The 70,184-nt window shown below is 51.0% G+C and overlaps 2 protein-coding genes across 2 annotated transcripts; one reads left to right on the forward strand and one right to left on the reverse strand.

Annotated features, from left to right (window-relative positions):
• Positions 1 to 8,314: 8,314 nt before the first annotated feature.
• Positions 8,315 to 11,276, reverse strand: LOC118247063 (zinc finger protein ZIC 1). Its single transcript, XM_035544750.1, has 3 exons — positions 10,301 to 11,276; positions 8,974 to 9,137; positions 8,315 to 8,512 (listed from the first exon to the last, which is right to left on the reverse strand). The coding sequence occupies exons 1-3, from the start codon at positions 11,274 to 11,276 to the stop codon at positions 8,315 to 8,317; spliced, it is 1,338 nt and encodes a 445-aa protein (XP_035400643.1).
• An 11,105-nt stretch (positions 11,277 to 22,381) lies between these two features.
• Positions 22,382 to 28,273, forward strand: ZIC4 (Zic family member 4). The gene is made up of 3 exons (XM_035544908.1): positions 22,382 to 22,847; positions 22,956 to 23,576; positions 27,843 to 28,273. Exons 1-3 carry the CDS (start codon positions 22,382 to 22,384, stop codon positions 28,271 to 28,273), a joined length of 1,518 nt encoding a protein of 505 aa, XP_035400801.1.
• Positions 28,274 to 70,184: the final 41,911 nt, after the last annotated feature.

Below are 70,184 nucleotides of genomic sequence, written 5' to 3' on the forward strand. Positions count from 1 at the left end.
GTGTTTAAGCCAGAGGGAAATGCGAGCACAGCGCTCCCTGCTCTCCCTAGTCGCCACCAAAACAAAGATCCAGGAGTTAAGGGAGCAAAGCTGTGCCAGATCTATGCACACAGCTCCTCAGGGCCAAACCTCAGCTTCTCACTCACTCCAGCTAGCGACAAGGGTTAATGCTCCAGAGGGACAGGCTAGCCGGCCCCTGCCACCATTGGCTAGGACAGAAAGCAGGTTTAAGGTAAATTCACTGGCGCTTTGGAAGTTACAACGGGATAAATTTAATTTGGTTAATAATAATAATAATAATAATAATAATAATAATGGGAATAGAGCCCATCTTGGTCCAGTTGGCTAAAAAGTGCCGGCGCTGCCTCCTCCCCTGCCTCGGCGTCAAACGCTCCCGTCCTGTCCCGACAGCATTCCTGTACCCGCCCAAGCCCCGGGGCAACCTGGGGAGCTCTGGAAATACAAAATCGGGACGAATTCGGGAAAAGGGACGGGGGGGGGGGGGGGGGAGCATCGCAGCCATGAGCACTGACTGCGAAGGTTCAGCCTGGCACTTCGAGGAGATCAACAGTTTTCTGAGGAGTTAAAGGATGGAGAGGGTTCCCATGTGGCTCAGGTGTGCGCCACTGTCCCCCTGAACGCCCTCCGCGGCGCCTGCAGATACCGGGGAGCTTCACCCTTGGCCAAAGGGGAGAAAATGGAAGAAAGAAAAAAGCTTGGTTGGAAGGGAAAAAAAAAAAAAAAAAAAAAAAAGCAAATCGTGTCTCTATGCGTTCATACGCATCTGTGTAAAGGTTGGAGTAAGCGGTGCCCGCAGCGCGAGCCCGAAGCAAGCTTCCACTTGAGGAACTGAGGTCAGGAAGCGCCCTCTTTGAAATGAGCAGGCGACATGATGGACATCGGCTTTCTTGTCGCCTCTTGTAGTTGGCTGGGGCGAGCGGCGAGCCTCGGCCGGCGGGCAGGGGAACAGAGGCGCTCCAGGTGTTGATCCGAGACGCTCGCGGGGCACCCACCGCCGGGCGCGCAGCTCCAGGCGGCGCTGGGCGAGGACGAACGAGGGGGCGATGGAGAGGGTGGGCTGGGGCGGAGGGGGAGCAGGAGCGAGGGGCAGCCGAGAGGCAATTGTCGCCGGGCGATTGCCAGCCACCCGGCAGGGCCCCGCCGGGAACTTGCGAGGTGCCGGCTCGGGCTGCGCGGCCGTGCCCAGGTGCGCCCGGGAGGGAGCTCCCGGCTCCGTCCTGCTTGCTGCGCCCGGCTCTGGGGGGCAAAGCAAAACCCACCTCGTTAGCAAGACCGAGAAGCACATTTCTGATAACACGGGATGTAATTTCGCCACCGTACAAAGGGCTTTACAATCACTTTGTGCCGCCGAACAATGAGTGCTGGGAATTATTACTATTTGTTTAAAAAACCCCGCAGCCTGCAAACGGAATAAACGCCAAGCCCGTGTGTTTGTTACTCGGATCTATCATGTAATGTCAATATATCAGCAATAAAATATTGGGCCGGACGGGATAATGAGATGTTACCAAGAGGAGAGAGGCAGAAAGGAATCCATCACAATAACCTCGCTCCCTTCCCACGAGCCCCTAGTTTTCTGGCGAACGCGCCACTTAGGGTTTCCCACGCAAGCCCACGGAAGGCAGCAGCTCGGCCCGCAGCCACCGGAGCGCAGAGCTGCCGGGAGGGCCGGTGGTCTCCTAAAGTGTCCCTCAAATTACGGGGGTCGCCCTCGCCCTGCGTGCCAGGGAGGGGAAGACGGGGCGAGCGCCTTCCTGGGCACCCCAGTGCGGGCAGGGGGAGGAGAAAGCAGGGCACGAGCAGCTCCAGCCGGGCCGGGATGAGCAGCAACGCGGCGGGTCCGCTCCCTTGCGCGGGCGCGGTTACCTTCCGCGGGCAGGGGGGCGGTGGGGAGGGTCATAAATATTCAACAGCACGTGGAGCCCGGCCGCGGGGCCGCGCATGCGCCGCCGGGCGTGCCGCCGGGGTGCGCGCACACCCCGCCAGTGCGCGCACACGCACAGACTCCGCGCACGGCCGCGATTTCTAGGAACCGGCCCCGGCCCCACAGCCCCGAAGCCGGCCTCTGCCCCCGGGACCCCTCCGAAAGGGGCAGCCTAAAACACGTGTCCGGGCACTTTGGGGAGGGGGTGTCTGGCTGATGTCCTTTTTTTTTTATATACATATAATTATTATTTTTTTGTTCTTCAGCCTTGTGCTATGTTCTTCATGGGATTTGGGAAGGGAGAATGATAGGAAAGCATCTGAAAGTTCTGACCCCGGCCAACAGCCAACTTTCCGATTTCGCTGAGGAAAGCCCTGCCCACGGGCGGCGAACGGGCAAGAGTGGACGTGGGCTTGAGTGAGCACCGCTGCTCGTGTGCTCTGCCTGGCTCCAGCTACCCCAGACAGCTAACGCTGTGTTTGGGTCCCAAGATGTAAACACATGCACAATCACACATGCACACACGGAGCATTTTTTTAATAGCAGTTTCATAGAGAGGTAGTATGATCGTATATATCTAAAAGGTAATTAATTTGATTTATTATACTTGAAAAATCCTGTCTGCATTACGGGCGTCATCTGGAAACTTCATGCTATTTTATACTATCGTTCTAAAGCCGAAATAAATGTTACGAATTGATGACAGCTTCCAGCTGCATGATAAAAATAGCCCCTTCGCTTCACAGGATCGTGTTTCTTGTTATCGAAGATGAACAAAACCTGACCCATAGAGGTTAGCAGCGAAAAAAAAATATTTTGGTATAAAATAAAAACCTTGGCTATATTTAAGATACAATGAACCCTAAAACGCCGCCTGGTTGTGCTGAACCCACCTTAATACGCCCAGCAAGTGGAAGAAATCTACCCTGCGCCTAGCTCAAAATAAGAATCTCGATTATTAATCTCCCCGGATGGGTTTGGAGAATATGCCCATTTTGTTAGGAACGCGATCCATTACACGTAGACGTTCGCCTGAAATAATAGAGCCTTCCCTTGAAGCCTTCAAAACTACACCTCCGCGTAAACACACGAACCCGTGTCTTTCTAGAAACATCACCGTTTCCCTCGGTACAAATGCAGAGAGGTGGCCAGCGGTGCCTATTCCTTGGGGTATATTTGTAATCCAAGCAGGACCGCGAACGGTGGTCCCGGGGAGCGGGTGTGCATCTGCAGCACTGCCCGCGTGTCCCGTGGGTCGTGCCAACAGCAGACTGTGCATCGCCCGTGGGTTGTGCCCACAGTAAACCGTGCATCGCCCGTGGGTCGTGCCCACAGCACACCGGGCATCACCCGTGGGTCGTGCCCGCACCGTGCGCCTGGCTGCGGGCTGCGCCGTGCCGCGGGGCTGGATGCTGCGGGGCTGGATGCTGCGGGGCCGCGCTGCGGGCCGCCCGCTTTCTCCCGCTCCTCGGGCCGGGCCTCCCGGTGCCGCCCGGCTTCTCGCCGGCAGCAACCCCCCTCTCGGGGGAGAATGGCCCTGTTTGGACGAAATCGCAAGGGTTTCCCACAGAAACGCCGCGCTCGGGGCGCCACGCCGCGGGGACCGCTGGCTGATATGGAGATGCGCAGCGCGCACGTGTGCACGGGTGCAGAGCCGCGGTGCGGGTGTGAGCGGGGTGCCCGTGTGTGCACACGCACATGGACGTTTTGTAACCGTGCCACGTAACACGTCCAATAAAACAGAGTGCCCCCGTCCGTGGGGAGAGCGCTCGCAAAATCTTTTTTTCCTTCAGAGCTCTAGCGGTAAAATGCACACTGACTCCTCCAGCCAGCAGGTCACTCGAAATACTCTGCCTCGTACCAGCAGCATGATCCGGACGGGGGTCTTTCGGCCCCCTCCTGTCTGCTGGAAGTGGGCTCCGCGCCGGGGCTCCGGCTCCGCGCCGGGGCTGCAGCCGAGCGGGGCGCGCTCCGGGCTCCCTGCGCTCCAGGCGCCCCTGGGCCGCGGCCGTGCTCGCGTTCGCACCTCTCCCAACTTGCTCGCGAAGGAGCAAGAGCCCTGGACGTGGGGAAACTTACAAAGTCGAGGCCGTTTAGCAGAGCGGCCAGGAAAGCAGTAAATAAAAAGTCCCAGCGTTTCGTGCGGCAGTCCAGGGGCTGCCACTTCCTTACAGCTAAAAAAAAATAAAGTAAAATAAAGGGAGATAAGCAGTAGAGTCCAGCGCGGAGCGTGCGTCCCCATTTCACACAGGGTCTGCTTTAAAGAAGCTGACATTGTCTCATGAATGCCGGGCTCGCCTTTTAAAAAATTCAAGCGATCATTCACAAGCCATTAAAGCGACCTGAAAGGCGACTCTTTCGGGGGGGAAATGGAAGCACCCGATCCTTGTTTTACATTTAGCTTTCGGCGGGCGAATGGCGCAAGCACGGCCAGGGGCTGCCGTGCGCGCCCCTCGGGCACCTCACCCGAGCGGGGACGAGGCAAACACACACGACGCACCCCAAAAAAAGCCTCCCGCTCCCTCCCGGGAGCCCTGCTGCGCTGCCCTGCCTCGCTCCGGGAGCTCCCCTCGGCGCCGGGAGCCTCCGCACGTCGGGCCTCGGCGGAGAGGCTGCGCAGAGCGGGGCCGGCTGCCGGCACGGCCTGCCGCGGGGAGAGCCCTCCTGCCTCCAATGCCACCGGGCCACGGAGGAGGAGAGCACCCCGACATCATCTCAAGAGCCAGGCTTTAAAGGCAGAAAGGAAATAACGAAGCCCGTCGAGGCTGGAGAGCTGGGGGTCGTGTTTCTCCCCGCAAGCCTTCGCGAGGAAATCCGCACAGGGCGAGCTGCTGGAGGAAAGTTGGCTCTGGCGAGCGAAACGGCGCAGAAACAGCCGCCAGGCGCCTCGCAACCTTTCTGCCTGCAAAATACCCCTCTCTCTGCCGGGGATTTCAAAGCACTGCTCCCCTCTCCAGAGCCAAACGCACAGCACAAGCAAGGCGTGGACTCGAATTCTGCATCAGCAACTGCAGCCCCAGCGATCCTCGCTAATTCAGAACATATATGGGACGGCGAGCAACCAGCATTGCCCCTCCGACCGTCCCCCCCCACATATAAAACAACAGCAGCAGCAGCAGCAACAGTAAAAGGCTCCTTCATGCTGTAGGACGCTCAAGCAAACCTCAGACCAAAAGTTTAAAAGAATGCTCATTACCCAAGTGCTCAGATAAGCACAAGTACAGATCTGTGCTAAGCGACCACTAGGGACCCTACACAAGTTCAAAGAAACTTGCAATACGCATCTTTAAAATACATCGCCCACACCACGTCTCTCCTGGTTTATTTTACAGTGGGATGGCTCGCACTATCTCTAAGATTTTTTTTTTTATTTTCTAGCAAAACTCAGGTTATTTTTCGAAAACTCCTGCCTGGTCTCGCAGGCGGGACATTTTACCCGAGAGCTTTACAGAGAGCAACGTTTTCGGCGCGTTAGACAATTTTTCCTGCCTTTTTTTACCCACTGGCTTACATTTCCTCAAGCACCAGCACTTTCTGCCTAGGTCCCACCGGTCTCGAACTTTTCCTATCTCGCCAAACCCTGCAAGGTGGCGCTCTTTTCATTGAAAACTGATATTGGGCTTATAATAAAAACATTTTGCAGAAAGTAAAGTTAAACCGAAGCCTTCCCCCGGGTGCTGCAGAGAGCAGACGGCGATGCCGAGGGGACAGCAGAGGGGCTCGTCCCAGCAGCACGAACTTTTTTTTTTTTTGGGGGGGGGGGGGGCGGGGGGCGGCAGATGGGGGGCTTTGGGGCGGCGAAAAATCGCCAAGGGACGGCCGAAAATGTTCCAGACAAAGCAAAATACTTGCATGGTTTTGCCGTAAGACAGCCGGGCTACGCTCTGGCTGGTTTACAGACGGAGCTAGGAAGCGGCTGCATGAATATGAACACAGCTCCGCTTCCTCCGCCGCCCCCTCCCCCCCACTAGCGGTTAATATGCCTATTGACTCGCTGTACACATAATATTTCTTTAAAGAAGCTGTTAAAGTGTCATCCTGGTCTACTGGAAGGTCAGTCCGTGCAATTCACTCTATGACATATCACAAGCACTCGCAGCTTTAGCCAACCTCATGATTTGTGTTGTCTGTTGATATGTTGTCTGCTTAATGGGGCGATCATGCAAGCTACAACCAGGAACAAAGCCCAACAGTTCCAACAACCGTAGCTAAGTTAGTGGAAGCAGTACAGCTTGCAAATCTATCAAACTAAACTGCAAGAAAGACAATCTGATTTAGAGAAAAGGCGTTCTGCTACAGTCATTAAGCACAAGTAATTTAGATTTTTTATATTGTCTTCTCATTTACAAATTTACTGTATCAACGCCAGCCAATGGAACGAATTTCTTAAGTAAATGAGAAATAAATAAAAGAGATAGAAAGATAATCAAATTACATAAAATAATTCTTATCCCCTAGATTTATTTTTTAGAAAGCTATTAACACTGGCAAAATTATAGTAATAATAACATAACATAAGAAGTAATTGATTTAAATTAACATCACGTTTTAAGGAATATCAGCAAAAAGAAAGAAAGAAAAAGGACTAAAAAGAAAAGGAAAAGAAATAAAATATACCCAACAACAACAACAACGGACTTCGTGAAACAGTGCTGTACTTCTTGGAGTAAAGGGCCCAAGGAAAGTCATGAATCCACTGCCTGAGAATTAGTTATGGTCATAAATGCTTTAAATTAAAATAGCAACCAAAATCTCCTCTGTTTTAAATCTCCTAATATATGTTAGCCCAATTAATTTAATTTAGAAACCCGGTCTATGCAGATTCATGGGCAGTGCTGGAGTGGAGTGAAGCACTTCTCGTGTAACAATTCCCCACATTAATATTTATGTAGCATATGCAATCTATTTCTGTTATTTTTATGGTTGTTATTCTATGTCTGCAAAGGTCATTTAAATTATATTGCGGCCGAAAATTTGTTTCATAAATTTTGATATAAATACTAATTACACACTATAGTAATGCCAGCAGGGATCCTTTCATTTATCACATTTATATCACCTTCGCTGCTTTAGTGATGACATAATGGAAAGCAGTGAAAAACTGGGACAGTTTTATTCTAATATCCTAAAGCTAGTTGGAGTTGCAGCAGGTTGACTGAGCGAATAAGAATTCCTACCACAAATCATGGGATTTAAGAATCTTTAATAAGGTACGAAATGTTACCAAACAGTTCTGTAAACTAAATTTTACATACCAATTCTTCTAGCCATAAATATTGAATATCTTGTAACATGTATAACCGGACCTTTACATGCGGATAAATATGGAAATTAGGATTTATATACATTATGTTCTTGTATTTGCCAAAAGCAATGGACAGATATAGTTTATATCTTTTTTTTTTTAATATCACTTTACATAAACAAATGTAACAGTTTGACACGCAGATCCAGGCTTTCACTATACGAATTTCTTGACAGGACGTGTAACAACATTTTACTGCACTACTTAGACTGGACTTTGGGACGAAATGTTGCACTTTATACAAAAAAGCACATTAATACCAATAATATTCTGTTAGATCGACGTTTAGACTGTAATAATACAAAGTAATTCACATTTTGGTACACATTTACTAGAACATTCTTGCCATTCAGTACAAATAGTTGAATTTCTACCTCTTCCCTCGGCCCCCCCACCTCCGCCCCACCCGCCGCCGCTCCCGCCCGCCCGCCCCTCCCCTCCCCCCACATATATGCAAAGACCACAACTCCACACATCCCCGTAGTCAACTGGCGATATAACTATGTACAAAATCAAACAGTACATTTCTGTTTTCTTTTATTTTTTTATGGGTTTTGTTTCCTTTTTTTTTTTTTTTCCCGAAGCTAATAATTCTGTATATACAAGGGGACGGGGAAGGCCGCTGCCCGAGCAGACATGCAGTTGGAGAGCTCTAATCAGTGGTTTCCAGTAAAGCCCTACACGGTTGGCATTTGCCCTGGTAACCTTGTCTTCTTTAGGCATTCTACTAACCCATTTCGCCTACCAAGCCTCAGAGCAGAGCGGAACAGTCCGAAAGTGGAAAAAAAAAAAAAAAAAAAAAAAAGGAAAGAAAGAAAAAAAAAAGACAAAAGACAATAAAAAAAGAAAGGAAGAAAAACAAACAAACAAAAAAAAAAGAGTATTCATTTTACTCAGTCCTGGGTCTACTGGCAGCATTTTGTTTTTGTTTGCCTTTTTTTTTTTTTTAATTTCAAAGTGTTCATTATTTTTGGAGTCTTTTAAATAGAGTACTGGTTTGCTCGCTTGGGGCTTTTTTTTGTTTTGTTTCGGTTTGGGTTTTCTTATTGTTTCGCTTTAGCGTTTTAAACGTACCATTCGTTAAAATTTGATGTAAGCGTGCTGTGGCTGGACGTGTGGTGGACTGCGGACGAGGAAGGGGATAAGGAGCTGGCGGTCTGGTTTTCTGTGGATGGCGACACGATGGTTGGAGGGGTGGAGGACTCGTAGCCTGAGCTGGCGGCGGGAGAAGGCTGAGACCCCTGCGAGGATGATTCATGGACCTGCAAGAGGAAAAAAAAAATAAAAATAAAAACAAATCGGGCAGAAATCAGGAGCAGAGGCTGCCGGAGTCCCCGGCGGCGGTGGCTCCGCGCCCAGCACCGGCTCCCGGGGCCCGGGCACCCCTCGGGGGCTCCCCCCGGCCTCTCCCCGGCCTGACGGGCAGCTCTCGGGGGGGCTTCGCGCATCGCCCCCCTCCCTCCCCACGAAAGGCGCTGCCCCAAGGGCAGGGGGCTACAAGGCCCGGCCTGGCCCTGAGCTACCGGGGGAGGCTCCAGACCGGGTCCCCCGCCGCCGCTGGCCGGGCTCCGGGGCCGCGCTGTGCCCCCAGGGCCCGGCAGCTCCCGGTGCCCCCGGCGGCCGTGCCCGCTGCCCTCCGCCCCGGCCGGGCCCGAAGAGGGGTCCAAGCCCACGCGGGGCCAGAGCCCGCCACGTTTCCATGCAGCGCCCTCCTTCCATTTACCTTCATGTGCTTTCTGAGGGAGCTGGGGTGCGTGTAGGACTTGTCACACATTTTGCAGAGATAGGGCTTGTCGGAAGTGTGCACATGCATGTGCTTTTTGCGGTCGCTGCTGTTTGCAAAGCGCCTGTCACAGCCCTCAAATTCACACTTAAATGGTTTTTCACCTATTGCAGAGGGAAGGGGGGGGGGGAAAAACGGATCTGATTAAGCAGGGCCGGCCGGCTCCCTCATTGTCCCCATCGCCCCGCCGGACGGGAGCCCAGGGCTCCATTTCAAACACTTGCAACTTTCTAAGTTCAACGATGCTCGAAGCTCAAAATCCTTCCTCTCTTCCCTGTCCCATCCGCGCTCCTGACCCCTCTCAGCGCCCTTTCTGCAGGGACGGGAGGCCTGGGGGGGCGAAAGGAGGGCAAACAACTTTTCCTCTCTCTCTCTCTGGCCGGAGGGGCGAGTTTCATTCGCAGCCCCAAGCCCCGGGCACGTCTCCCTCCTTGCAAGGCTCGCAGAGCAGGCGTGCTGGCATTTCCACACCATCCTCAGCGCCTACTTTCCGTTTTTATAGCCCATTCTCGTGATATTTTACGCTCCCACCCACCCCAGCCCCCTCCCCCGTATTTTCTTGCAATCTCGAAAATTATCGGGCCGGGGAATACAATGCAAGGACAGCTCCACAAACCCTCGGCGAACCCGCTCGGGAAAGCGATGCTGGCTTTCGGCGCTCGGGGGTGGGAGCTGGGGGAGCGGGGCTGTGCGAGCCGGGGGCAGCGTCGCCACCTCCCGCGGCTGGGAAAAGTTCGCCGGGATCCCGCCGCCCGCCTCCCGCACAACAATGCCACGCTACGGCGCCGGCCTCGGTGTATTTCCAATCGCTCCTCGGAATTAAATATTTACCAGCCCCCCGGATCGCAGAGGGGAGACGGATGAGCTGCCTGGAATATTTTTGCAGGATTTCTCATCGCGCCGCGGTCCAAACCGCCGAAGAACTATTAATTAAAACCTATAAATTTACCAGGACAGGTCGCTGCGATTTTTTTTCCCCCCTGCCATCCCGATCCCGGCAGCAAATCGCCTTTCTCTCCCTCCGCCTCGTCAGGGATAATCGCTTTTTGTTGCTGCTGCCGGCGCGGCTGTGACCGAGCTTGCTTCGCGGCGGAGCTCCGAGCCTGCCTCTCCGGGAAAAACCCAGGGTGGCCCCGGAGCATCCCTGGCCCCGACCCGCAGCAAAGCAGCGCCCCGGTCCCTCCAGCCCGGCCCCGCGTCCCGCTCCGGCCCCGGCGCTCGGCGCTTCCACTCGCAGGCAGAAAAGCTACAGAGAAGGTTACCGTACCTGTATGAGTTCTTTTGTGTATTTTGAGATTCTCTGATCTGGCAAACACTTTACCACAGCCTGGGAAAGGGCAGGGGAAAGGTTTTTCACCTGTGTGGACTCTGATGTGATTTACAAGTTTGTATTTGGCCTTGAAAGGCTTCCCTTCTCGCGGGCACTCTTCCCAGAAACATATGTGATTGGACTGCTCGGGTCCTCCAACGTGCTCCACGGTGACATGAGTCACCAGCTCGTGCATCGTGCTGAAAGTTTTGTTGCAGGACTTTTTGGGGTTTGACAATTGCTCGGGCTCAATCCACTTACAGATGAGTTCCTGTTTGATGGGCTGCCGCATGTAACGAAAGAAGGCCCCTGCCCCGTGGTGGGCTGCCATGTTCATGTTCATGTGGCCGTAGCCGTGCAGCTGGGTCGAGGCATAGTGCTCGGAGCGGGGGCTGGTGACCTGGCCGTACTGGTCGGGTCTGCCGTACATGTCTCCGGAGAAGCCCAGGCGCATCTGCCCGTTCACCACGTTGGGTGAAGCGTGGCTGGCGGCTTGCTCGTGAAGCCCGGGGAAAAGTATATGTCCCGCGGCATCGCTGTGTCCGTGGGGGCCGGCGAAGCTGCCGGCGGCGGAGGCGAAGAGGCTGTGCTGGGCGCTGGCGGCCGCCGCCTCCCCGAAGCCGCGGTTGCGGAACAGAAAGTCCCGGGTGGAGTTGAACGCGGCGCTGGAGTAGGAGCTGACGTGGGTCGGGTGGTGGTGGTGCCCCAGGGCCGCCGCCGCGTAGCCGGGAGCCTGCGAGGTGAAGGCGGTCTGGCCGGCCGAGGCCAGCTCATGGGTGCTGGGGTTGATTTTGAAAGCGCCCATGCCGTCGGCAAAGGGGTTGATCCCCAGCCCCACTTCTCTGTCCGTGACATCGGCCGTGGAGTGGTGGCGAGACGATCCGAAGGTAGTGACTCCTATGGCGGGATACTGAGGTCCAGCATCCAGAAGCATCTTCCCAGCGTCGATGCAGCAACCAAAAAAAAAGCACGCGCGCACACACACAACGCAGAGAGAAGCAGCAGCAGCAGCAGCGGCGGCGAAAACACCCTCTTTGGAAAGTCAGCGACGATCACCACCAAAGCAACCACATCAAAAACACCCCCTTCGGCATCAGAGCAGGGAAAAAAAAAAAAGGGGGGGGGGGAGAAGGGGAAAAAAAAAAAAAACAGAGGCTGGTGGAAAAGGGGGGAAGAGATCTTCGCAGTCGCAAATAATAATAATAAAAATGTGCCCCAAAAAATATTCCCTGTCTCTCTGCTTTGACTTTTCAGGGAGGTTTAAGTGTGTGTGTGGGGGGGGTTGGGTGGGCTCAAAAATAAACTGGCTGCAAATAACAATAAAGGAGAGAGATCAACGCGGGCAGAAAAAAAAAAAAAAAAAGCAAAACAAAAATGAAACTTCCTTCAGTGATTTTTTTGGCTATAGGAATGTTGCGAAGTGGCCGAGAGATTGTTTCTCTCTCCTCTTCGAGCTTCCCCACACTCTCCCCGATTTTTTTTTTGGCCTTTTTTTTTTTCTCGCTCTGCAAAAAAAAAAAAAAAAAGGCGCAAATCATGCACAATATTGTCTTTTGCGGTTTATCTTCCTGGGGAGAAACTTTCACCTCCTCAGCCGGGCGGTGAACGCGAGACTGATAGCGGCAATCATTCCTGCAGATAAATGAATTGAAAAGACGACACCGGCCCCCCCCCTTGATGAATGGGAGCCGGGGGCGGGGCGACGTGCGGGGCGACGTGGCCGCTCATTGGCTGCCGCCGGCTCCCCCTTCCCCGCGTAACTCCCCCCGGCCCCGCCAACGAGGGGCGCGCACGGCCGCCTCCCGCCGCCCATTGGCCCCCGTGCCTCATCAATCGCAGGTATTGTGAGCGCCCTGACAGCCCCGGGGACGAGCAGGGCTTCCAGGAGTAGCAACTTTTTTAAAAAAAAAACAAACCTTTTTTTTTTTTTCACGAAAATATTTCCAACGCATCTTTTTGTGTGCATACGTGCAAGGAAACAAAAAAAAAAGGTCTTCCATCGTTATCCAGGTTCCTCTCCATCCCCGTCCCTCTGTCCCTGGTAGTGGTGGTGAGGGGGATGTCGTGGCGGGGCAGGATTTTTAAGATCGCTGAGCAACTTTGTAGGCTTTGAAAAGGGAAGCCCTGTCGTGGCTCGCTCCATTTGAAGTTGTTGTTTTCCTCTTGCTTAAAACTGCAGCTCTCCAAGAGTAGGTGCTGGGTGCGCTTGATTTGATTTTTAAACATCAGGCGTGATTTCTCTGGGTAGCTGACTCTGTCCCTCCACCAGTTTTCTGAAATAAATCTTGTTTTCTGCACCCATCAAAACGCAGGTGGGTGAGAACTCTTAACTTTCTACTTTTGTTGTTGTTGTTTCGCCTCTTTTTTGTTATTTTCTTCCTCCTTTCTCTCTCGCTCTGCCTTTCTCTCACTCTCTCTTTTTACGGGGACTCTTTCATTCAGGTAAAACTGTAAATTTCCCAAACCCACATTGTGTCTCTTCCTGCAGCATGAAAGTCCCAGATAGTTTTTATTTATTTTGAATATATATATATATTTAAAATCCTCGACAGGAGCAATGTAAATTTTCTGACATTCAAACCTTTTCTAGTTCACAAATCAGTCACCCTTGTCACAGATATTGAAATTCCTCAACTTGCCACACCAGGACGGTGGAAAAAGCAGGCGGCGTCTTTGTTGCTGACCAGGCTTTTGATCGCCAGAGAAAATTTACTTACCTTCAGATGAGTGAGCAGAAAAAGAAATAACACTCCCTTTGATTTAGTTAGAAAAATGTAGACACTTGGATTCAGTGCAAACATACAACACTTGGTTGTTTTCTAGATGCAACCCTCGATTAACCTGTCTTTCCCCAGCTCAAAGTCTATTGAAAAACTGCGGATAGTTCTTTTTTGTTCTCGCCACAAAGAGCCATTGACGATATATTAAAATGATTGTTGAAGGGTAGAAGTATGGTATTTAAAAGCAGAAAACCTTTGTGGCTTAATCAATTAAGCTAAGCAACATTTGTACCATATTTTAAACGATGCTTCGGCACCGAAAAAAAAGGTCTCACGAAACTTTAAAATATATGTGTTTGCATACGTATGTATACATACACTTACATATGTGCACATTTGTATGTGCGCCTATATAAAGCCGGCGAATTATTTATTTACTCGGTCGCCTGCATATTAATTAGGTCTAATTATTTTCTAGTAACGAAAACACAAAAAGCTCGCTAAGAGTCGGAATCCTTCAATTTCGCCTTTGTTCGGCCCTTCACTTGGCTTATTCGCAACTAAATCTGAGTCTCTCAAATTCGTGGTGGCAAACAAAGAAACTTTAAACTCATCCTGTGGGCTGAAAGGCGCTGGGAAGCAATCCGCAGCGCAGGTACTGGGCGATCAGATAAGCAGCGACACTGCCCGAGTACTTCTCGCTTGAGAACTGCATAATTTCAGGAGCCATTAAAATGGCCATTGCCTAGGAAACAAACAAACAAGCAAATAAGCAAACAACAACAAATAAACTTGGATATGCCTTGGTACGTTTCGCTGCACTTTATCTGCAGATGCAGTTTGACTGTGCTCAATGCATGCAGATCGCTTTCAAAGCAAATGCATTATGTAATTTCCCTTGGATCTTGGGAGGCTTTACAGCTTTTCAGGATAATGATGGGCTGAATCTACACGTTTGCATTTATTCTGCAAAATCCACTCGGAGGAATTGCAGTAGCTTATAGCAACAGGTATACCCGCTCTACGTACGCGCCTCAGTGGGGACGTGGTCTTTAGGCGGACGTTACATTATTCTCTGTATATGTTTCTAAAATTAACCTGGGCAAAGGACAAAGTAGGCAGCATAACTGTGAAATCTTCAGGGTGATGGCATTAGGAGATACTGAAAGTTAGGTAGTCCAGTGCTAGGCTGCCTCCAAGTGCAGGGGGGGACCCAGTGATCATTCCAGGTCCGTACAAAATATAGGAGAAGGCAGACGAGAGGGTACTTTTAGGAAGCGTGTCTAAATATATAGCGTAATAGTGAATGTAAAAAAAAGAAAAAAAAAAAAAGTGTTGTGGGTTGTAGAAGTTATCAAGTGGGATTTGCGGCGCACTCTCTGCAGGAAACGAAAGCTGCTCCAGTTCAAAGCCACATGCACCAACGTGACATATAAGCCATTAAAATATCATCCTGACGGCTCATTTCTGCTTCATCATACATTCCCTAACTGCTTCCAGAAAGCAAGAAAAGAAGAAATGAAGGATGACCGCCTCGATGGAAGCGCCAAAGAGGTGGTGGGTTCTTACGAGGGGGGGGGGTATTGTTTTCTTCTTTCATTCTTTCTTCCTTTCTTCTCCCTCCCCTCCCCCGCAACCCCCCCCCCCCCCCCCCGCCCCCCCTCCCAACGTTAATTTTTGCCTGTTCAGAAATGAGGAGAAACCTTCAACAGGTCGAAGGGGTAAGTGCCTGGGAGGAGGGGGGACCTTGGCAGCCCGGGCACCAGGCTTCCCCCATCGCCTTCCCCGACACCTTGGGCGACAGCTCCCTGCCCCCGGGGGGGCGGGACACGGGCAGGAGGAGGCTCGGCCACCCCGGGGGAGGAGGGCAGGAGCCCCGCGGTGCCGAGGGGCAGTGCCTCGGCACCCCCTCGCCCACGTGGGGCCGGCCCCCAGGGGCGGGCGGAGGGAGAAGCCCCCGGGAGCCGTCGAGGGGGGCACCGGCACCCTCCGGCAGCTGCACACCCTCCCTCCCGCTCCCCCCCCGGCCCCGAGGGGGCGGCCCGGCCCGGCACACTGCGCAACGAAGGGCGGCGGGGGGCCGCGAAGCGGGGCGGGGGTGCTCCCAGCCCTAAGCGGGGTCTCGGCAGCCCCGACGGCGGCTGGGCTCGGTGGGGAAGGGCAGGCGGCGGGGTCGACAGGGTCCTGCGGCCGACCAGGAGGGACCGGTGGGGCCCGGGGCGGAGGGCGGAGGGCGAGGAGCGCTGACAATAGCGAGCCCCGTGGGGAGGCGTCCCGGGGGATGCGCACCCCGCCCAACGCCTCGCCCACCGCCGCGCCCGGTGCCACGGGGACACGCCGGGGGAGCCGGCGCTCCGGCCCCGCTCTCCCTTCTTTATAGGCGGCTGCAGGAGGGATGGAGCCCGGCCGGCCCCCTCCAACCCCCCCTACCTTCCCACCCCCCGCGGGCAGGGCCGGGGGAACTGCCAAGGAGCTGGGCGCTGCCGCCAGCTTCCCACAGCGCCCTCGGAAGGGCTGGGACCCCGGCCCCAAGGGCTGCCTGGGATAGGTGAGAAGCCCCCACATCGCCACCCAGGGTGACCTCTGACCCGAGCCCGGCTCTGCGTGCCAGCCCCGTGCACCGGAGGGCTCCTCGCTTCGTCAGGCACGGCCCCCAGCACCAGGCAGCACGGCCGGGGGCGAGCAGTGCCGCTGTCCCCTCTCCGGGAGCCCGATCGTTGGGGTGGGCTCGGGGCTTTCTCCACCCGGTGCAGAGGAACTTAATTTGTGCACCGAGCACTCCCTCCTGCCCGTCACCCCGAGCAGCACAGGTTGCTTGCCCAGCCGGGCACACGCCGCCTGCCTGCCGCCCGCTCCGCCCGAGTCGCGCACCCCGGGGCAGCACCGCCGAACCGGGCACCGGGGCTCCTGCGGGGGCTGCGCGCTCCCGGCCCCGCGCAGCCGGGGGGCCGCGCACCTCTGGCCGCTAGTCTGGGGAAGGGCAGAGGCTGCCCCGCGGGAGCCCCGAGCCCCCCGGTACCAGCTTGGGCCCCCGCGGGGGTCCCGCGCCCCGCGCCGGAGCCCCCGGGCTCAGCCCGGCCGGGAGCCTGCGGAGCAAGACGGGGCCATCCTGCCCGGGTGCTGGGCACCCTCCGCGCCCCTGCTGCACCAGAGGCACTCTGCGGATCAGAGAGGCTGCGAGGTCGAGGCAGAGTTCTAGCCAATATTTACTCTCAAATCCACAACTGTTTTGCCTTCTTTTTTGTCATCTGGTAACCATTTGAAATATTAAATGCAGCGATTTTTTTTTTGTCCAGTTTCAACAAGTTTTTGGCGAACGCTTAGGAGCTGAGCACTCCTAACTCCTCCAGCCTCCCCTCCTAACCAATAAAGCACAAGTCCTGCAAAACTCTCGCTAGCAGGACACTGCTGCTCTGGCTTCATAAACTTGTGAGCATGAATGGAAGTCGACTAGTAAAAATAATTCCTAAGGGCTTCCTATAGTTCTTATTATTTCGGCAGTAATTTTCGTCACAGCGGTGAAAATATTGAGAGCGTCAAATTATTTGTGATGGAGTATGCCTGTGATACTCTGATAAAGTTTCATAATTAATCTCATCAATTATTTGTGTTAGTATAGATTTTTATTTCCCAGCCCTGGAGTCCCAATAATAATAGTAGCAACTGCAATAGTAATAATAATGTCCTTAGAAAAAAAAATGTGTGAGATTCTCGTCTGCTTTTCTGTGGTGCAAAATACTTGAGAATTTCAATAGTATCTGCAAAAATTCGGACTCGGCCATTGTATCAAACCCCCGATCTGCATTCGGGGTTATTGCTGCCGCTCAAAGAGAGATGTGCCAAGTTCTGCCTGCAGCAGTGACAGTGCTCTGCCTTGCAGAGTGCAAAGAGCAAGCTGAAAATTATAGGCAGGGAAAAGTGCTAGGGTGGTACTATACTAATCCTTGCTGAGACAACAACTTGTGTTGGAGGCTCGCAGAGAGTCCGAAATTTAATTTAGGGAAGGAAGGATCTGTAAACAATGTAGTCGAGTTGATAAAAACCCGCCTCACAACAGCCTGCCAGAAGGTGAATGTCAGATCAAAGGAGAATTTGAAAATATGTCCTTTCATAATTTTTTTCCCTTAATCAGCCATGGAAACTTCATGACTCCATAAAACATGTGCCGGTTTGCTGAGGAGACAGCCTCCAGTTTCCCTTCGGAGCAAGCCTGTCTCTCCCCCAACCCTCGCTGCTTAACACTTGGTTTGTTTTTTTTTTTCTTTTGTTTCTTTCTTCTTTTTGAACCCACGATGCCCGAGACATATAGCGCCGTCCTCTTTTTATATCACACACACAAATGTTTTTGCTCTTAACTTTCCACCCCTCTTCCCAAACAGGAACAAAGTCAGGAAATGAGGCACAAGACTCCCCTTTTAATGAGGAAAAGAAAACGACTTTACAGAAACATCCTGGAAAAGTCAAGTAAGTTAAAATATGGCCTTTTTTCAGTTCAAAGGAGACAATATTTTTTTCAGCTTAGTACTTGCATAAACACAAATCAGCGACAGAACGCCCCACCAGCAGCTGCCTAATCCTGCTCAATGCCTATTCATTTGGAGGTTCTAGAATTAATATTTGACGACTCTCTCATTGAAACAACAACCCCTGACCCTATGTGATTGCACTGTCACATTATTCTATGACATATTCATCTTGAATTCATTTACGGATGATTTGATTGGAATGAGGTTTGACATGTATTGGATCCTATTAAAGAAGAAGACTTTGATCTTGTTGATGGGGTTTACATGATATGTATCATCTTTACCAGGGATACCAGGCTTCTACAATGTGGTGTCTAAGTAGTTAGTGACTGACAGCTTATCTGACAGGAATACCTTAATCTTGAGGTACTGAATGAAATATTCTATTTAAAATAAGCATATGATTTGCCTGTCATAGGGTAGCTCTAGGTTACAAAAAGTGAGAGACAAACCTAGGCACCAGCCCTAGCTCGTCTGGTGGCTGAATTCCCCTTAGTCGGGAACCCTGAAATAAGTCCCCGTGAGCAGAGATGGAGCAAGGAAACAGAAACAAAGGAGGAGGATGATCCCAAGCCAGTCGGTGCCCTTCTGTCCGAGGAGATGCTGAGCTTGCTGAGAGGCTCCCCTGACCCACCTCCTCCTGGGCAGCAGTGCCTTGTGCCGGGGCTGCCAGAGGCTCGGGCTCCGCTCCTGCGCCCTGCCCCTGTGCCAGCCACTGCCTCCCTTCTGCCTCCCGGCGACTTCGATGGCTATGGAACTGCGCAGGATGAGTGCTCGGTCCTCTCTTTCTCTTCCTCTTTCTCTTTCTCTTCCTCTTTCTCTTTCTCTTCCACTTTTTTTTTTTTTTTTTTTTTTTGTGCTTCCTTTGAGTAACTATTAGGATTTTCATATTAATCTGTTCCTCTCGTCCGGGAGTTGAAACCTAATGAAACCCCTTGGAAGCTGCTGTATGGACGTCTCAGGGCATCCCCTGCCAGCCCGGGGCACCGGCCGGAAATTTGCCGGCAGCTCATCGGGGAGGGGAAATGTTCACAGAGGCAGGGTTGGGAGGGCACAGCCAGGGGGCTGGAGGTCAGCTTTTGCTCTCGGCCACGCTTCCCGGGGCAGGAGCCGGCCCTTGCGCTGAGCACCTCTCGGGGGTGAGCGGGTTTTGGCCCCAATTCGAGGAGCACAAACACGAGCAGCTCCCGCTTTCCTGGGACTTTTGTATCACCTTCCAGCAAGCCCTGTCTCCAGCCAAGGTAGAATACTGATAAGCGCCTTGCTGCTTGGGTAGATGTCTACCAAACACAAGGCAAACCACTGTGGGTCAGTAAAGCAGCTCGGCGCAGCTGGGGTTGCGCCCATCCCCGGGGCTGTGCGGTTGCTTTTCGGTCCCCTAGGCCACGGCAGGCGCAGGCTGCGGCGTAGGGGTGCGGGCAGGATGGACCCGAGGTGTGGGCAGGAGCTACAGGGCTGGGGCCAGTCGGAGCCCTGGGTCCTGCAGGGAAGGGGCAGAAAGCAGGAAAGGTGCCTGGGACTCGTCTTACAGGAGGAAATCCGGGTGCTCATCCCTGCCACTTGTCACCTTTCTAAAGCAGACCTCCAACACAGGTGGGATTTGGGGCCGGGGGCTGCGGTCGGGGTCGCAGTTACTAGCAAAATTGTACGGACACCGAGCTGCCTGTCTACACACGTTGATTCCCCCTGGATCAGGCACCAAAGAGTCCATGGTCCCTCTGAGTGTACTCTAGCACCGGACCTTCCCTGGTGTCTGAGTTGTGGCTTTAGCTCAGGATGTTTCTGCTTTGCTATTTGAGCGTTCTCGCTTTCTGCCTGGAAAAGCTCAGCTCGTCCAGCTCAGGACTCCCAGGGGAGTCCCAAAGGGGATGCCCTTACCGTAAGCAGGTGGGTTGGAAAAGAAACTTAAAAAAAAAAAATCTTGGCCCTGCACAGTCTGATGTTGACACATTTGAGAATGTGCCGAGAGCCTGGCTTATCTGGTCCAATACGGCTCAGATCGCTGCCAAGAAGCGGGAGACCTTGGTCACTCCTCAAGTGGCAGCCGGACGAGCTGGAGCTGCCAAAGGGCCGCGTAAACAGGCAGGCAACTTCTCCCAACGTCCTGCAAGCTGAGCAGCCTGCAGCTGCCGGCTGGCTTCGGCCCCGCTCCCCTCCTCTCGCCGTCTCCCCGCCTCCCCGCCGCCAAGTGGCGGCCCCCGCCCGCCCCGCGCCGCTCCCCACGCGTGGAGCCCCCGCTGAGGAGGGCGCCCAGGACCTTCGCCTGCCGGGGAGGGACCCCCAGCACCTACACCTGCCGGGGAGGGCCCCCCCGGACCGGGGGCTCTCTCCCTGTCCGCAAACGGGAGTGGGAGCATGCCTGGAATGAGGGACGAGCCGAGAGCCATTAGTGTCTGGCGAGAAAGCATTGCAATATTTTCAGGGAGCGTAGGGCAAAAGCGGTTATAACATTTTTTTAATTGATAAACTGTTCCAGATGTTTCCTCCCTTGACTGGGAAGTGTCAAAATCGGTGGATAACAAGTATGTAGAGATGAAGGGTTTTAAGGAGGTAGGAGGAAAGCAGCTTTATTAGGAATGCACACTCTCAGTACATTTGTAAGTAACAGATTCATACTTACTAACGTTTGTCTCTTCCGTGCACTCCTGTTGAGATGGTCATGAATGGGACTGTCAAATCCATTCTGTAGAGCAAGTAGATTTGAAAGTTAAGTTATTGTGAGGATGGTGTGTGGTGTAAAATGCGTGCACAAACATGTTATGTAAGGCTGGAGAGCTAATTGCATCATTTGCCACTTTTCATCATCTCCACTCAGAAAGATGTACACGAGGATGTATCTACAGCTAGCTACCTAAATATTAGATTTGTGTTACAGGGGAAATAGGGTGAAAGCCAACCAGAGCCAAAATATTTAACTACAGCCAGCCGCAGTATAGGGAACTGTGATAAAACGTCCCCTGTGCAATTATGTATGTCCTAGGCTTTAATCTTACAATTTCCTATCGTTTGCTGGTAACTTCTGTTACGAGAGTAGGTGGGCTGAGAATGCCAGGCGTTTTCTTGCTTTGCTACTTGTCATAAAGCCGATCGATCGCCGATACTGTTAAACTTTTCTGGAAACCCAGGCTTCTGGGCGGGGAGCTTCACCTGGTGTGTGTGCGAGGGAGCATCCCTTGGGAAGGTAACAGTAAGGTGGTGGACCCAAATGCTGGGAGTTTGTCCGACGGTTAGAGAACTAATTGCTGCTCTATTTTGTGCCACTCAGCGTTTATTGGTGGAGTCACCTCTATGTCAGAACCCGAGCTCTGGGGTAATGCTGTGGGCAGATATTTACAGTTGTGTTTTTCTTTCTCGAAGCGGAAGCCCTCTTTCTTCCGTCTTTTCCCAGTTTTCATTGTCTTTTTTTTTTTTTAAGTTCACAACCCCCTTCTTAAAAACTTAAGTAGGAGCTTCCTTCTGGGCAGAAGCCCTAAGCTTTTCTAAACCTACAAGGCCTCGCCGTGAAGCCGCCTGAAGCCCCGACCCGCACTTTCATCATTAGCAACGCAAACCCCGCACACCGCGCTCGCTCCTCCAGGTGAGGAGCATCAGCAGCGAGGCGTTCACGAACGTATCGCGATGCTTTTTCCTCGAGCCAAGGATGGGGATCTTACGTGGAAGTCCCCTGCAAGTGCTGGAGAGCGAGCCGGCAAGGGAGAGAGACTCCCTCTTCTGGGTTAAACTCTCCGATTCAGTCTGGGCATGCCGGTTTCTCGCATCGCCCCGGCAGCCAGCCCCCAAATAACCCTACAACTTGCGGGGGGCCGGCGGCGGGAGCTCCCCGAGCCCTTTGTGCGGCCCCGCGCCTGCCCCTCGCCGCCTGCCCCCGACCCCGCCCGCCTGCTCGCGAGTGCCTCGGCCTTCCGGGGGGAGCCCCGCCGGGCAGGGCGCCCCCGGCCAACAAAGGCGGAGGCCGGTATATGGATGGGGAGCAGCCGGGGCGCTCCCTCCCGGCCTCCCCCCGCCCGCCGCGGCTTTGTTCCCGCGACGGCGGGAACCGGGCCCGTGCCCGATGGCGGGGAGCGGGGGCAGCCCCCGTTTGGACCCCAGCCCCGAGCAGGGCTGCGGCCCCGTGTCGTGCCGTGCCGTGCCCCCGGACCGGGCCGTGCCGCCGCCAGGGGCTCGGCGGGGCGGGGCGGGGCGGGCGGCGGGATGGGAGGGGGGGGGAGGGAGGCCGGCGGAAGCGCATGCGCAGTGCCCCTCCCGCCGCTCAGCCCCCACCCCCCGGGCCGGGCGCTAACCCTTTCGGTCGGCGGCGGGACCTGTCATCGGTGACGTCGCAGCAGCGGCAGCCAATGGGAGGGCGCGGCGATTGTTTGCCCGCCGGGTCCGGCGCGGCGGCCCGGAGGCGGTGTGCGGCCGCCCGCGCCCTGTCCCGACCCGTCCGGTCCCGTCCCGACCCGACCCGTCCCGACCCGTTCCTCTCCGTCCCATCCCGTCCCGTCCCGCACCGCGTGGGGCTGCCCGACCCCGGGAGGAGGCCGGGCTCCGCGGGGGGACCTCCCCGTCCCGCCGCCGCCAAAAGCCGAGACCCCGCCGCCCCCCCAGAGCAGCCCACCCGCTGGCAGCGCCGCCGCCCGTGCGCCCCGCCGGCGGGGGCAGCGGGACGGGGAAACTTTCTTTTTTTTTTTTTTTTTGGGGGGGGGGTAGGAAAGAAAGAAAAACAGTTGTGGTTTTTTCTTTTGTTTTTTCTGTTTTTCCCCCTTTCTCTCTCTCCTCCCCGCCGTCAGGTGACTTTTTAGCGTTAGAAGCTAATGAGCGTGGATGCTTTGGGGATCCCAGTGATGGACCCTGCTGCACTCTCCCGGCGGAGCACGGCACTGAGCTTAGTAGACTTGGCGGGGGCTCCTCGCCCCCAGCACCACCACCGCCCCCCTCCGAGCATGCCGGCCTTCCCGGCCTTCGCCGGGCACCCCCACGCCACGGCGCCCACGCCGCCGGGGGAGCACGCCGCCGAGTCCCGCCTTGGGCCAGAACACATGGGGCACCGCCACCATCCTCCTCCTCAGCCTCCTCCTCAGCATCGCCCCGCGACCCTTAAGCTCGGCCCTGCCCCTCAGCCCCGCCACCAGCTCCACCACCACCATCATCATCATCATCATCCTCATCATCCGGCAGGCCAAGCCCAGGTGGTCTCTAGTCAAACAGGAGCGTTTGGCCCGGCGCAGTCACCAGCAGTCCCCTACCCCGTCTCTCACACAGCCCAGGCTCTGGCAGCAGGTAGGGACTTTTTCATACGCAGAGACCTGCCGGCCCCACTCATGCCAGGGCTGACCGAGCAGCATCCCGCTGCAAGTTCTCACCACGGACTGTTTGTCTCAACAACAGGTAGCTACCCTGGACACCATGGTCACCACCAGCACCACCACTCAGAAGCTGGGAATCCCTCTCTGTTCACTGGACTCCATGAGCAGCCTCCCCATGCAGCTCCAGGTGGCCATCTAAACGGACAGATAAGACTGGGGTTACCTGGAGAAATGTACGCCAGGTCTGAACATTTCAGTCAAGTACCAGCCTCCAGGACAGATCCTTTTGCTGCTTCTTCGCTTCATAGCTACGGTGGCATGAATCTGAACGTGAACCTGGCTCCACACCACGGCCCGGGGGCCTTCTTTCGTTACATGAGGCAGCCCATCAAACAGGAACTCATCTGTAAGTGGATTGAGTTGGACCAGACTCCCAAAAAATTATGCTCGAAAACTTTCAGCACGATGCACGAGCTGGTGACTCATGTCACCGTGGAGCACGTTGGAGGACCCGAGCAGTCCAATCACATATGTTTCTGGGAAGAGTGTCCAAGAGAAGGGAAACCTTTCAAGGCCAAATACAAACTTGTAAATCACATCAGAGTCCACACAGGTGAAAAACCTTTCCCCTGCCCTTTCCCAGGCTGTGGTAAAGTGTTTGCCAGATCAGAGAATCTCAAAATACACAAAAGAACTCATACAGGTCAGTATGTAAAGCTCTCTTTACTCTCTGTGTTATTCAGCATATGGTTTTGCTTTATTTTGTTTTAATGTATCCTTTGCGTTGTTATTGAATGCACGCCAAGTACTTCTGGAAAATAAATTCTCAGATTTGTTTGCTTCTTTACCGTTTGGAGGGAGGGGGGAGAAATGAAAAAAAAAAAAAAAGATGGGGGAGGTGAGCGAGAACAAATCTCAGAATTCTCATCCGTATTTTTGCTGCTTGTGCGGAGAGTGCTGTACCGTGTATGCGGGTAGATCTGTGAAAATACAGAGTGACATGGCTACAATTTCTGTTTCTTCACGCAGGCGAGGATTTATTTTTTTTTTGGCAGTTTAAAGTAGTTGGAGAAAAAAATGAAATCATTGTGTAAGCTCACAAATTAAATGTGAACAATAGGAGTTACAACTTGTCTAGTCAGTTTTGACTGATGTCGCTGAGATGCTGCTGCTCTAACATTGTGAGAATAACACAGCTGCGACCTTTTCGTTCAACAGTTTTGTTTTGGTCAGAGGGAGTTTCAAATGTTTGATCTGAATAACACTGACATTTTTAATGAGCATCGCCAGCCGAGGATTCCGTGCGTTCGCAGATATGGGGAGTTGCAAGTTCTGATTCTCGGGAGGGAAAAAGAGGAGAAGAAAACCCGGTATTGTTTCGGCCTGTACGTTTTGAAATGTCATTTGCAGATCTGTGAAGCGAAATTGGGACATGTGTCAGAAACGTCTGGTAGTTCTAGATAAGAGAAAATAAAGTAACTCGCTGGACGATCTCGCAAAACTATGTTTGAACTCTTCCGGGCAGGAAAACATTTATAATTAATGAAATTACTCGTAGAAAGTTTTCACACTTCCAGAAGCAGCTTGTCAAGTTGTATTAATTAGTTTAGCAGACGGTGTTTGTAGTCTGTAGCGCCGACTTTTTTTTTTTTTTTGCCTTTTTTTTTTTTTTTATCTGAGGAAGAAGATAAGAAGTAAGTCCTTTTTTGGAAAATGTAATCAGTTCCAGTGTAAGGTTTTCCACCTCCCACCCCCTCCTGTACAGCCTTATGCACTGCGAGGGAACTACATAATCCTATTGTAAGATCTGCTTACAGCCAAACGATTTTTTTCGCCCTCCAGTTCATAAAACTCCCCTTCCCTCATGCTCGGTGCGGTTTGACCTTCCAGGAGTTGCATTTTTATGCTATAACTCGACGTGGTATAATATGCATGACATATATACTAATTTCGTATCGCTATCGTCTAAGCATAGCACGGAGATTTTACGGCAAGCATCACTCGTCACCTAATTATTTTTCCATCGCTCTGTGAGTAGCTCATCTGTGAGGAGGGGGGGCAACAGCGAAGTTGGGTTCCTCTGCTGGCTTCTCGGCCCCCTTTTCGAGAAGAAACGAGTATCCCGGGTCACATAACTTGTATCCGAGCTAGCTCCTTGGCGGATCAGAACAGGTACAGCCATTAACCGGGAGAGCTCATCCCTTAATGACGGTGTTTTTCTTAAGTAAACAAACTTTTACTGCTCTTTAACGGCCTCACTGTTTGAATTATCTGAAGCAGAAAATGGTTAAATTCTTGGGGAAAGTGACCTACATCGGAGAGGCAGGTTCAGGGCAAACCCGAGATCGGAGCCTTGCGTTTATTAAACATAATTCCGCGCGTCTGTACTTTTCACTTTAACTTTCCCGGTGATTAATTGCTGTATTGTGAAAACTCCTGCAGGGCCTTTATGGTTCTACCGTTTCTATTAAACACCCAGAAGTTGTCAAAAGCGAAATGTTTCTGAAACCCTAATAGAACTCGCTACAAATTATTCATGAAGACAGTCCTAGATTCAACAGGAAAATTATTGCCTCCTCAAATATTCATGACTTCGGATTTCTCCCAGGCCGGGGAGCAGGCGGAGGGCTTGCTGGCGACGGCCGAGCTCTCCCCGCTCGGGGCTGGCCCCGAAGCCGGCAGCGGGCCGAGGGGCGCGACCGGGGCCCCCCCTGCGCCTTCCCAGTGGGGCCGGGAACAATGGGGCGAGGCGGGGGCCGCAGCCCTCGCCCTGCAGGCCGCCCCCCGCGCCTCGCCCGCAGCCCCGGGGCCGCCACCGCCGGCCTCCCACCCCCCGGAGAAGTTGGTAAATACCTTAATCCACTCCCGGAGCCGGGGGATTATGCCCCGGTTTCGCAGCCGAAATGCACCGACCGCTTTGGCACCAGCTACAAGTGTGGGGTTAAAATGGCGGGGTTGGGCTCCTGCGCTCCTTCCATCGCCCGGGGAACTTTCTGCGTGGCTGCATCGCCGCACCTCGGTGCCCGGGCTGTAACGTGGCCTCTCCCTCGCGGGTAGGGATTTCCACGTAAGAAAAAGCCGCTCTCGCGAAAGGAATACTTGCAAAAGGCTAGGCTGGCTCCTCTTTAGCGAGGCGTTCAGAGAATGCAGAGCAGACGGCAGCGAAAACGCTGCCCTCTTCCCCGTCGCTGTCTGAGCGCACGGAGGGGCTTTTCGGCGGCTCTTTCACGGGGTTAAGCCAAGTTTCACATTTTTCAACTCCGGAGAAGGCAGAACGCGCCGCAGCCCGCTTTTACCTGAATGCAACTCACTTTGCACAACCGGAGTGCTTATGACGATGGCTTTCCCTGGGGTCTCCTAACTTACTGCTTGCTTGTACTACACTAATATCCTTGATTTGTTGTCTCAACTTAGATGCTGAAGGTCAAATTGTTTCCTTACGTGGAGCTGTAATTAGATTATATGCGTGCGTGTGCCTATGCATACGCACCAGTGTATAGGGACAGTATTTGGTTACAACCCGCATCATTTTCTAAGAGACCTTATTTTTAACCTCTCCCCCCTTCTCTCTAATGCCAGGTGTTTACCAATCCTCTGTGCAAATGTTAGCGGTGCACGGTGTGAGAGATCGGCATTGATTATTACAGTGGAAAAGACACACTTTAAACGCGAAGCCATGAGCTTTTTCCCACCCACCTTGCATAAAGTGCATTCATGTGAAATATTTGGAATGCCTTCCTTTATCTGCCCGTGTTCAGACCCGAGCGAGAGGTGGGCTGCGTCCCTCCGAAGTTTAATCGTGACGATCGGGGGGGTGGGTGTAGGGGGCAACAAATTAGAACACAAAACCTCGAAGCTTTTATACATGTTCGAAGTCCTTTCCACCATATACGCCATGATGGTGAACACAGTGGCTTTGTTTGCTCTTCACGTTTAAGGTTCGGCTGTATATTTTGTGGTGTCCTCTGCTCCCCGATACTTTTGGGCTTTGGACAGATGAGAAGTCTATTTTCATACTCGGATGCTGCAGGACCTGCGTGCTCCTTGGCAAGCAGGCTTTTGTAGTTTGCTGTTATCAGGGACAAAAACGTAGTCATCGCTGCATCCTGAAGCTGTCTGTGGCACGTTTCCTCGAAAGCCTTCTCTATATCGTGTACCATGCCCGGTCCACACCTTCCGAGGTTAAACTCGCACACGACTCTGGCAGCACGATTATATTTCTATTATGCTTAACGTCACTTATCTTATTACCCGACAAATTAATCCCGATTGCAATTCCTTCCATGACTGAGTAGGCTCAAATGAAAAGAGGATCCTACCCTCCCGACAGAACCGTGCACCGGCCTAGTCATCCTCCAGCCGAATCCCTACCGTTTCGCCCCCCACCATCGCTGTCTTTTACCAAGATTTTGGGCTTTAACGCACGGCATCAGCAAGCAGGGCAGCGGGGAAGGGCGTGGGGATGCAGGTCTTCCCCGGGATTGTAATCAGCGCGAGAAAGGAGTGGAGGAGATGCGATCTGGCGAGGTGATGAATAATATTTCCACGTGCACCTCCGGGAGTGTGAGAAATGTATTTAACGTAGAAACGTTCCCATGGATAAATCACTGACCGCTCCTTCTGCGGGACACCGGAGTCCGCAGGGACGGCGCACATTGTTTACCCGGACAGAGCACTTGGCCTCTAAGTTTTCCTTATCTCGGGGCTTTGTCTTTTGCACAAACCCACGTCGACACGGAGGGCAGGGGAAGGAGTGGCTTGGAGCTGGCCGGGCAGGGAGCTCCCGCGGCGGAGCCGGCGGCGCAGCCGGGCGGGCAGAGGGCGGCGGCCGGGGCAGCTCGGCGGGTCAGGGCCGGGGGGGAGCAGCCTCGGGGGGAGCCGTGCCTAGGGATGGAGAGAGGGAAGGCAGGGCCGGGGGTGCCCCGCGGCCCCCTTACTAACGGCTGTGCTCGCCCGTTCCCTCCTGCAGGGGAGAAGCCGTTCAAATGCGAATTCGAGGGCTGCGACAGACGCTTCGCCAACAGCAGTGACAGGAAGAAGCACTCGCACGTCCACACCAGCGACAAGCCCTACAACTGCAAAGTGAGAGGCTGCGACAAGTCCTACACCCACCCCAGCTCCCTGCGAAAACACATGAAAGTGCACTGCAAATCCCCTCCTCCCAGCTCCGGCTACGAGTCCTCCACGCCCTCCTTGGTGTCCCCCTCCTCGGACTCCGGCCGGGAGCCCCCCGCCTCGTGTTCCCACGCCGAGCCCTCCACGCCCGCGCCGCCCGCCGCCAACCTGAGCGAATGGTACGTGTGTCAGGGCGCGGGGGCCCGCGGCCCCCCCGGCCCTCCCGGGCCCCCCGCCGCCCCCCTGCCGTCGCGCCCCGACGGGCAGCCCCGGCCCCGCTGCTAGGGGCGGAAGGCGGCCGCGGGCGGCCCCCGGCGGGCTGGGGACCGGGAGCGCGGCTGCAGGGCACGGGGAGATCGAGCGGGAGAGGAGGAGAGGGGCCGCGGCGGGAGCTCGGCCCCAGGGAGGCAGAGACCTGAGCCCCGGCCACCGTGCCCCGGAGGGCTGTTGCCTCCTTCCCCCCTCCGCCCCATACGCCCCCGCTCTGACCGCCTCGCTCCAGTTTGTTTACAAGCCCACAGAGTTTCCTTTCCTTTCCTTTCCTTTCCTTTCCTTTCCTTTCCTTTCCTTTCCTTTCCTTTCCTTTCCTTTCCTTTCCTTGCCTTGCCTTGCCTTGCCTTGCCTTGCCTTGCCTTGCCTTGCCTCGCCTCGCCTCGCCTCGCCTCGCCTCTCCCCTCCTCTCCTCTCCTCTCCTCTCCTCTCCTCTCCTCTCCTCTCCTCTCCTCTCCTCTCCTCTCCTCTCCTCTCCTCTCCTCTCCTCTCCTCTCCTCTCCTCTCCTCTCCTCTCCTCTCCTCTCCTCTCCTGCTCCCCCTTTCTTTCCCTTCCCCTCCCCTCCCCCCTTCCCTTCCTCTTCCCTTCCCCTTCCTCTTCCCCTCTCCCTTTCCTCCTCTTTCCCTTCCCCTTCCTCTTCCTCTCCCTTTTTCCTCTCCCTTCCCTCCTCCCTTCCCTTCCCTTCCCTTCCCTTCCCTTCCCTTCCCTTCCCTTCCCTTCCCTTCCCTTCCCTTCCCTTCCCTTCCCTTCCCTTCCCTTCCCTTCCCTTCCCTTCCCTTCCCTTCCCTTCCCTTCCCTTCCCTTCCCTTCCCTTCCCTTCCCTTCCCTTCCCTTCCCTTCCCTTCCCTTCCCTTCCCTTCCCTTCCCTTCCCTTCCCTTCCCTTCCCTTCCCTTCCCTTCCCTTCCCTTCCCTTCCCTTCCCTCTCCCACCCGAAAAACCAAAGCGGTTTCACACACATTTGTAGCCGTACAGACTTTCTCTTGTCAACAGTATCTCGTGCTGGAGTGTTCTGTTCACCCACTATTTTCTGTGCGAGTGTGTTTTTTTAAAGAAATATATATATATAAGCTATTATTTGTTACCGAATTGTACAAAATGGATCCATTAAATTTTTTTGATTAATTAACTCGCTCGATGGACGTTTCTGTAAAGCATCCCCCCACTTCTCCCTCTTGCAGTATAGAACTATATATGCATATATACACACACACATATATATATATATTTCCCCGCCGGCAGTGGCTAATCGAGGCAGCCCGGGGGTGGCAATGCCCCCGTCAGCCCTGGGCGAGGGGGCTCCTGGAGCAGGGGGCCGGGGGGGGGGCACAGCCGGCCCGGTGACGTCACGGCGGGGGGGGCCAGGGCCGGGCGACCCCCGGCAGAGCGGAGGCCTGGGGCCGCTGCTCCACGGCCCTGCGAAAATTTTAAAAAGGGGATAAATCCTCGTAGCGGGCAACACTGCGGCTTTGGCAGGTTCGTCTTGCCCCAGGACTAAAAAACTAGACCCTACACAAACATGCCAGGGTTGCTCCTGTGGACGAGAGAGAGAAGGAAGGGAAAAAAGTCACAAAATCCTCCGGTGGGGTAGCTTGAAACTGCTGAATGGTGTCGTTTTAATTACTTTAATGATGTTTAAGAATAGCAGATCGGCAAATAAATAGCCAGGGCTGCTGGAGGAGGTTTCCACGGCTCGCTCCGTGCAGGCAGAAGGCTGCTGGAGCCGCTTCCCCTCTCCCCTTGTGCACCACCTCTGCGCCCAGGTGATGGGCTGCCGTGTGTGCAAGTGCACGTGCACACGGATACACAGATGTGTGTATTCGCATCCAGAAATGTAAAAGCTGGAGGAAAATAAACAGACGGTCAGTGGCACAAACACCCCCGCAGAGAGCTCATCCCCCCTGCCGCAGCTTAATTTTCCTCCCGAGGCACTAACTCGGGGTCCCCTGCCTCACCCGCACGAAGTGCCCAACTTTTTGGGGTTTTATGCGCCGTTCATTTCTCTCGAGTGGTAGCAGCGGTGTGTCCGTGCCGGGAGGGGCACGCAGCGATTTACCCAGTCGAGAGAAATGCGAGAGGAGCCCAAACTGGGGGGCGAGTGCTGCCCTCTGACCCTGCAGCCCCTGAAACTTGTGCCGTGGAAATGGAAAGGTAGGGGAGGCAGCTGCGGGCAGGGAGGATGTTTCCATCTTGTCCTGAGATCTGTTTATTTCTTTATTTCTCTTTTTGCACAAGTGTTTGGATGTGCGGGCTAATCACCTTTAATTTTTCATTTGCTTGTTACAGATGTCTACCCCGTTGCTCTCAAGGTAATCTAGACAGACGCAGCTGAAAGCCTGAATCTTATGCCTTAGACATCAAAGAAAGCTCGCACAAAGAAGTATTTCTTCACAACGGTGAATCTTCATGGTAAGTTAGGATTTCTATGGCAATAGGCAAGTCATACTTAAATAGTGAAAGGCGAAGTCTGGAGCCCATCCAGTCTTTTCATTAAGGACATAATATTTACGTCTAAGAGACCCTTTTTCTTGTGTATACAAGTATATATTTTTGTTTGACGCGAACTAAATCATTTTCATTTAATTTCCGGTAAACAAAACCCACGCGAACAGGGCACTTGTTCCAGATCATAATAAAAATGGATAAGAATGTCAGGAAGAAAAGGCCCGCTTGAACCTCGCCTCAGCTCACTTTTGTTTCTGCTTTCTGCCGGGATCAGAGAATGCGTTTGGGATTTGAGGGCGAGTTTCTAAAGGCAAGGAAATGGTTTTTAAGAGGGAAAAGAAAAGGAGAAAGGTCTAATCAAGCTCGGGTTGTTCAAAGGGCCTGATTTTGGGGTTGAAAGTGTGAGTTTTATGGTGCATCAGCATGCCACGTTAGGATCGCTATGGTAATGAGGAGAGCAATAGCAAGCGGCCTTCAAAGGAGGCACACTCCATTTGAGACAGTCTATTAAGATACATTTGCACTGACCTTTGGTTTCATGCTAGCTTAATACACTCAATCTGCCCCTCGCTACGGACATCCTTTCTCCAGCCCCAGCCCTTCGGCGGGGTTGCGGCCCGCTCGGCTTCGCCCTCACCCCGAGGCGGGCTCTGCAGCCTCCAGCCCCGGCCGAAGGGAGGCTGCGGCCTCCGGCCTCGCTCGCCGCCAGCCCGCGGCCAAAAGACCCGGCCCCGGAGCCCCCAGCCGCGCACCCCTAGGCCCCGGCCCTCCCGAAGGGAGGTAGGACGGGAAGCGGAGCCCCTCCGGGCCGCCCCCGATCCCCCGAGGACCTCGGGCCTCGACAGCAGCCCTGGCACCCCCGGAGGCCCGCGCAGCCTCCGCGGGGCGCGGAACTTGACACCCGGCCGGCCGGGGCCATGGGCACTGGGCCATGCGCCCGGGAAAGTTAGAAGTCCATGTTCCAGTAATTGTCTTGTTGTTTATTTTATCCAAGTACCCCAGTGAATAGGGGAAAAATAAACACGATGAAAAAAAATTCAAACAGTTGAGTCGTCTTTAGTGCCAGCCCTTGTGGTTGAATAAAAAGGATGGTCCAATTTCTATTGAGCTGAGAAATCTTTGAAGTGGGAGTTATTATCTGAGAAATTCCTGCTCGTCGTCCTAACAACGCTGATGAAACGTAAAAGGTTCTTTGTCAGCGATTTGTTCTCCTCTCTGTCAAACTCACCCTGCCCGTTAGCTTTAAACCGTTTCTAAAGAGATAAAATCAAACTTTTAAAGATAACTTTAGGGGCCCAGAGGGTGCAGAAAATACCAAACTATCGAATGCTGTGTATAGACATACATCTGGATATGTGTGTCCGTGTCTGTGTGAAACTGTCTGTGTACAGATGTCCATAGACGTCTGTATGACCTTACTGCTCGAAAGTTGAAATGATGTCCATTTTTGCATTTTATCCTCTGAACTTTTCTGTCTAATAAATTATTCCTACACATATGCTGCACAGAATGCAGCTCTTGGGGGAGGCAGAACTGTTGAGTTTCATTGCCACCAGAATGTGACCAACAAACGTTTTCCTTCCAGTAGAATGAAAGCAACAGCACACACGTAAGAGTAAAGGCTTTGATCGTTTTAACAGTCCGAATACCTATTAAGCGTGTATATACTGCAATGTACCGAAGTTGTTAACGCATTCAAAGCGACGGCTTCCATATGCTCCCATGTTTTATTGTCCGTAAGTGTAAAGATAGTCAAACTACATCTCTTTTGTATCTTCATTTTATAAACATCACCGTGTGAACTGAAACCATTCCCTTCTAAGGGCTTATTTAGGAGTTTCTCATTGGAGATCATTAAATGCTCTGTTTGTAAAACGAATTCCTTGACCTTGTAATTCATCAGTGTACTTCTATTTTAGTTGCTACAGAATGATCTGAGCCCAATCCTGCCATTCTAAGCAACCCTATTAATTTAATGGGACTTTTCCTGAGTCAAACTGCAGACCGAGTCAAACTGCAGTGGAGTGGGTATTTATTATTACTATTATTGTTATTATTGATCCCGGGTCTTGTCATATTTATGGGAAAATCTACCACATGTGAACTGTACAGAGAAGAAATGTCTCTGAAAATGTAGCTTACAAGAACATTTGCAATGTTGATATGCTGTATCTCTTTTCAGACTTCTTATATTCCATATTTTCCTTCATCACATGTTTGGTAATGAAGGAACGTGCTGTTGTGTGTTTGAACATACTATTTGTTTTTAGTATTTGGATTTTTTTACAATAAATATTTATAAACCTATCATTTCTATGGTTATTTTACAAATGTGCACTTTTAAAAATATGTGTTTGTACCGGCGATACCGAGCCATTCCTAAAACACTGTGTAGACGACCTTGTCTTTCTGTCGTTTTTTTTATTAGTTGGAAAAAGAAAGTGTCAAACTGGTGTATATGTGGTGTACAATCAAGTCCTAACGCGTGGTTTTTGTTGGTCTTCAACCTCTCCTAATGTTAATCGTTTTAGGTTGGCATTTGCATTAAAGAACCGAACCAAACCCAAACACCTCGTTGGCTTCATTTCCGAGATTCCGGTTTTCAGAGCAGGGGCTTCAAACGAGTTCTCCTTTCCATATGGGCCGAAGCGCGGCGTGAGAAAGCGGAGCCCGGTGTGAGCCGAGTTCCTGCCTTGGCCAGCCCTGTCCCTTTGTCGTTGTGTCGCCGGGTCCCCCCGCCGGTGCCCGCCGAGCCCTTCGCACACGCGTCCCGTCGGAGGTCAGCGGCGCTCGGCGGGAGGTGCCCTCCGGGGCCGCCCCACAGGGCTCGGCTCCCACTGCCCGCAGGGGTCATTGTGCCGGCGGGGCGGGCGAGAGCTAAAATTGGTCGTTTGAAGGACTTTCCCCCCAAAAGGAGTCCCCGTCGCAGTGACACTTTCTGTGAGGGTGCTGAGATTTTTATTTTTTTCGGAGAGGAAATCCTTTCATCGCTTGAAGTACCCAAAGGTAACCCCGCTTCGCCTTGCGTGTTCCACTGACCGGGTTTAATATGTTGCAGGGTTTCGCAGCTCCTGAACTTGCTCAGATTTTCTTCGCGTGACTTTGTAAGGCTCGGCGTTGCCATTTGGACAGCTGCAGCCCTGGGCACATAGCAGCCCCGCGGGGCGCATGCGCACTGCCGCTTCGCCTTTTTTTTTCTTTTTTTTTTTTTAGGAGGAGGAAAACTTGAAAGAAGTTGCCTAACACCCAGAGATGACAAAAAGTTGGCTTCGTCTGGCAGCAATATTGTCAATAAAGAATGCATTCGACTGCAGAAAGAGAGAGAGAGAGAAGGAGAGCAAGAAAAGAATTCAGGAAAGAAAAGAATTCAAGAAAAAGAAAGAACGGAAGGAAAACATTTTTGCTGATATGTAAAAGACAAAAAATGGCACATAAAGGAACGGAGGGCTAACAGTACATGCTAATTAAAGAATACAATTCTATGGTCTGTAATGATTGAGCAAAGACATGTACTTATTACACTTGACTGTCAACAAGGGAAGGAATGTCCCCTCAGACAACATGGTGAGAGACGTGTGGGCATTATTAGTGGCCCTTTCATAGACGTTGCCTTTTCTTTCTCAATGCTGACAAACCATTTTGGAGGGAACCATCCCCTGTTGCTTCCTATCATCGATCCCCATGCAAGTCCCTGCATTGTGCAAGTGCATTAATTAAAGACCATTCATTTAACAAAAGAACATTGTATGTTCAGGAAAGGAAGATTAGAAATATGAATCAGTAACCAAAGCCCATTTCTGATGTGTTATCAAGAGAAGCAGAGGGGCGATAGGTGCAGTGAGCTGCTCCACGCACTTCACCTCGCCAGCCCTGAGTGGCGCTGAGCTCGTTCGGACAGAACACCTGAAATGGATTACAATTGGAAATAGCTTCTTTTCAAGTGTCTCAGTGTGCGTCAGCCTGCTGAGCCCTCCCTGCCTGCTCAGAGGGGCTGGCATGGCCTGGCATGGCCTGATCTGGGCCCCCACTGCAGCCAACAGGGGCAGAGCCCCCTCCCCAGAAACAACACCTGAAATGGGCCCGGGCTGCTGTGTGTGGGCACTCACACTCACATTTGTACTCACACTCACTCATACACTCACACACAGACTCATACACACGCTCCCCAGACTCCCACCCACTCCCACTCATGCACACACTCACTCACACACACACATTCACACACACATGCTGTCATACACATACACTCACACTCATGCACACACTCACACTCACACACCCATTTGCTATGTCAACGGGATTTTTCCAGCTGTCTGTGCACACACACGTACAGGCTCAGACACCCATACATGCACTCTTCCCTCCCCATCCCTTCTCTATCTCGATTTTTCCAGCCCGAGGGAAGAGCCAGCTGCTGCTGCCAAGCCAGTCGCGACACGAGTGCGGCTTGTCACGAGAAGGTGGAAGGGGAGTGCGGACAAGTGGAGCTTAACGTGGAGTGGGGGCAGGAGAAGTCGGATTCCCAGTATCACCCACATGACTCTCTAAGCGGCTCCAGCTCCGCTAAAACCTCTGGGCCATATGGTAGTTTATTTACACCCTTTGTCTTTTCGTGTGTCGCCTGGTGCAAAAATATTTCTGGGATATAAATGAAAGTAATCTAGGGTAAACAAACAAGGGGAGTGGCTGCTTAAAGGATATGTAACATTTCTGAGATCCCAACAGAGCACGTCGTTCCCATGGTTATAATGGGTCAAGAATAGCAATTAAAGCTTCTAGTTAAACCCCCCAGATTTTTAATGCTGAATGACACATTGACTCCATTTTCTCGTAGATGATTTAGAGTTTTTGCAGGATTGCTCTAGGGAAGGAGAAGGAGTGGGAGACGACAAAAGTCACCGCAAAAATAATTCTTTAATATAGGAAAAAAAAAAAAAAAAGATTAAGGTGTTCCTAATGATGGCAACAGCTTAGAAAAACCTCTACAGTTCTTCTGTGAGGCTGCATTTGGTCTCAACCCGTTCTGCACTTGGAGCTATCCCGGTCTGAGGAGAGGACCAGGACCTCGCCTGGACCAGGGGATGGGATCCCGCGGCACCGGGCACCAGCTCCGGCGCTAGAAATCCACACACCAAGCTCGATTTCTTCCTCAACTGCGGCAGTAGCCCACTGGCCGGCACTGGAGCATGCTGGGCTACGACGAACATTTTTTTTTCCTTAAAATAAACAGGACTCCCCAGTGAATCGGCTGATTTTTATTATTATTATTTTTCCCCATCCAGCCTATGTCACCCAGAGGATCGGCTCCTTACTGCTGCGAAACCTGTCTCCGGGTCGCTGTGCTGGTGATGCGCGGACTGAGGAAACCACCCTGGGGTGCCGGAGGGGGAGCGGCCGCGGGTCGAGCTGGGGCGGCTGCTCCGCTGCCTGGCCGGGGGGGCCCCACCGGCACCGCGCTGCTCCCTGCCTCTCTGCTGCCCCTGGGATACCTGCCCGAGCCCTCACTGAAAGCCAAACAAAAGCTCAGATCTCCACCCTCCCTCCCCAACCAGCTGTTTTGGGAAGACCAAAAAAAAAAATATATATATATATATGTACATTATTCATTATTCTCCAACTTTTGGCTAGTCACTGCTGGCTTAAATTATCTTCTGCCCTGGGGGGGCAATAGTGAAGCAGTGGGAGCTCCTTGCTCCACCGCCTGCTTCCGCGAGCGGCTGGGAAACTGGGTGCATCTGAACTTGGGCACAACTGTGCTGCTCTGGTGCAGCCCTCGTCCTCCAGGGGCCGGGGCTGGTGGGGCTGGAAGTCCCGGAGAGGGAATTCAAAGGGAGGTTTCAAGGGGGAGGTTTTGTTCTGTCTACCTGAGGACAGATTAATCCCCGCATATACTTGGTAAAGATGAAGATCTTGCTGGGAGGAAGGGAAAAAAATATCGGTAGGAAAAGACTGAAGGAGTCACTGGATTGTTATTGTCTGGAAAACAGGCCACCTTTTAAAACCTGTTGTAGAAATACAGAGACTCCTTTAAGTGTGAAATATCATTTCATTGTAAATAGTCAAAAAAGAGTCGGTAATCCAACTTCCGGAAACTGTTCTGAATTATTTCAGCAGACTCTTTTAAAAGGGGATTAGCAGGGCTTTAGGGGCAAAATCCTTCTGTTTTATTCAATCTCTGATTTTATGTTATAATTACTAGATGTAAAGACTCGCGAATTAGTATGCAGGCGTCGTCCAGACATTATGCAGGTGCTATTCTAATCATTCAGCTTTTTAATTAAGGAACGAGGTAAGAAAACAGAATCATAAAAACACTTTTGTGAGAGCTGAGAAAATCGTGAGCGACTGCATGAATAAAGCCTTTATACCTTATCCTGACAGGTCAGACACCAATTGCCTGACTTACGACCTTTTCTTGCTGAAACAATGGTTAACAGCTTTCTCACCTTGTTCCCATTATAGCCTTTATTTTCGTAGAGAATTTATGGAAATGGCCCCGAAATGCTTACACTAAAGAGGGGTGCAAAAAGGTATTGCAATTTTAACTGGTGCGTGTCCCGTTTAAAGATACTTTCGGGTCGCTCGGAAATGGAGGGTCTCGGTCCGGCAGGAGAATTTGAGTAGATCGAGGCGGTTGGAAGCATAAAATTCTCCTCCATGAGAGGAGGGGAAACAAACAAACAAAAAAAGCCACCCAAAGTTGCCGGAATGCCCGGGCAGCCGGAGCGGCTGGGACGGCGCCGGGTCCCCTTTTGTTCGGTGCATCAGAAGGCATCGTGCTCCTTGATCCCGCAATGCAAACTTAAAGCCTTTGTGGGCTTTGTTATTATTACTTAATTTCTTTCCCTTGCCTTCCTTCCCTCCCCTCCTCTCCCCCCTCCCCACTCCTGGCACTAGTGCATCACGTGTATTAACATATGAATGAAACAAGCAGAGCCAATGCACTTAAGGTAATACCTATGCTCCGTTCTCGCCTGATTATCTTTTTATAGAAAGTTACATTAACTAATGACATTTACATAAATATGAATAATTAGTAAGGTAAGTAATTCTGCTCTGACGGGGGAAGGCGGAGTAGGAAAGTGCCTAAGACCTCAGCCCAATTTTCGGCTCTGCAGTCCTGGGTGCTGCTTCGCCCTGGCACCGGCAAGGAGCCGCAGAAATGTGTGCGGGAAGGAGGGGAACTGTCACATTTATATTGTTTTCTTTTTTCTGATGTGAAACTTTTATCTTGTGTCCCTCTTTCATCTCCCCTCCAGACCTCCAGTTCTGAGCAGAGTTCAGTGGCTGTAAATGATAGGTTCCCAAAAGCATCAATCCGCGCTCCTCTAGTACTTGGCCGAGAACAATGCAAGTATTAGGATATCAGCAGCACTCGAAATGATCACGCGTTAAATTATTTTGCTTTCACGGATGAGGGGGCTTTTTTCCAATGTAAATCAAGCGCTTTAGTTATTAAGTCTGAACACTAATCTCCAACAACCTTTACATAATGTGGCAGAATGTGCCACACCACTTCGCACCTGCACTCTGAATAGAGCCGCCTTTTCAATGTAAGACACGCTTGTTGCCCCTGGGCTCCAAAGGAGTTGTGTGAATAAGTCAAGCTTTTTGAATACCCCTACTCGCTTTCTCTTCCTCCTTTGATCACAGAAAATGTCTTCTAATTTGTCCTTTTTCATTGTAACAACGTTTTCAAGTCTCTTTTTATTTTCCAAACCACATATTTATAAAGAACATAAATCGCCCCAGAAAACAAAAGTTTTCTCCTCGCCAACTGGCCGAGTAGCCTATGATCACTTTGTTATTCACAAGGGGAAGAAGGGGAAAACAAGGTTCTCGCAAAGACTGTTGCTTCTCGAGTTTGTCCTAAACAAACGTTTAACTTTGAGACGGGACGCGGGGGGAGAAACATGCTTGTTCCCTTCAGGAATAAGGGCAGATCCATTTGACTTGGGGATCCTCTCGCTGCTCTCTCCAGGCTGGTGGCCAGCTGCGGTTCAACCTTTCAGGCACCAGTGATAAATGGCGTGGAGGAGGGCAGGAGGCACCGCTCCCTCTCCTTGCCCACTGCAACCTCCGCCTGCTTTCTGAGCTCACCAGGCAGAGCAGGGCGAAGCCAGCTGTAGCGAGGGGGTTGCGCGCATTAATCCGTAGCTGAGATGCCTACTTTAACGACCTCCGAGGATAATGATCTCTAATTTATAAATCCACGCAGGAAGTCAAAGCCAATAGGGAGCGGACCCGCATCGTTCCTGCGAAAAACCCGCCGGGCTCCCCCTCCCCCCAGAGCTCCCCGACCCTGATGTGCCGCCGGGAGCCGAGCGCTGCTGCCCCGCCGTGGAGTGCGCCGTGCCCGGTGCCTGCTTTACCGGTGCTCGGTGCCTGGTGCCTGCTACCCGGTGCCCGGTGCCCGCCGCCCCCTGCCTGCCCGCCCCGCAGCTGCTCCGGGGCTGGCCCCCAGCAGGGCTTCCACCTCCTGCCGCCTCCCCGGCCCCGTCTCAGACATCTCCGAGGCTCTCTGCCCGAGTGTCTGCTAAGGAGCAGTAGGTTAATGGCATCTCAGGGAAGTTGGTCGCTCTGCAGGCTGTGCCCGACATAGGAGTTCCTCACTCCTCCTTCTCCCAGACGGGTTTCCGGACTACTCTTTAACAACCCTATTCATTAGCAAGTTAATCAAGGCTGTAATCCCGGCGAAGAGGTGCCCTTCTTCGTCAAGAAAGGTGCATTTCTGCCGCAGCTAAAACCACCTCTGGAGCGTGCACCTATGCGCAGCACTGCGCAGCGCCCGTTCCCCCCTCCGACGGGCTGCCTCCACCGAGAGGCTATTTTCTTACATTACCGTAGGCTCCGGGTAAGAAAACTAACAAACCCTTCTAATACAGTTTAAAACACTTTGATGTCTTGCCAAGAAACAGACTTCCTTCAAGAGACAAGTCAACATTTGTTTTTCACATTAAATAGCGTTTAGTTGCCACTGAAAAAATGATGCTGAAGGACCACTTTTTAATTCGATGTATAACAACCGCGGGGGTCTAAGAGAAAATAACGGCGAAGGCTATAGACACAAATAACTAAATTACCAAAACGTTAGTATATCTCCTAGGTTCATTAATATGTAACAGACTCCCCAGTTAATCTCCAAAAGCCAGTGTTCCCCCTCTAAAATAGCACTCTGGGACGAATTGTACAGGAGATCAATCACTGCTAATGCAGTAAGGTTTACTGCAAGGGGGGAAAAAGCTATTTACACCTTCAAATAGAAGCTTTTGAGATTTAAGAGTAAGGGTCATACATCACCAAGAATAAATGATTATGAATTGGTAAACGCGCCCTCCAGCCATTAGCTATGCGACGCGATTTATCATTTCTGGGTGTTTTTCTTTTTAAAATCATCTGGCTGTTTGAAAAGAAAAGCATGATGGAGAAAAAAACACCGCGGGAAAGTTTGTTTTTGCATATACTATAAGTCATCAAAACATGGCTATTCAGAAATAAACGGGGTCACCTATGAACTGCTTAACGAGAGACAATAAAGCCTTTCCATTGTACACTTTTATGACTAAGGGATCGGTGGGCTTCTCCGAGCCGAGCCTCCGGCCGCTTCTGCCTTTTTTCCCCCCTTTTCATTGGAGGTTACAAAGCCGCGAGTGTTGTAAGAAATCATTTACGCCCTAAAAATGAAGTGCCAGGGTCTTGCCGTCGCCTGACATAAATTGAACTTAAACTCCTGGACTTTTTTGCCAGTTTTCATCAATTACCAGTTGTTAGCCAAGATGCTCACAAACACCCGCGTAAGGACTGGACGGGGAGGACCTGCCCTGGCATCAGATGCTGGATGATAGGACAGGACACCTCTTGTTTCTTGTCTCCTTTGTCGAAAAAGGATGAGGGCTCGTTTGGGTGGAAAACCTTGCAGCTCAGGTCCGTGGAACCCGGCTCAGCCCTCTACCGCTCCATGGAGAGCTTTTTTGCTTCTGTGCGTGTCGTCGGCTTTTTTTTTTTTCTTTCTTTGATTGAAATTGGTTCGCAATGCCAAGTAAACCTTTTTCCACTTAGACTGTGCTCAGGGCGGTGGGAATGTTGCTCATCAAATTAAATAATCTATAATAAAACGCATACTTCAGAGCTGGGAAAGAATGACAGCGTGCTCTCCGAGGGCGGGGGCGGCTGGCTGGCGGGCCCGGCCCCTGGCTGCTGGAGGTCGGGGACCGATCCCCAGCGTCGGGCACCGTGCCCGAAATGCCTGCCCAGCGCCCCTGGCACCTTCCGTCGGGGGCAACCGACGGGGCAGGGGTTGGGGGGTGGCATAAAAAAGATTTTTTTTGGGGGGAATCACCTGCCGCTTCGTTGAGAGCTCCTGCGCCCCCTAAATAACGGAGCGCCAGGCCAGGGGCGAGGTGCTGGCGCTGGGTAGGGAGGAGAGGCGAGGGGGACATCTATGATGGGGCCCTTGGAGTCGCTCAAACCAGGGCAGTCCGGTCCCTTCAGGCCTCTCGGGGGAGGTGTGCGAGGGACCTCCGCTCGGAAGGGCCTCCGGGGAAAATACAAAGCTCCCTAAACGGTTATGTCCCCCTGCCCCAGTACGTCGGGCTTCAATTGTGGGAAGTGCCTGTTTTCTTAGGGTAAGAGATTCAATATGTCTGGTGAAAGGGTCTGTGTCAGTGAGGCTCACAGCAGGTAACGAGCTCTGCTAGGGGGCTTTTTAGTCCCACTTCTAACACTCCTAACATATTTGCAAGATTTGGGAATAAAGCGACTTGCTTGTGGACTTGAGGAAGAGTTGAGATTTCTGGTTTGTTTTACAAGCTCGTTACAGGCACATTTGGCCAAAGGACACTGTTTTATGTAAAGACAAAGACACAGAGCCCGTTCTGGGGAATGCGGGGCTTTTACAAAACCCTGCTCCGTCGCTTATTGTCTACTGGGTGGCTTTGAAAAAAAGCCAGGCAGTTGCGCATGACGGGTTTCTGTCCCTCTCCTCTGGGAGCAACTACCTTGCTCAAGGCACCTGGAGACGTTGACCAGGCGATGCTGTCCCCTCTCAGTTCCTGGGCGTCTCCCTTCTCTCCGCGGCAGCGCAGCGCCCTTGGGCCAGCTGCGGAGAGCCGCGGAGCCCCAGACAGACGGGGCGGGCGCGCCGGGGCGCACGGCCCCCGACAGGAAGCGGCCCCGTGCCGCTCGCCCACCAAACCAGTGGCAGCCTCGGCGTGGACTTCACTGTGGCAGCAGCAGGTTTGCGCTCTCTGCCAAGCGGGGAGGCCGTGGAAAGCTTTGCCAGGTGCTGCCCGCAGCGAGGAGAGGGCAGAAAGCGCCTGGCCCCTGCCCCGACCTGCTGCGCGCCCGGCCCCGGCCTCACGCTCCGACCTCGGGGCGTGTAGGCGCACAGCATCGCCTCCTATTCCCTCTGTTCCCGTCACTGGAGAGGGGTAATAAACTGGTAATTCCCCGTTGTCACAGGAGAAGGGAGACTGACTCTGCTCCTTTCCTCACCAGGATCCCCACTGGAAGGTCCACTTCGTGGTCCACCAAAAAGGACTGGAATTCGAGATGTGTTCCTCAGAAACCCTCTTAACTTTTCCTCAGAAACCTTCCCCTCTTTAAGAAGCCTATTTCAGAAGGCAGAGGAGGGAAAAAAAATTCTTAGATGGTCTAGTTCTCTGGAATAGATGAGATTGTCTCTTTGAATATCTAATGCTGCAATTCCAGTTCGAAGTAAACCCATTTCCTCTTTATTACATCATTCTGCATTTTATTTCTATGATTTTATGTTTTACTGCTGTTGCTTTTTCCTGTGAAAGTCTCTATTTTCAGCGTTATAGAAAGTCTCTGAAGATCCATAAGATTATTATTTATCTGACTTTGTGTGTCTCCAAGTGCTGTATACATTATATAATTGCTTTAAAATGTTTTCATAAATTACATTCAGAAATGTGTCATAGTAAATTACCTTTGTAATAAAATGTAAAAAATGCAAATGGCTGTTGTCTTTATTACGTTTTAAACCATTGGTTTATCTGCACTATTTCACTTGTCAGTTGCACAATATGTTGTATAAAGGGAAAGCACAGTTTGATAACAGATAGATGGAACCTCGTGTGTAATCTAGCAGGCACGTACAGTTTGGGTCATTTCCTTATCTCCCGCAGAAAAGACATTATCCCCCTCATATTTACATACTTTTCAATATTTGTCAAACAATCATAAATTATAAATTAATGAAATGTTCGACAGTCTTCAGAGATCAGACTAATGAAGACATTTACCTTTTTGGTGATTTGGAGTCTCATCTTTGTAAGTTTAATGACATTTAGACTCTCACGGTTTATTAGGCTTTATTAGATTTGTCCTTCACTCCTGCTGTCATTCATATGTCTCTGCATAAACATCACCTGCTTCAGGTACAAGAACAAATCGACTTCTTCCAGGAAGGCTCCGGAGCGGCGGCGCCGCCAGCCCCGGGAGCGGCGCGGAGCAGCGGGGCGCGGGGGGACGCGCAAGGCCGCGCAGGGTTCTCCTCGCCCGGCACCCGCAGCCTGCTCGCCGCCCCGGCCGGGGCTGGCAGCCCGCTCCCCAGCCAGCTCTCGAAGTTGGGAGTTATTAAATGACCTCCCGAGCCAAGAAAGCCATGTGCGTTTGATTACGCCGGAGACCCAGCCCAGGCAGACAGGCGCACCCACCCGCCCCAGCGCCCCCCGACTCTCGGGGCCCTCCTGGTCGGACTCTGGAGCCACGGAGGGAGTGTGCCAGTGACAGAAAGCTGGAGCCTTTATTTCATTCCCCTCTCTCTCTCTTTACAATTATTATTTGTTTTTTGACCGGAGGGATTTGATGCTCCAGAGCGCCGGGCCGGGCACAGCGATGCCCGGGTGGGCAGGCAGCCTGTCCCCGCTCTGCGCCGGGCGGGGAACTCGCTCTGATGGATGGTACCTGCCTCTCCAACACGATTAGGCTGCAGAAATTAGGTTGCCCCCTGAGAGAGGCCGGATGCCGTCCCGCTCCACCTTTGCCTGGGGAGGTGCACGCTGAACCGCGCCGGCCAGACCCCGGCGCCATCTTCCCGGGAACAAAGACCCGGGCATCCCCCAGCCTCTCCCTCTAATCGAGTTTCCTAATTGCATTACTCCGCTGGCAAATGTCAGGAGCATGTGCTGGGGCGCCGTGCCCCCCCCCCCTCCCCGCACGCCTGCCTCCCCGGAGGCCTCACGGAGGCCGGCCGTCGGGCCTCGACGCCCGGCGCCCCCTGCTCGACGGCGGCCGGCCCGGCCGCGCTGCCCTGCGCCGCCCCGACGGCTGCGAGGGGAGCTGCCTCGGAGCCTCCTAAAATAGAGACCGGGTCTAAACCTCGCGCTCAGAACCTCGAACATTGTTTGCAGAGGCTTCCAAATATTTCCAAACAACGCTTTTTTAAAACACAATGGAGAGTTATTAAAGCGCTTGTTGGTAAAGTGAGCATGTGTTCTGCAATCATCAAAAATTGATATGTACCGCCAGTAAAGTAATTATGCACCATCCTGAGGATACGAGAACAGTACATTGTTAATCCACTTGCACACCCGTTGACTTGCAGCATCAGGCTGCAAATAGCTTAATTAAGTCATACACGTGGAATATAACCATATTGTTACATTGCATTACGCGCACTATATCTCAATTTATTGAGACAATTAATGCTAGTGATAGACCTCGGGCAAAAAATATTAACCGCAAAGCACTGAAGTTGCATTCTGGTGACATTAGCAGTGCGGCAAGTAAACACTGGAACTAGGCACAACCTTCCGAGAACTGCGAGGACTTCCGAGCATGCCTCCTGCCCCCAAACCCGTCCTTAGCAGGCACTTTGGCCAGCCGGAGGGAAAGATCTCCGCAATGCTCCGCTTCCTAGCTGTGTCCTGACTTTCGAAAACACTCTCCGAGCCAAACCCCCTCGCTCCTCTTGACTCAAGGGAACTTTGTGCTGAACGGGAACTCCGGGATCGGTCCCCAGAGAGAGTCTGGAGCAAAGGAACTCAGAGTTTCCCCGCAAAGCTGAGGAAGGGTGACATAACGGGGTTGGGGGAGGAGGCGGATGAACATCAGCTTTTTGGGGGCAGCGTGGAGCTGAGAGGACCCAGCAGCCCTCCTAGCAGCCCGTACACTCGTGAACGTGACCGTACGTCGGGACTTCGCCCAGGGGAGCGACGAGGCTGCAGCGAGGGGGGCGATGCTGCGGGCCCTCCGAGCCCCGAGCGGGGCAGAGCTGCCCCGGAGCATCCTCACGGCGGCGGAGCTGGGTGCTGGGGGCCAGGGAGCGGTGCGGAGTCGGGGCACAACGAATAAAGCCCCCGCAGCTCCCGACCCCTCGACCCCTCCTGCCCCTCTCGACGCCCCCGCTGCGGGGGGAGCCCCGGGGTCGCTCCCCCGACGGGACCCCCAAGGGCGAAGCCAACACCGGTTGCGCTCGCAGCACCCCCGTTTTCCCTCCGTCTGCACGGAGTCTCCGGGCGCCCTGCACCGGCTGCGGAGCCGGAGGGAGCCGGGAGAGGTGCGGGGCAGGGGGGAAGTGCCGTGGGGGCGGCAGCGCCTGGGGGGTGGCTCTGCTCTGCTCTCTGCTCGCTTGTGTAGAGAAGCGCAGGTACGCGCCTGGAAGCGGGCGGCTGGGGCGCACTCCTCTACCGCCCGATTTATCCCTTTTTCTACAAACCAACTCAGAATCGATAGTGTTTTCTGGGGAACAAAATATCCTCCAACCAAAACCAAAACCCCTTTGTCTGCCTGACTTAACCGCCCCTTCCAAATTGTCCAGACGCCCCTCGGTTGTGCGCTGCCATTCCCAGCGGGATGAGGTCTCTCCAAGTTCCCTCAGCCTGCGCTTTTTGGGGATGCAAAGGGCAATTGCCAACCTCGCGAAGAGCTTTGATTTAACGGATTTCCCAAAGGTTTTGCGAAAAAGACGTCCAGAAGGTAACCAGGGTTGTCCTGGACGTGTCTCCCTCCCACACCAAGGTGACCCGCCGGGGGCAGCCCCGGGGACAGGCAGGAGCAGAGCTCAGCCCCGAGCGCTGGGTTGCAGCGAGGGCTGCAGGGAGGGCTGCAGCAGGGTAGGGGGTGCCAAGTGGGACACACGTGTCCGCTCCCACCCCGCTGTCCAGCGCGGCTCAGCCCCGTAAACACACGAATGGGGGGGTGCTCTGAAGCTTTTTTTTTCGTAGTTTTCTTCACCAGCTCTTCCACTCTTGCGCATCTCAGCGCTTTTCGTGAGCAGCTGCACCAGCGATGGAAACGACTGCAAAGTGTCTCCTCGTCCTGACCACTGGCATTGCCACAGCCATGGTCAGCTGGGCAGGGACTGTCGGGGACCAAGTCCCAGACACGAAGATCATTAGGGTTAGGAAACCACGCAGCAAGTTTGTGCTTTGAAAGGTGACCGCGCCAGTGCGCGATTCGCACTCCCCTATAGACAGGCAAACACGCGCTCCTTCTGCCTTATGGTTCACTTTTTTTTTTGCGCGCTGTTCTCCTTCTATTTCGTTTAATCCTTTACAAATCGAGCCCAATTTTACTGCCCCCCACACACAACACCTCACCCCCCATCCCCGGAAAACAGACGGCTCCGGGGGTTTCCCCTTCTTTTCTCGGCTTCCGGGGGCTCTGCGCAGCGAGACCTGCGCCACGACAGGTCCCGAAGCTCGACCCCCCCGCGGGCAGCACCTGCCCCCACGCGTGGGCACGGCGGCTCCACAGGTGGGGCCGCGGGGGCTCTGTCGCTGCCGGGACACAGGTGGCTTCAGGCTCTGCCGCTGCCACCGGCCTCTGGCCGGGACCGCACGGCGGCCGCGGAGCGCTGTGCGCCCGCCCCAAACCTGCGGGACAGTGCCCGGCCCCAGGGCAGGGGGGAAGGAAGGGAGCGAGATCCTGCGGTCCCCGAGCGGGGGGATGCTCGTTGTGCACGGGGGGACAGTGGTGGGAGAAGGGGAGAGCGGAGAGGAGAGCCCGGGCAGTTTAGATAGCAATTAACCTCCCCTCTACACACGCCGAACTCACTCTTCCCCCGGACCAGGGGCATCAGAAACTCCGTCTGCTATCAAAACAGGTGGACACAGTCCCGGATAAAGGCTAAAGGGCCAAATCTCTGCCCTTTCTTAGAGCCAGGACAACTTTCTGGAAGGCAATTGTAGCCTCTTCCTGGCACTGAGATCACAAGAATTGCAAAGGTTTTTAAACCAGGAGAGAATAGAGTTTATTCGAGGTTTGGGAACAGCTTATAGATGTTTCCTAATAACAACCAAAACCACACCGAATTCATACCCTGCTCCACAGAGTCCCTCGTCTGGGTTATTTATTATTATTATTATTATTATTATTATTATTATTATTATTATTATTATTATTATTCGGAGCTGTTATTATTTAGATCTATTTATTACTCAAAAGACAGGAGCTGTTTCACAGCACAGCCTGCAATCCTTGCAGTCCTTTGCAGTCCTTTCGACTTGTCCTTTCTGGTTATGGCCGTGCAACCCTCCCCGGGACCAGAGATGAGGTGCTGGTACATTAAAACTAACACCTTGCCCAGGGGCTTCGAGACGATGCACCTTTTCAAAAAAACAAAAACAAACAAAAAAGATGCCTTGTCCCTTCTCCACGGGCAGAAAGAAGAACGATTCGTGACACGTGAATCATAAAAGTTCACTTTTGTTTATTTGTTTGTTGAGATATTTAAAATGGAGCGAAACAAAGCACGTTAAACAGGGAAAAAAAGCAAAAAAAAAAAGCAAATAGTCTGAAGGACTGTAACTTCAGTGGCTGGGTTTGAAGCGGGCAGACTCTGGCTACCTTTGACCATCTGGCTGGTTTAAGCTTTTGCCCCCATGCTGTATGATTTTAGCTTAAAATCTCTTCCGTTGCAGTGCCGCTTTTATTGAATTCATCAAAAGCAAACTTTCCCGAGTTTTTTTTTTTTTTTTTTTTTAAAGAAGGGCTAAAATAATAAGTCGACCACTGTGACATTCTCTGGGCTTAGGCCATTTTTCATAACGCAGCTGATACGCTTTTGTGCAGCTAAGGCGACCAAACAGATGAATAACGAGAAAAGTCTTTCGAAAACTAAAGCTTCCAGCTTTTCCCATCTTTAAAAAGTTAAGCAAAGTGAGAGGTGCATGTAGAAAAACCTCTCAAATCCAAAAAATAAACTCCACCACGCCAAAGATCAGGGCATTACTTTTATACCTCTGAATGGTAACGATGCCTTTTAAACAACTTACTGCACACACACACACACACACACACGCACACACGCACACACACACACTCACACAAAACTTTAAAGCTTGTGAAACTGCCCAGGTGGTGTTTATAGGATCGTAGCCAGTGGGTTGTAAAGAAATCCGAGACATTTGAAGGAGATTAGACTATTTAGAAATATATGACACAACATTTTTTAAAAAATATTTTAGTCTTGTTTCACTGTATCCACCGTGTATAATGCAGGGCTTGAAGGATCAAGTTGTCTGCAGCGCTAAAGAAGAGTGCCACAATTTGTGATGATTTGGCAGGCGGGGGTAAGTTTATTTTTTAAAACGTGTTTTCTCATGTGTGTATGCTTGTATTTAAAGTCTGCGCTGCGAAGAAATGTGCCCTCGTGATTTTAATGTTATTTTAGCCATAAACCAGTTTTGTGCTTAGAATCACGTCTCTAACGTTGTTGATGTTCTTCCTGGAATTTTGTCAAAAAAAAAAAAAAAATCCAGATTCTCTCAGCACCAGAGCCCCGCAGCAGTCAGACCCCACAGTGCAGGACTGCTAGGCGACTGCCTCTATAGCACAAGGCAACAAGTAAGAATTTCACGAGCTTTCGCTTGGGTTCAGAATAATCGTTTTTAGTTGGAGTCTTTTTTTTTTTTTTTTTTTTTTACGTCTCACTTCCATGTATTTATCTATTTATTTATTTATTTATTTTGCACGTGCGAACGCCAAACCTGAGTGCTTTAAGACCACAACTGTGAAACCCGGGTTTATTACGAAAACTACTGTATGTATAGCCTGGATGGAAGCACAGCCATTGGTTCAAACAAAATGACTATTGATTCAAAGTGCGAGCCCTCCAGGCTGAACCGAGAAGGAAGGAATGGGTCGACGGCTTTTTTTTTTTTTTTCCTTAAAAGAGAGAGAGACTTCTAAGCTGCGAGTGTGACAACCACCACCCAGACCTTTGATTCTTCTGTATTTTTTTGGATGGCAGGAAGAATATCCCTATGAGAAATAATAAGGTTTCTTTGGAAAATTCTGCAGGCAGATCACCCTCAGAGATAAATTCCAGCCTTTCCTATTCAAAACATGGCTCTAGTTTATTGCAACGACGTGGGGAGGAATGAGGATAATAAAGTAACTCGGTTCCTCCTCCCCCCTCCTCCCCACGCACTCTCAATGAGGAGTCAAACTGCACTTTCCTGCCACTGCTCTCCGCTCGCCCAATTCCTTCGGACTTGCTAACATCGCCCTTCTCCCTGCGCCGCTGCTCCAGGCACGGAGCCCGCTGAGTCGGCCAGCGACGGTCAGCCCAGCTTCGTTTATCCAGGGGACAGGGAGGGAGAGGAAGGAAGAATGCATGAAAAAAAGTAAAAAAGGAAAAAAAAAGAATAACAAAGAGAAAATCAAAAAAAAAAAAAAAAGGAGGGGAAGAACAGAAGAGTACAAAAAGCACCAGCTTATTGGAAGTAGCTTGTTAGCGAGGGGACGTGATGGTGCAGGAGCTGCATCCCGGGCACCCTCGGAGCCCCCAGCCCTTCCACCCGGGAGCTGTCTGGAAGCGATCACAGCCAGCTCACAGCTAATAATGCCCTTCGCAGAGGTTTGGTCTGCGGCACTCGCATAAAATGCAACTTTTGCCCCATTGGTTAGCTAGGTGAATTAGCACACACTGCAACTGAACAGTACTTGACCTTTGCCTTTATGTTTGCTCAAATGTTTGCCTAAAACACAATCACCCTTGACAAGAGAGCATGCTACCGTGTGACACTGCCTATTCAATAGATAGATGTTCCCTGCCACACACAACCCAGTTCAGCATTTTAAATAGCTTAGGTATTTGTAAAAGCCGTATAAATTAATGTCTGATGATTGCTAGTTGCTGGTTAAAGAGCCGACCATTTAACGCGTAGAAGAAAAGTCGGCTTAAAAAAGCCCAAACCGGACCGAAACCAATGAGCAGCCGGACTAGAATATAAGGGCAGAAAACCAAAGTCGTGGTCAGCGCGAGCAACAGATTATTTTTCTGACCCGTGCAAAGCGTGGTTTGCCGAGCCGCCCCGACGGGTTGCCTTTGGGACCGGCTGGCGGAGGGGCTGAGCTCAGGCGCTGGCCGGAGAGGCTGATGGCAGAGAGATGTGCGGGCTGACACACGACCGCGCACCTGAGAAATTCCCAGGTGACACAGGCGATAGGATGGAGGCAGGCAGATCACCCTTCTCTACACCTGACCCACGAACCGACGTCGCCGCGATCGGGCAAAAACCGCAAAACTTCAGACAAAAAAAAAAAAAGTTGCCATTCAATGGGAGTGTTTTGTACTTGAATTTGCTCGCTGAAAGTCTCGTCTCCCCAGAAAAGCGTGAGCAGAAGGGACCTGGAGCTGGGCTGGAGCCAGCGGCAGGCGCTCCGTCGGGGCTGTCCGACGGGGGCTCGGCGCTCCCCGCCCGGTGCAAGCTCGGGGGGCCGGGGGGCAGCGGGGGCACGGGGCAGGGAACAGCCACTGCTCCGAGGGAGCGGGCAGGGCGGCGGTCACAAACAAAATGCCACCTGACGTGGGGCTTTTGTTTGAAAGGCTACTTTGTTGTTTGGAAGCCTGTGATAAAGCTGTTCCGTGGAACAGAATGTTTATCCCCGTTGCACTTTGCAATGTAAGCGGATACCTGCACATCTTGCTGGGGTTTCCACTCGGTAAAATACTGCGCAGCCCAACAGGAAGAGTACAAGTGGGATTGCAAACAGTTGCTCTGCTTTGATTTACCTTTACTGTCTTCATCTGGAGATTTTTGATGACCTTTTTTTACTGTCTTTCAATTTTGGGAAACTCAGCTTCCCCTCCTTCTCTCCCTCTGTGTTTTATTTTCACGGCACGATTTAGTCAGGAGCATTTTGAAAAAATGAAAAAAATAAAAAAGAAGTTGATCCATATTTATATGAACCTCCTGCTTTAGATCTAACGTTAACATGGCATTAAAACCAAATAGACGGGCAGAAATCAGCAACGTAGCTTAGAAGAAACGCTTGTTATAAGAGCCGGATTGCAAAGCACCGAAGGAAATATTCAGCTGTTACTAGTTGCCAGTTATATAGAGAATTTATTTCTATCAATCATTTCATTTTTTTTTACTAACAATTACATTATCTCGTTTACAACAATGTAGTAAATGATCTTTAGAAAAATAGCAATCGGACTTCTCAAATAATCCATTTGTAAATGAAAGGAATCCAAATCTAATTTATTTGGAGTCTGACTGCTCCCTGATGAGTTTATTTCTGCTCACACAGATAAGCGTGAAGCGTGTGTCCAGCTCTGCCAGCCCTGATCACCCCGAGCAGCGCGCTGGGCTGCAGCACAACCCCAAATCCCTGCAAAGGGCAGGGCAGCGAGGGGTTTCAGTGCCCGGACTCCGCTCGGGGCTTCTGCCGAGGGTTAAGAGCCCTGCATTTGGCACTTCTCGGCTTTGCTCTGTTCTGCTTTTTGCCAGAGCCAAACTTGACCTGGCGGAACCAAACCTTCCCTATAGGCTGAACCGATCCTTTAGATGATTTGCTTCTGTGTGGCTCTTTTTGACGTGGACACACGTTCGCTTGGGCTTGTAGGTCACTGGTGACCTGGAATAACAGAGCACCTACCCCTAGAGGCAAAACGACCGAAGTGAACCGTAAGGTCAGATGAGAATTCAAAGGCAAGTTGCTGTGCACCCCGCTCCCGCTCCCTTCGGCGGGGAGAGCAGGGCTCAGCCCGGCGGGGACGGGCGCTGCGGGGCTGCAGCCCCGCACATCTGCACGTGCCCCGCACTGCCTCGTCCCCAGCTAACTCGCTGGAAAAGTGCACCTGGAGGAAACGGAAAGGCAGGGAGCCCTCAGCTGAAATGGGCATCGACGTCAGGAAAGTTTTTTAGGAGGGTTTTCCGTGGTTTTGCTGGGAGTTAGGGGCTGTTGGAAGGAGAATTGCCGGTGAAAAGAGAGACGAATGGCTCTGCACAGGGAGAGGGATTTCAAAACAGAAACATTTGTTTAAAGGAACGATCACGGCATTAGAAATATATATATTCCTTTATGTAAAGAAGAGCAAGCTTTCCTTTTTATTATTATTTTTCCTTAAGCCAAGAAAAATAGTTTTAAATACTATAAACTCTATATGAAATAAGAGCTTGATATTTTCCCAAAGCGATTGTTGATCTCGGTTAATTTTAGCCAAGCTCTCGTTTACATTTATTAACTTTCTCTGTGCTAAAGGTAATTCTCTGGGCACCCCGAGGAAAGTTGTGTTGCCAGCAGCCCCATTCCTGCCAGAAATCTCCCCAAACGACGCGTGCTCGTTCTGCCCAGAAAAGCGCTCTTTCCAGAGGCACAGGGCAGAGCTCAGCATCACCGCCCGTTTCAGGGATGGTTTTCTTTGTCTTTATACCTTCAGTTTTTAAAGGATGAGTTTTACTGGCAGGAAGATCAAGGATGTGTGTGTCTCTCCTATGTTTGCTATGCTGTGCAGGTATCTCTAATTAGAATAAGACACCCCGCACAATGAGGAGCTATTGTACGGGTGTTTGAAGCACAACAGTTCCTCTTCTGGTTCAGAATCGCTGCCTACAGTTATTCTCCGATTTCCGATGCCTATTATGTATACAATCGAGCCTATAATTACCTGCTGATTTCTTTGTAGTAGTTAAAGAGACTTTGTACTGTTCGGGCAATATTGTCCAGTCGTTATGTCTCCAGAAGCTGTCATGAAAGCTTGAATATACTCTGTACAATCTGCAAGTAATCAATTAAATTTACGATCTCGACCCACGCCCCCCTTCCACACACACATTTCCTGTCCAAAGGAGAAAAAACAGAGATATGAAGGTGTCTGGGTGTCCTTCGCAGCACCCTTTTACACGGCGGCTTTGGGAGGAAAACGAGTGCCAGGCTCTGTGGGTCTCTGCGGGAGCGGGAGCCGGGCAGCGACGAGTGCCGGGGGTGGGGAGGTGCCCCCAGGGGCGCTGCCCGCAGGGTGGGCACCGGGGGCTGCTCCCGCTTCTCCCCTCTCTCCTCCAGTTTCGGGGGGGCGAGCCCAGCGCTGGGCGACCCCCCCAGCCCGGCCGGCCCCGGGGGCTGTGAGCACCTCTCTATGCCGACCCCCCCCCCCCCCGGCCCCCACCGGTTTTGTCCCCGAGCCCAGCCGCCACCGTCCGCCCCCCCCCCCCCCCCCCACCCCGGCCCCGCTCCCTCCCCTGGGGAGCCGCCGGGGTCCGGGTGGCCGCGGCATCACCTGGAGGGGGACATGGGGGGGGCTCCCTGTGCCCCCCCCAAAAAAAAACAGCTGCCCGGGGTGTGTCTGTGCCTGTGTGAGGGAGGGAGTGAGCTGCCCCAGGCATCTCCCTGCTTTTCTGAACACCGACCCGCTGCGGCGTTTTTCAAACGCTGTTATTAAAACAACATTTAGGGAGTGTGCATAATTGTACAGTTAAAAGGCATGGCTGATGTCTCGCAGCCCAGAAGGTCGGAGCGGGGTAGCAGCTCCCACCCCATAAGATGAGGGAGGAGGGAAGAGAGGGAGCCTGAAGTTTGACTGAGGCACTCTTAAAAAAAAAAAAAAAACAACAGAAGAGAAAGGCACTTGCAGGCAGACACAATGGTGGATCCGCCCTGACCCAACAATTAATCTTGGGAAGAGAATGTGACCAGATAGGGTGGGAGCCAGTTCCCCGGGAAACTGGGGGGAGAAGGTGGAGGGAAGGGGGGCTGATCTTGGGCCCCAGGCCTGCTACATCTTCTCCCAGTACTTATCTTTCAGACAGGTGAAATGCAGCCCAACCCCCTTCTCTGTCTCTCCAAGGCCCAGATACTACCTGCAAGTGGGTGCTGTGGTCCCTGAGTCCTCCAAGTGCCATATAAACCTGCTGCCTTGGGAACTGTGTTTACAGCCGGGTCCCCTCTGCAGTCCCTGGGCACAGACTCCGGGGAGTGGGGATGCCCCAGACAGTGAAGGGTCTGATCCTTGGCTCAGAGCTGGGGGTGCCATGGGCTGGACATGGGACCAGGGGACCAGAAGCCCCATGCAAGCCTAAGGAAGGTGCTGGGGGACACCTGGAAGTGTGAGGCGATGCCAAACAGGTACAGCAGTGGAGACTTGGCTGGTTGGTGTGCCAAGAGCATCCAGGTTGTGGCCCTTGTGCCCACCTGACAGTCTCCCATGCTGGGAAGAGGCTGAGTGTTGTCCCTGTTTCGTGTCTGTCTGGCAAAAAGGCAGGAGTGAGGCATCTGAGCCTTCTGCGGCCAGCCCAGCACCCACCCTGCTCCCAGCCTTCCAGCTAGGGTGCCTCTGCCTCCACTTACAGACTGGAGTGAGCGTTCTCCAGCAGCACACAGTCAGACGTGTGGGCAGAAACACTTTTACGTTGACTTTAGCTGTAAGTTTGGAAACTGAGGAGTTCCTTTTGAAAATAAATAAGAAAAGGAAGCCAGAGACTGAACAAGCCCTCACCAAGGATGCTGGAATTTAACAAGCCTTCCTCTAATTCCCACTCTCTCCCCAACCTGTTGTATTGTATTGCCCAGAAATTGACTCCAACAAAGTAGGAAACCAGTCTGTGTTGGAGTTAATCACCGAATCGTATGGGAACACATATGGGCACCAAGGCCAATGTAACTGATACAGCACAGACCGGTCATTTCTGTTGTTTCCTTAGCTGACATAAAGAAGAGGAAGTAGCTGTAATGCAATCCTTTTGGAGAAATCAACACTTCCCACTGCTCGAAGCTAGGCAAGGAACCAAGCCTTGTGATTAGGGTTAATTCCAGGAGGGTTACGTGTGTAGTGTCACGTGTAAGCCCAACCAGCCACTTGTCCTCATAGATGGAACCAGGACTGGGCCCATTTTTTTCTCCAGGATTATTTACAGCCTGTCTTACACATATGTGGCAGTGCCTGTTGCCACTTACAAACAGAGAAGTCAAACACATACTTGCATGTTTGCATGGACACTCCAGTTGCTTTGCTTTACTGGCATGTAAAGCCAAGATTTCAGCATTTCAGGTCCTCATGCTTCCACATTTGTCTGATTTCTAAGAAAAGGACATTAGTGTCACATTGATTCCTCTAATGTTCACACAAAATCATGATTTGGAAAAAAGCCTCATTTTGCATCATGCATTACAATCTGTGATGGGCATGTTGTTATTTGCACCCACCTCTGTTCTTGATATCAGCATTAATTAGTAGCCTCAGGCTATCCTAATTTGGCCCTGGGCAGGGTCAGTGCCTTCCAGTGGTGGCCTGGGCCCAGCAGGTGGCAAGGTCCCAGGCTGCAGTAGAGCCCTTAGGGCCAAGGCCAGGGGACAGCCGGTCTGGGCAGCACCCGTCTGTCCTCCTGGCTGCTTTGGGGAGGAGGTGGGGAGAAGGAGGGGGCCTTTGGCACACGCCGTGCCCGGGGTCAGCGGGGCTGGAGAGAGCCCAGCACACACATCAACTGCCCTCCTTCCCTGCCCCTGCAATCCTCAGGCACAAAAGTAGACCCAAATTATAAAAGCCTGTTCTGTGCATCAACAACAAAAAAAAAGCCCCCTATTCTCCCCTGACTTTGTTCTTTTGATTTTTTATAGATCAAAGGCAGGATAGAGAAAAAAAATTGGCAGGCAAAGATAGACATTGTTCTAGTGACAAGACGAGGGTCCTGAAAGGAGAATGCTTGCTCCATCGGAAGTGGCTGCGTGGCAAAGGGAGAAACCTCACTTTTCAAGCCCCTTTGCGAGGCATTGTCTTTGGGGCTGGCGCTGCTGCCATACAGTAGGGTCCCCATGGCAACGCAACCTGCTGCTGCTGCTGCTGCTGCCCCTCTTCCAGAGCTGAAGGCACTGAAAGGCAGCTGAAGTGACTGGGCTTAAAGAGCAACAGAATAAACAATATTTTGATTCATTGGGAGAAGAGAGAGAGGCTCCCGCCCCCCAACCCCCGCCCCCCGACCCATGAATGCTGGCATTGTCCATGCTTTTCTGAATCTGATTTACCATATCATAACCCCTAGGAAGAAGAAAACATCAATATCCCGAAGGAATGGAGATGTTTCTATGGAAAACCTAGGAATTTTAGTCCATAACAGATCTGGTGTAAAAATCAAAGAGATCAAAGGCGGCGCTCCCAGGAGTATAGATGCGTCTCTGAATTAAAGATGGACGATGCAGACTACAAAGTACTTCTTTTCCACCCCTCTTTATTCAGGCCTCTGTTTCCATTTCAAGGGAAGCGCTGTCCCAACATCATATCTGAGCCCAGACAGTCACTGCGAACAATGCTCGCGAAGGGGGAGAAACGCTAAAGAAAGCAAATCATAACAATCATCCGGCCTCGCAGGATTGTTTCCATTACAAACCCGAGTGCAACAATTAATTACGAAATTGTAAAAAACCAAAACAAAACAAAATCAAAAAAAAAAAACAAAAACCAACAGCCCTAAAAACAAAAGAAGGGTGGTGGTGGGGAGGAAGGCTCAAGCGAAGCGAATGATCCAGATGATGCAGGCTGCGGGGGCGGGGGGGTTCAGAGTGATGTGATTTGGGGGGGCAGGTCACCCCCCAGCCCGGCGGGGCCCAGGACCCTCAGCTCTGCCCCGCATTTTGGGTGCGGGGAGGGAGCGCGACCCCCGCGCAGTACCTGTGCCGGGCACGGAGGCTCCGTGCGCGCAGGGGGCGAGCCCGCGGACCTTGCGCGCCTGCTGAGCCCGGCGCTGGAGGGCAGGGCGCTGCGAGGCAGCTCCCAGGGGGAAGGCCGGGTCTCCTCGGGCCGGCAGCGGCCCTCCGAGCGGCGAAAAACAAAAGCGAGCCGCCGGTGTGTGTGTGGGGTTGAGCCAGCTCACTCATCGGCGCGCATCTCTCTGCCACTGCACCACGCACGGCCCCGACCCGCTGCGACAGCGGCGACACGGCTGTCCCCTCGGGGAGAGGGTCACCCCCGCCTGCTCGCCTCCCTGCCAAGCCACCCCTGCAGAAAGGTGCAGCTCTTTCCGCCCAGACGCCCTTGGGCTTTTTTTTTTTCTTTCTTTCTTTTCCCGGCTGCTGGGAAACGCGGGGGGAAGAGCACCTTTTTTTGGAGCCCAAGAAGATGAATATTGGAGAAGTCAATTAAGTTGTTTGGAAACACATGCAGAAAAAAATGCTGGGACTAATGTTATGAAGAAAGCCAATTAAAATGGTTTGATAAGCATATGTATTAGCAACAAGTGTAGCACAGAGGTCAGAAACAACACTAAGTAAACAGAGTTGATAGAAGAGTGAATCTTTTGTGGCGGGTGCGCAGCTGTCCGGCCTCCCTTTGTCCGGGCTGAGGCTGGGTGCACGCTCCCTGCTGCCCTCTCCCCAACTCAATGCACAAAAACAGATTGGGATGTTCTGCATGCATAGGCAACATTGCAGCTCCAGTCCTCCCTTTTCTGTTCCTTCTTTAGGAGACAGGGCTCTCCAGACATTTTTTCCTGACAGTAACAAAGCGGGGCTGTAAAACAGTTCAGAATAGGAGGGGAGAAAGAAGAGAAAGGAGTCCCCGAGGGGTAAAAAAGCGCCATGTCACGGGACAAAAGAATAGGAAGTTGAAAATAGAAATAAAACTGTAAGCAAGAATTATCTTGTTAAACAGAGGTGCTTTTTGTCCAGAGTCGTCTTTGTGAAAGTTTTTAAAGTATCACGACGTGGAACAAGTGTGTAAGTCCCCACACGTACTTCAGTCAAAGATTCATGAGCTTCCGCGAGCCTTGATGGCTTATTTATGTGTCAAATTCTGCAGCTTAAATACGTTTTAAAAAACAGATCTAGGGTTAGTCGGAGTCCCGCAGACATGGCTTAAAGCGTGCGGGGCGGGTAGGGGGATTCCTCCCAGGTCACGGAAAGGAAATGAAAAGATCAAGAAGCAACCAGCCGCTTTCTTTTCGTTTAAAGTCCCGAGCCCAGCCCTAGGCCGGGCTGTTCGCCGCCGGTCCCGTCCCCCTGCGCAAAGCCGTGCTTGGCGCAAGTGGCACGGGATGGGGCCGGCAGCGGCAAGAGAAGGGAGAGCACACAACAGGGCCTTTTTCTGGCAGGAGAGGTGATGTGCCAGGGCAGGGAAAACCCAACCGGGCTGCGGCTGGGGGCTTGCACCGGACCGGCCCCGCTGGCTCGCAGCTGGTTTGCACCCCTCGCAAAAAGCCACCGCTCCCCGGGCACCTCTTCCCGGGCACCTCTTCCACCGCTCCCGGGCACCTTTTCCTGAGGCACCTGGAGGGAGCGATACCGCCCCTCGACCTCGGGCAAAGCCCCGTCTCCGCCACCTGGAACCCTCCGCACTCCTCCCTCCTCGCCGAAGTCACTTCAGACAGTCCGTAGTAAAAAAGAAAGAGGGAAAACAAAGTCAAGGTGGGAGCAGTACCAAAGCCCCAAGTCGAGCAAATGCACTTCTTCCCAAAGTCTGCTCATCTCCAACCCCTCCCCAAGGTAGGCAGAGGATGTCAAAAGTTAAGCCTCGCTTGCCTTTCCCGAGAAACCGTCTTGAAGAACAACTTTTGTCAAACCGGAGCTGACAGGGAAACCTCAGGAGAAACAGTCCATCTCGGCTCCCAGGGACAACACGTGTTGCCCAGTGTTGCCCAAATTGCCCGCAACATTGTCAGAGTAGCTATGCGGCAAGTGGCTGCTGCAGTCCCCTGAGAAATTGATAGCTCTTGCGCGCTTTTGATCTTGGACTCTGGTTTAGTCAAGTTTCGGTTTGGAAAAGACAAATGGGAAAGCCTAAATTTTATGACTTCGGGATTTGAATATGAATCTTCGGTCTGGGCACAAGAACACACCAACCCACTGCAAATCAGAAGGGGAAAATCATTATAGCCTGTCATTGGAGTTGTTGTTCCGCCTTTGAAGTGGAGTCCAAGCGCAAACTTTTCTGATGAATCGAAGTCGTTAAATTTTAGTGCAGATGAGTTATGGCTGAGCTTCCAAAATAGTACAAATGTTTAATAAAAATCGTCTCATATGTGGCCTTTTAGAATTGTCTTGTTTCACCAGCGAAAATTAAATCTGGGTTGGCTCACCCCTTTCTAAATGCCATCTTCCCAGTAAACTCCATTTATTAACATTATCAATTTTCTCTTTCAAGTCTGTCATTGCCGTGATTTAAGGGGACTCTTTGTCTTAAAGCAAAGGTTTCACAATCGGAAAAAATAAAAAAAAAGCTGACTCGAGTCACGCCGCTGCGTGATTTCGGAAGCGCGTACAAACGGCCCCGGGGGCTTGCGCGCACGGTGCTGAAAACCCACGGGGGGACAAAGGCAGGCCCCAGGTGCGACAAGTCTGTGGGGTATGGGGCCGGGGCGAGCTCCCACCCGAGCTGGGCCCGCCGTGACCTCTCCTTGCACTTCCGAGCGCGGCACCTTCTCCGGCGCTGCGCCCGCACCCCCGTCGTGCGCGGGGAGCAGCCGGGAAGGCAGGGGTAGTGTGCGCTTTCGACATGGATTTCAGTGAAACCAGATGCCAGCGTCTAAATTAATACTAGTGTTTGCAGATTCTATAACCATTAAAGCATCGAATTAATTAAGTTCTGCGGCTTTCTTTAAGTCGAACGCTATCGCTTTATTCCCATCGACGGGAGGCGGGTCAGAGCGCTTGGGCACAGTCATCAGATACTTTCCAGAAGTTTATCTGTACATCAGAACACGTTCTGAACCGATTCCAGGAACACTCTGCTTCTTATCCATGAAGCCTGCAAGCTTTGGAGAGTACGGTATAAATAGCGCGGACAAGCCTGTGATTCCAGCAGAGCAGACCACAGCCCTCCCAACCTGGCCACTTGGAGTGCTTGGATTTCATAGGGGGGGAGTGGGAATTGGGGGCTGGAGCTTTTCTTAAACTTTTGTTTTTCTGTGTTTCTTTTACTATTATTATAATATTTGAGAGGCACTTTCCTGTAACCCCGCCCCGACACAGCTAGGTAAAGTCAACAGGCAGCGTCTAAGTTACAAATGTTCTAACGGGAGAGGGGTTGGCTGGGGACTTCTCTCGTTCACCACCTTGCAAACAAAAAAATAAAAAGTTTCCTAGAGCACAGGAAAACCCCGATGACCTTACATTTCACCCCGCACATTAAAACAGTGGCTGAGCGCTGCCTGCCTGAGAAGAAAAAGCAATAGACTTAAGAGGAAATTGAAACAAGGACAATTCTGCTGAGATTGAAGTTGATCTGGTACATCTTTTGGATTAGATCAAGACAACTGGGTTTGATTTTGCTTGGCTTTACAGGGAGGAGAAAACCGCATCAAGGTGGGGCCCAGGGCTTCAGAAGGGAGCAGTTGAGGCGCCCCCCTCCCCAGCTCGTGCGGTGCCTTGCGCCAGGCAGCGAGGCAGATACGGCTGAGCCCTGCAGGAGGAGGACATCTCCGGGCGGGTTTTGCATCTCCTTGCTGAGAAAGGGGCACGCACCCCCAGGCGAAACTCATCCTTGGGGCCCCGGCTGGCCCCCGGGGCCCGACCCTTGTTCCTCCCCCTCCCGCGGAGCTTCAGGGGTTGTCCTATGGGGTCGGGGCCGCCCGGCCCCCGGGCTAGCCAGCCCGCCTTCTGAGGGGGACTCTCGCCGCCAGGTTTCCTCCTCCGAGAGGAGCTGCGCCTCGCCAGGGGTCGTTACGCGGGGAGAGCAACCAGCACGCTTTGGTACAGCCCTTTGGGGAGAAAATGACAGGCTAAACACAGGCGAGGGGCAGGGGTTCTCTGGCTGCTGGGGATCACAAAGCTGTCCGCAGACTTTCCGAGAAAGCAGAGGAGGAAGGAGAAACTTGCTGCGCGGGACACCGGTGCTGGGCAGCTGTGTGCAGCGACGCCTGAGCAGCGGGAACGACCGCGCAGCAACTCCTTCTTTATTTCCCTCCTGTTTAATCCCACGATTACCATTACCCCTGCATGCCTTCCCCTGTGTGTCCTCATTCAATTAATAAAAGAAAAAAGAAAGGAAGAGAACCGTACCAGAGGCCTTTGGAAAGCTGAGCAAATCCCGGGCTTGGTGTAAGGCAAAAGGCGTCGCGTTGCTCGCCCGGCTGGGGGCTGGCCGCGGCCGTGCGCGCCCGCGGAAGGGCAGCGCGGAGCGCCCCGCGCCCCTCCGTCGCGACACTACGCCTGTCGCGACATGAGTCGGGCCCCGTCAGCGCGACAGCAGCCCGCGGGGCCAGGGAGGTGGCTGGAGACTGCTGCGCTCCGGGGCGATTCCCTTGACATCTTCGGAAGTGGGAAGGTTTTCGGGCTTCCTATGGTCATGGCCAGGGCTGGGGCTCGGCCGAGCTCGCCAAGACCCTCTGAGGAATGTAAATATTTCAGTTTTTCCTATGAGAAAAACACACCCTGCCTGGGGTAGGTCCCCGAGAGGGAGTTTTCTGGCTACGGCCAGCCACATCCCCTCGCCGAGGGACATCGGTGAGCCCTGATGGTAAACGGGGAACCGACTTCATTGCCAAGGGTCACACTTCTGGTAGCAAAGGGCTGTTAATATTTTAATTACATATTAAAAATATAACCCGATTAAAGGATGCGGTTTATTGGAATAATGCGAGCGTATTTCAAAGAAATCAAATACCCAGAGTTAATCAATATTCAGACACTCGAGGCTACAAAGCTCGGTGAAAACAAAGCTTTTTTCAGCAGCGTAGCAGTAATGCGCGGCACCTGAAGTAAGTCACTGCTGGGGAGCTCTGTCAGACACTACTAATTAACCTACTTTTCAACTGAGTTGATGTCAACTTTTCCTAAGCCAGGAGAGAGACGCACTTTTCCTCGGGTTTCATCCTCGCCCAGAGCGGTCCTTCCCGAGCAGCACCCCCGGCTCTGCCGCCGCGGACCCGCTGCGGGTCTCGGGGCTGCCGCTCGCCGCCCCCCCAGCCCCGGCCCTGAGCCCCTTGGGCCCTCCTGCGGGCCAGGCAGCATCAGTTCAGCAGCCTAAGCGCTCTCCGATTTTTTTTTTTTTTTCCTCCCTCGTGTTTCTTGGAGCGTGTTAGCGCAGCACCGGTAAGAATGACCTTTTTCCCCCTCCAGGAGTGACCCCTGGCTCCTAACTGTTACCCGACAGTGAGTGGCCAGGGGACAGCCCTCTTTCGACCCTCGGAGTTTCAGTAAAGAACCAGTTCTTTGCACGGAAAGAAGCCCATTTCCCAGAGGGATGTAACACGGCGCTGCTTGTTTTACTTTAACAAACCCCAGCCGAGCAGAAAGACGATACTAAAGTGTCCCTTACAAACCCAGGAGCGCCTCTCATGGATTCCTTAATTTAACAACGCACAAGTCTAAGTCTCCTAAATAGCGCCCTTTCCTCATATATGAGCAAATCAAGAGCCCTAACTTTCTTACTATTGAAACAAATAAAAGAAACCTAACCTTTCTCCCTACCTCATCTTTTCTAAGCCAACAGTGAGGAAAACTATCCCACCCACCAAATTTCCTTAGCACTTGTATTAGGCACAGCCCTGTGCCAATGTATATCACCTGTGGGTCTGACCCATGGCTATATACAGGAGAGAGCACAGCCTCTCCCTTCCCAAAGCTCCTGCTAAGTGAGAGAGGACAACTGGAAGTTTAGTAGGAAGTGAGCTTTAAATAAAGGGAAATGATGAAGCTGTTAAAGAAATTCACAAGTTTGATCACAGCTCTAGGGCGTGATTTGTGAAGAAAGATAGCACAAATAAGACTCATCCTGGAGAGGATGATAGCTTAGGAGAGCCTCTGAATACACTAAAAATATATATATTGATAAGAAGAGGGGCTGAACACTTCCTAGTTCACTGCAGACAGGAGAAGAGAGAAGGGGCTTAAACTACAGCAAAGGGGGCTCGGGCTGGAGGCAGAGCAAGGTCTCCAGCTGTAAAGAGCACTGAGTGCTGGGGCTGACCTGGAAGGCTGCTGGGGCTCCAGCCATGGTGGAGAAGGCAGACAAACATCTAGGTGTGACATGAGTGCGGGGATCCTGCCTTAAGGCAGGAGAATCACTCTTAAATCTCTCTGGTTGTATCCTGTATCACTTAGGTAAGAGCAATGTCAGGTTCAGCACTAATGAAAAATAAAGTCAGAGAACTTAATCTTGTAGTATCAGTATGCTCAAGGGGAAGAAGCTTTTGCAAGAGGAATTGGTCTGTGTGTAATTCCTCTGCTACTGCTCCCAGCAAGCAGGGCTAGCTTTGAGGATAATAAGGCAGGCTTTGGCAGCAGAGGGAGTATTTTAAGTATTTAATCATGTACTTACCATATTAAGCAATAAAGGACAAGCCAAGTGAAAGGGAGAACTTTGCTAGGTGAGAGGACTGAATACTGCACAGGTCTCCAGCTAACATGTGCTCCACTGAGGTTGTTTCAAACTGTGTCCTGAGGTACTGAGATATTCCTAACTTTGAAAATCTATAACTGTAGAGCTGATAGCTTTCCTGAAGCAAGTGATGGGTCTAACTTTTGAAATCAGTGTGGGTGTTCTCGTTGGACATGTCCAAGCTTCTTAGTTTTAATTATTCTACCCACCAGATCGCTGGGGATGAGAATCAGCACCTGGCCAAATGCTGAAACCTAACTGACTTTGCACCTGTGTGGCTCTGAAATCAAACAAACAGCTCTTTCACAACTGGGGGCTGAGGAAAACCAATATATGTTATCTTGGTTTTTCGTTTCTTAATGTATTGGAGGAAGTTTATGAGGGGTGGTGGGAAGTATGGAGAGAACTATTTCTAATGGAAAGCAGAAAACAGCTCAACAGTGCTCTTCCCTGGAATTTAGTTGTCATCCAAGTGTTGTCCATAAGCAGTACCATTCCAAATATATCCACCTGGTAGCAATGGGTACAGCTTTAGAGTTTAAAATTATTTTTTTTTCTTATATGAACCTGAAAACATTCTTTCTAATGGGAGACAAGATGTTTGGTGAAGAACTCCCACTCTTTCCTCTGCTTTGATTTGAGCTTTTTCTTTTCCATTTACTAACTTATGGAAATAATTTGCAAACATATTGTATGTTTTAAAGTTTGAGATATTGTGCCATTTGTTCTTATGCAGACTCTCAAGTGAAGTCATTGTGGGGGTTCTGTTTAAACAGTGGATGTGAAGAAAGCTTCATGTATTTCACAGGTTGGTGGGTATGGATTTTGCTACGGTATTTCCCCTCCTGCTTGTTGCATATTTGTGGATCAACTTCTCACTTTTCATTTAAAAGGAAAAGAAAAGTGATTCTAGCAGCCTCAGTCACAGTGAACTATATAAAAATAAATTCAAATCCTAAACCAATCCTTTATTGCCATTTTGGGTTGAGGAGAGGCTGAAATGATCTGTAGGTATGAACAATTCCATGAATTTTAGAAGACAGCAAATTCGGAAGCAAAAATTGGATTGGGAGGAATGCAGTACAAAATAAATACCATATGCATGACTCATCAGCATGTTGTTTCTTTTCACATTTAATTATAGCAAGGCTTTAAGATCAGTCATTTAGCTTAAACTACTAGTAAGCACCCAGCTTCTTTAGCAAAATGCAGTCAAAATTCAGGGATTTCAGTCCCATTTTGCTCTGTGAAAATAGTTGGGACATTGGCTACGTGACAGAAATAATAAGCTTCACCTGTGATAATTTCATTTTGAAAAGTTTGCCTTGCACATGTTTTGAGAAGATAAACACAAGCACATGAGCAGTGCAGCAATTACGATGCCAGACAGTCGTTTGTATTGAATAGGTCGTTTAGAGTGGAGTTCTGGCAAGTGTAAATGTCTGCTGTGCAGCTTACAGCTTCTCTTGGGCACAATAAGATTTGTGAAAATGTTTTCTACTTTGTGTTTCTTGAACAAACATTTTCTTTGGAGGAGTCAGGGATGTGTGTCTTTTTCTTGTTTGCTCTCCCTGAGCACAAAAGACAACATAATTATTACATCTGAGGTGGTGGTGGTGTTGAGGGACTTTCAGCATGTTTGATTTTTTCTTAATTAAAATTTTTTCTCCTCTGGCTAAAATTTTTCAGAAATGTATTAATTGTCTGTATAACTCATATATAAACCCTACAATTTATGAAATTACTATTATTATGGAGGATGGATACTGACATTTTTGCTTTCATATACTGAAAACTTATTTGTTCTCTTGTTGGTCTTATGAAATGGCATGGTTTTCTGTGTAGAAGAATAGTCTTGCAGTTTGGATTTTGCTTGTAGAGACACCCACAGGAAGGGGGTTGTATTTTTTTTTTTTTTTGGTGCATGTGTTCTTATATAAAAATAAAGGGGAAAGTCTTGTGTAACGTTACTTGTGCAAAAACTGGCAGACTTAGCTTGATACAGGATGGCACTTTGTGCAGCTGGGAATAAGATTCCTTATACTCTCTACTCTATGGCCTATCATAAGTTATTTGATGAGATTATCTGATCATGTTCAGCACCAAAAAAAGGGAGGAAAAAAGGGAATCTGAAGAAATAAAAAATTGAAACTTCCTCTCTGTGTGATCCACAAATTATAGAGAACTCATTAGAAAGACAGACTATCCACAAGAACTCTGTTCTGTTACAGTTGATGTCACCTTGCAGTGCTGCAAGTAGCTGGGGCAAATGCCTTGGCTACAGGGATGGGATGGCTGAAGGCAGCCTGAAACTGAGCTCTGCAGAGCTCCTATAAAAGGCAGTAAACAAACACCTCTGGTGCTTCTCATGGGCTACCACTTCCTCATGCACTATTACTTGAAGGATAAGTCCAACCTATGGGGCAAATATTCTCCTTGGCATTCCCTGGAGTCCTGGTCTTTGATTATCCAGAAAGTAAATGTGGGCTGATGCATGTTATGATGAAACCAGTGGACAGCAGGTGGGAAAGGGTTTGTGCTTTTGTCTTGCTTTAATGCAGGCCATGGACTGCAGGATGAGGCCATGGCATAGGCTGCAAACTGGTGCTAGGGCTTGGTCCTGTGGTGCTAGGTCTTGGTTCTGGGTTCTACAGGCTGCAAATGGTGACATGTTCTTGCCTGGTCTTTCTCCTGTCTCTGAGGCTGATATCCAATTTGGTAAAAAGCAGGTAATGTCTTTTGGCAAATCAATGTCATTCTGACGTATCAGTGGATACTTCATTCTTTTTCTTTTCATTTTTTTCCTTCTTTTCTTTTTCTTCTCTCTTTTAGCTGCTATTGGCTTCTGTGCAGCATGTAGCTGAGGTTGTTGGAAAAAAGTAGCTGTAGTAGCTGGTACATCTGGTTCTGTTAAAGCTCTGGTGATGGCTGGTGCAAACAGCCTTGCTGACACCTGCACAGTTAATCTTGTCCCACAAGGGCTGGTTCACTCTGCTTTCTGATCCACAGATTGAGTCTGACTGTTCAAGTACTTACTCAGTTACGCATCTGCAGCCTGGCAAGGATGAAAAATGGATGTCTGCTGATATGTCAGAAACAAGAGTTTGCTGATCGCTTCTTCAAAGAGCATTCCTCTAGTGGCTGTGGCCCTGGACACAATAGCTTTCTTTCTGAAAAAGAGAGTTGTTAGTAATGCAGTGCCTGGGCATTTGAATGATTTATGGTGTTCTCTGTACCTCACAGAGGCAGGTCTAATCCTTACTTTTTGTGACAGGATGAGGTAAAAGGACCTTTCTAGACACCAAGATCTTCCTAGAAGTATTTCACACATTGGCTCTTCAATGATTTTTTTTTGACTTACCATTGTCCTATGTTCAATACTTTGGGGAGAGGGGCTGTGTCTTTGTTCTTTACAAAAAAAAATGTCATTTTTTTGTACATTGTTCCTTTTCTTAAGCCTGAAAGGGAATTTCCTGGTTAATGTGCCAGCCTGGCGTGTCTTGCTTGGTGTGCCCTAGGATCTGATTGCTTTGCTATTGTGAAGGATTGTGGATTTGTTCTAGTTATTTTTGCTTTGGCTTGCACCTACTTTTTTTTTTTTTTTTTTTGGGTGTTCCTGACTGACTGTGTCATTCATCACATTAGATCACATACCAAATGTGTTTTTCTGAACATTATCTGGATGTGCAGGCAATGAGAAATTTCCAGACCAAAGGTTTCTGATATTCTAGGGGCTTCTAGTTTCAGATCACTGTCACACTGGTGAATAACTGGGATCTCAGCAGACTTCAGATTTATGTGTAGAAGAGCAAAATACAAAACAAAAAGACTGGACCCTCTATATATGATATGTCTGGCCTAATTCTGGTATGGTCCAGTGAACTGTGCAGTGTTCTGCCTGATTTACCTCAGGGTAAACAGTGTCTGATCTACTCTCCCATATCAGTCTGTTCCCCCCTCCTTAGGTAAGGAAATCAGGATAATTTTTGATCCCCATAGTCAGAGCAGTGGCCTGGCCTCCCACAACTTGTTTTATTTGAGGGACTCCCCAGCCAAATCTCCTGTGTTCAATTGGATGCTGCTGCTTCCAGGATGTGCTGTTCATGTTCACCCTGCTGTGTTGGCTCTTCTCTGCATGCCTTTAGTATGTCTGTGATGTTATGTATACCCCAAGATATATGGATAACCTTGATCACAGTTTGCTTGAATTCCTACTTTATTTTTAATGGATCATGTATATCTGATAAACAAACATTTGTTTTTATCTAAATCATAGACCAGAATGCCTCTTTTGACCTTTTGACCTGTTTCTTGTTTGTGTGTGTGCAAAGTGCAGAGTGTTTTGTAGAAATTCAGTACTGTAGGAAGAAAATACCTTTCAGATGTGTTTTCACTTAGAAAAAGAAAAAAAAACTTTCTCACTATTTTCCAACGTTATGCATAGTTATGGTATTCAGATTTAATTACATACAGAACAAACACAATGCAGACCCCAAACTGGTGAGATCAGCTTTCAATCACAGCAGGCCATAAGTTCTAGTAATTAACCATACCTCCACATACCATCCCTACTAATAAATCCAGGGAAAAAAAGAACACAGCAGAGGGAAAAAAAAAAAAAAAAAAAGAAATGAAAAATACAAGATTTTATAGCAAAGGGCCAAACAACGCCCTGATGTATATGCAATGTAACCCTCAGAAAACAAATGGTGGTAAAGAATTTGTTTTCCGTAATGAGATGCCTGAAGCTGGGGATCTGTAAGCTGAGATCTGTATGTAAGTTAGCATCTCTTTGAAATGAGGATATGTTGGAGGGCTAAGCAGGAAGGCTGTGTGGTGGCTTAACTCCCTGTGCCTTCATCCATCAGTCCCCGAAGCCCTTCGGGGGGCATGGAAGAAGATAAAAAGCCAGGGAGGCAGTGAGTGGGCAGTATGGGCAAACTGTTTTCTTGAGAAGTTGACTTAAGGCAGTAAGGTCTGGACCGAGTCACTGATTTTGGTGACTGAGAGTAAATACGGACTGTCCTCTGCAATAAGAGGTTCTAAGACTTCAAGTGAAATGTTATGTTGCTTTTCAATGGTGTTTAAATTTTTCCTCTCCACTTTTTATGCAACATGCTGCCTTTGAAAGACACCAAACTGGAGGCTTAACAAAAGGAATAAAAACCAAGGAGTCACTCTCCAGTTAAAAACAAACAAAAATAAAGAAATTCTAAATGAAACAATGGTAATTGTAGAAAGATCACCTGTTTCATTCCAGTCAGGCCCCCAGAGATATTAAACACACTTACTTCACAGACTTAATTGCCTCAGGATGAGGCAATCCTGTATATCTTTTTTAGAACCATTAATAACCTACTTCACCTGATTGCAGCAAGTATTTTATCAGAGGATTTGTCAAATGGTAAATGCAAGGACTTTATGCACAGATAAACAACAAAAATTGACCAAATTTAGCCTCCACTTACAGCTAAAGCTCATTTTTATTTTAATCTTCCATTTAATTTGAAACTTAATAGCTTTTCAAAAATTAAACCTACGTGATTTTCCTACAACACTTATTTTGATTAAATCAAATATGCTCATTTGCACAATGCTCAGTGCCTTGTTATCGAGCATTGTTGAACATGTGTAATTTTAAATCCACTCTCTATTTCTGACATGTTATAGAAACAAGTTAGATTTTTTAAAAGACAAAAGAAAATAACCACCTTCAATTTATATTTGTTGATAAATCAAAATTTGAAGGCAAAGTGTAGGATGCTGCCCTTCAGAAGTCAAGGCATGTTCATAATAAAAATGTCTGCCTGATTACCAGTATATTGGAAAAGGGTCTGCAAATTTCAGGGGGTCTCAGTCAAATCAAAGCAATGCAATGATTCTGCAAAAAGTGAAGCTGCCATCCCGGTATGATTGGATGTGTCTAGCGGGCAATGTGTCCAAACAAGGGGAGGTCTCTACTGCATGGCATCCAGCTCTGGTCAGCTGCACTAGGAGAGATGCAAGCAAAGTGCTGGAAGCCAGAGGAACAGCAAGCAACTGTGGGGGCTTGGCAAATGTTGTAATTAGATGCTTTCTTTAGTATTAAAAACAGGACAATGAGAGGTGTCACAGGTGTTTTGGGACAGGAAGGTTAAAAAGGGGAATAGGCTGGGCATAAATCTTTTACTTCTGTGCATCTGTTATTCAAAACTGCCTCATATTTATAGAAAGAAAAGACTAGGTTGGATATTCGGAACAATTTCCATCTGCTGGGATGGTGAGGCAGGGAGCAGCCTGTCAGGGTAGGTGTACCAACATATTTGATGGAAATTGAAACACCAAATTGGAATGCTCCTCTTTGAAGGCAGGTCCCACTCCTGCTCCAGGGCTGCGGTGGTCTCTTGCACTGCTCCCCAGCGCTCTGTTCATGTGGCCCTTGCCATGTGGCAAGGTCAGGCAGACATGCATGCAGTGCAGCAGAGAGGATTTTCTATAAAATAGGGGGACTGTATCTGATCCTCAGTACGCGATACAAATTTCTGGCTGGGAGTTGAGTCATGGACCGGGAATGATGTCTGTCTGACCTACTCTGCTGCTCCTATTGAAGCTGCTTTGTAACAGTCTTTTTTATTATGAATTTGGGCTCATATTTTTCTTACTTTTAATAAAATAAACGAAAAAGCTAGCATGGTTTTAACACAACCTTCCCCACCCACAAATGTTTTCATCTAAAATACCACTATGATGCCCTGTAGTGTTGTGTAATTTAATTTCTTGCATCCTTGCTCTTTGCACAATCAGCCTGTGTCCTTCAGAGCAGTGCAGCCAGGAACTCCCTCTTCTGTCTTCTGATAGGGGGCACAGTGGGGAAAGTGGAAAGACGTTGAGAGCATATGAATAGGAAATTAAGCTCCGAAACAATACAACTTTGTTTTTTTTCTTTTTTTTTTCTTTTTGATTTACAGCTGGAACACGCACAAAATGTTATAAAAGGTAG

Source organism: Cygnus atratus, chromosome 9 (assembly GCF_013377495.2).
Source record: "Cygnus atratus isolate AKBS03 ecotype Queensland, Australia chromosome 9, CAtr_DNAZoo_HiC_assembly, whole genome shotgun sequence".
Lineage (NCBI taxonomy): Eukaryota > Metazoa > Chordata > Aves > Anseriformes > Anatidae > Cygnus > Cygnus atratus.

Excerpts from the sequence above, each read along its gene's own strand:
- LOC118247063 (XM_035544750.1), bottom strand. The coding sequence starts at position 11,276 with ATGCTTCTGGATGCTGGACCTCAGTATCCCGCCATAGGAGTCACTACC. Across the intron at positions 9,138-10,300 it reads ACACAAAAGAACTCATACAG|GTGAAAAACCATTTAAGTGT; the intron begins GTACGGTAACCT and ends CCTCTGCAATAG. Across the intron at positions 8,513-8,973 it reads CCCTCAGAAAGCACATGAAG|GTCCATGAATCATCCTCGCA; the intron begins GTAAATGGAAGG and ends TTCCTCTTGCAG.
- ZIC4 (XM_035544908.1), top strand. The coding sequence starts at position 22,382 with ATGAGCGTGGATGCTTTGGGGATCCCAGTGATGGACCCTGCTGCACTC. Across the intron at positions 22,848-22,955 it reads AGCCCAGGCTCTGGCAGCAG|GTAGCTACCCTGGACACCAT; the intron begins GTAGGGACTTTT and ends TCTCAACAACAG. Across the intron at positions 23,577-27,842 it reads ACACAAAAGAACTCATACAG|GGGAGAAGCCGTTCAAATGC; the intron begins GTCAGTATGTAA and ends TCCCTCCTGCAG.